Source organism: Capsicum annuum, chromosome 4 (genome assembly GCF_002878395.1).
Source record: "Capsicum annuum cultivar UCD-10X-F1 chromosome 4, UCD10Xv1.1, whole genome shotgun sequence".
Taxonomy (NCBI): domain Eukaryota; kingdom Viridiplantae; phylum Streptophyta; class Magnoliopsida; order Solanales; family Solanaceae; genus Capsicum; species Capsicum annuum.
In genome coordinates, this window is record NC_061114.1 from 185,432,066 (window position 1) to 185,504,154 (window position 72,089).

General features: G+C 31.9%; 1 protein-coding gene and 1 long non-coding RNA gene across 3 annotated transcripts; both read right to left on the reverse strand.

The window, feature by feature from the left end:
• Positions 1–37,531: 37,531 nt before the first annotated feature.
• LOC107867656 lies at positions 37,532–50,386 on the reverse strand. Of its 2 annotated transcripts, XM_016713995.2 has the most exons (13): positions 49,989–50,386; positions 49,832–49,900; positions 48,890–48,955; positions 48,742–48,817; positions 48,512–48,589; positions 46,823–46,920; positions 46,022–46,095; positions 40,616–40,703; positions 40,347–40,504; positions 39,544–39,586; positions 39,254–39,319; positions 38,200–38,277; positions 37,532–37,929 (listed from the first exon to the last, which is right to left on the reverse strand). In XM_016713995.2, exons 1-13 carry the CDS (start codon positions 50,091–50,093, stop codon positions 37,831–37,833), a joined length of 1,098 nt encoding a protein of 365 aa, XP_016569481.1. In that variant the 5' UTR covers positions 50,094–50,386; the 3' UTR covers positions 37,532–37,830. The 2 variants fall into 2 exon arrangements, with proteins under 2 accessions (XP_016569481.1, XP_016569483.1); XM_016713997.2 differs by lacking the exons at positions 39,254–39,319; positions 39,544–39,586 and having other exon boundaries at positions 49,989–50,381.
• Positions 50,387–53,638: 3,252 nt separating this feature from the next.
• On the reverse strand, positions 53,639–57,811 carry LOC107867657. Its single transcript, XR_001673261.2, has 2 exons — positions 55,565–57,811; positions 53,639–54,133 (listed from the first exon to the last, which is right to left on the reverse strand). It is a non-coding gene; the product is annotated as an uncharacterized LOC107867657 (long non-coding RNA).
• Positions 57,812–72,089: the final 14,278 nt, after the last annotated feature.

Below are 72,089 nucleotides of genomic sequence, written 5' to 3' on the forward strand. Positions count from 1 at the left end.
CGTCCATTTGAAGTACGAAAGTAATATCGCAGTACTTTGTTAATGGAGGATTGTCCTTCTTTTAGCTTAGGATTAACTCAGTTAGATACAAATCCAAAAGTTGGGTTTGTTCCCGCAATTTTTGACTACGAGGAACCTAACTTTGATGAAAACAGATCTAAATATCATAACGACCCCAACAAGATGAAAGAGATTAAAAAAGTTGCTGCTGAAAAGTCGAAAAGCACAATTGGAGAATCGTCAAGAAAATCCAAAAAAGATGATACTGCACGTCCACGTCTTCCTAAGGTATATATAATTTTTCTATTTTTCTGAGGTTTTTGTTCATTTACATCTTTTTTTCTGTGTATATGTGTATATTTTTTAAAGGGGGAATTGAGGTAATGGACATCAGCTATGTATATGTTGACATATACATCACTTGTCATATGTTAGTTGCTGTGTTTTTGAACCAATAGTTCTCACAATTCATTTTTTATGTATATGTTAGTAATATAATTACACACAGTTCTTCCATAAGCAATGTATATGTTTACATATACATCAATTGTGATATACTGTTTGATGTGTTTCTGAACCAATAGTTCTTACAATTCAATTTTTATGTATATTTTAGTAATATACATAAGTTTAGTATTTCATTTGACAACATATGCTCACATAAAAATTGTTTCAATCTCAATAGGGTATGAAATACAGGATTTAAAAAGTCCCTGCGCATTCGTTGCATTTCTGTAGTTATTGCAATCAAAAATTTGGAGAAGAAATAAATAATTATGTTGGTGAAGAAGTTATAAATATGTTCCGGTAAATAATTTTTGGTTCATTCCTAGACATGTCGCAGTGTAATTATCAAGGTCAATTATCCAATTGCTTACTTATGCTTGAGATACAGCAAGACAATCCGGAAGAAATTCATGTTTACGTGTAGAGAACCATACTCAAGTTTTCTATTATTGAGTATGTCATTATATCCGGTCTTAAATGTTTAGGGAGCATCGAGAAACACCTTTTTTCTGGTTCATCAAAGTCCGCATTAATGGCGAAATATTTTCCAGGAACAAAAAGTTCTGTCAAAAGGACTCTTTTTATAGAGCGATTCAAGTTGGGCAACTTTGACAATATTTCTGATGCTTTGAATATATCAATAATTTACTTCATTCACACATTTCTGTATTCACAAGTACGTGATACTATCATTAGCAGATCAAATTTTGTGATTGTTCAGAATGGTAGTTACGAACAGTTTTCATGGGAAAAGAGTTCATTTGAAAAGCTTATTGCAACGTGGAGACAAGATTTTTTTGTTGAGAAACAGTTATACTCGATGGGGGAAAGCCTCATGTGCTGAATGTTTGGATATCTGAATACTGTTTTGAGATAGACAGTGCGATAGTTGAGCGGGTCAGAAATGTAATTCCACAAATTTTCAACTGAAAGGTGGTTGGAATCAAAGTTAAGTATGAGATGTTTATGGGTGATATGTTCAGCAAGGTAAGTACGATGTATATTATTTTGAGCTTAGTTTTATATTTTCAATATCCTGACGTTAACAAAATATTAATGTTGATATTATTTGTAGTTAAACAGTTTGTATACAACAATATACGACCAACTCATGAAGAAATGCAAAGTCTTGATTTACAAATGATTGAGGGGTTTGAATTAAATGATGATGAATTTGAATTTTCACCAGAAACTGCTGCCGGTCGTTCTGGTAAAAGACCTGTTATTGACATACAATCACAATCGGGCCATGATATACAAGGTTTTGAGGATTTTAGTACACCCCCACCTACAAAAATACTCAAGAAAGTAGGTTTGCTTTCTGATGCTTCAGCATCACACATACTAAGAGGCGTAGGACAGTCCATTTTGATTCCGAAACTGTCGAGGAGCAAGTTTATCAGAAAACATCTTCTTCTGTTTTAGCAAGAACTGTGCCAACCCAAAAAATACTATCTTCTGGTTCGGAGCGTGTTCATGCCGAAAAGACAACTCCATCATCATCAAGCAAGTCAGTTCGTCAGGACAGTTCTGAAAAAAAATGGGATGAAATAAAAAAAAATTTCAGTCTTATGTAAGTTCATTAATATGATTCACACTATAAATTATTTTTATAACACAGTAACATGTGTACTGTATTTGACATGCAGGTTGACACAAAATTCAACTTTCTTCATGATCTAATGGTCAAACAACATCAGGAATTCAATGAAAAAATGGATAAACAACATGCCAAACCCATCCAAATTTTGAAACTCAACAACCAAATAAATGAAAAGGTAAACTAAATTTGCTTTACGTTATATAATTCATGAAGTTGTATTATGTATTTTTTAGTTTTATTTATGCAAGTTTTATAACATACATAAGATTCTACTTTATGTAATGTAATATACATAGAGCTTATATGTATATAATATACATAATTGTTTTATGTTTATATTTAATATACATTGCAATAACAATACACGATAGATTTAAGTGTACAATTTGTGTTTGTATTGTGGATTAAACATAAAACAGTTATGTTTATTATACAATATACATAGAACATCTATGTATATTATATAACATAAAAGACATAGATTACAACAATGACATGTGCATATTGCATCATATAAACATTTCACTGTTATGTAAAATAGTTAACTTGCTTTAACTGTACTACGTGTGTTAATGGATATACATTTATTTAAAATCTTTACATAATTTAATTCATTTCATTTTTAAAAGCATCAATATAATTTTTGATTGACATCAACGTTTTTTATTGTTATATAAAGTCGGTGAAGAATCAAATATTCAAGCAGAAAAGGGAGGACTCAAAGTAAGTACTAATTGGAATGAAATTACTGTTATTTCTTACAATTATATCATACCATACTGTTGTTTCCAAATTAATTGTACATATATTCTATAACAAAATGTAAAGGATCATCATTTAGTTGACTCAACTATTGGAGAAAAATATCACAAGATCAAGTTGACGAGGTCGATATCATGCTGAATATTGACGACAAATAAAAAGGGGTACTTTTTAAAAAATGTATTATTTTTTATCATAGATTGATGTTATCAAACTTTTCCTAAATCATATACTATACTAATTTCAAAGGATCAGAAAATGTGAGAAGAAAAAACAGGAAATGTATCATCTAAAGATGATGTTGAAGATATTGAAATCTTTAAAATCCCGCAAGAAAAAGAAAAAAAAGTATTTTTTCACAAATGATAATTATAAATACTTTGTTACATATATTAAATTTTCTTTAATTATTTGATTTACAATGCATACGTATTATATTATATGTACATTATAATAATATACATATGCAACACATCAAATATTCTAAAACCAATTAATAAATAATGCAATTCTCACTTTTTTATTCATAGATTGTCGGCGAGACTGTTAAATCTATAGACATAGACTCTGTTGATGATCTAATGAATGTCACTATTTTGATTGGAACCGCAGTTCCATACAAGAACAGTCTGAGGTTACTCATCTTAAATTATAACATTTACAATTAAAATATTGAACTTACTTAGTTATGTATATGTTTTATATTATCATTATAAGGATGTCGAAGGATGCTGTGGGGATATTACAACTGCCAGACTAGATGTTCTTGTCAAATTCGTGGTAAATCAAAATCCGGCAAATCTCAATGTTGGAACACCTTCTACTATGTATATCAATAAATATCACATGGTAAAAATATAAAGTCATTTTTTTCAGATAAAGGTCAAATATGTAAGAAATATATTATTTTATCGAGTTAAAACTATAGAATGACCTACTTTTGAATATATTTTATGTTATCTCTTCAAGGATGTTGAAGGAGTTAGTGCTGATATTGGGCCTGCCACATTGAAATTCTCATCGCAGTTGTGGAAAATATGAAACCTGATAGTGCTAATGTTGCTATGCAGATAAATTCAGGAAGTCTTTTTTTTTTCAAATTGCATGTCTTATTTTTCACACATGACACTGCTACTACTAGCGTGTTAAACCAAATCTAACAATACATACTTATCATTTTATGTTAGGTTGATTATTCGAGTACACTTCCTGAATCGGCTCAAGTCGAGTTAGATGCCATATTGGAAGGTATTGCAGCACCAGTGGATGACCTTTCTATAGAAGTCGTTCCATCGTCAGAAGCAATTGTGAACAAACACGACATCTTTGATAGTCAGCTTCCTCCAGATTTTCCTGATGAGGTTGTCGCGGTTCATCAAGATGCAAAAACCCCTGCTAAGAGAACCAGGACGAGATTCAAAGTATTCATGTCTCTATACACAACAGAATATACTTCTGGCTCTAAAGCAATTGAGGATCAAATCGAAGAATCAAAACAGAAATTCGCTTTTGATGGTTTTCTAATATTCAACAATATGCCAAGAGGTGTAATTGAAGAGTACAAGCAGTGGGTGGAGAAAGGACTATTGAAGTTTCATGCTAAAAAGTAAGTTTTAGCTGTATTAAAATGAAATTTTTTCCTCATTGAATATACTATTTTTTATTTTTGTATACTAACAAATGTTATTTTTTCATAGAAAAATGAATGATGAGCACTACAAAGCAAAATTATCTTCTCTTGAAGTTCATGAAATTGATTTTGTTTTTGCTCATGCAAGAACAAAAAATTGGTTTTACTTGATATCTCAAAAGAATGCATGTTGGAACGATGAGGTATGTAAACTTTTTAATTTTATAATTATTCTTTTTAACTTGTTGTGATATGTTGTATACATACATATTCGTTTTAACTAATATGGAGGTTTTTCATTTGTAAAATAAGTTGTAAATTAAGTATGTTTGTGTTAAACTACTTCTGAGATGTCTAGTTTTATGAATACCATGTTTTGCACTATTGTGTATTCATTTTTTACATGACCAGTTTAGGCAATTGACAACACCTATGTATATTTGTTAATATACATCACTGTTGATATGTTGATAGCTATGTTATTGCATCCTCAGGTCACACAATTCAGTTTGTGTATATGTTAACATATACATCACTATTAAGTCAGATAAATCATCCATATACATAAAATTTTTAACACATTTGCGGAACATTTTGACAATACCTATGTATATTTTATAATATACATCACTGTTGATATGTCTACCTGACTTAGCAGTGATGTCTATGTTATCATATACATAAATGCTAAATATGTTAAAGGTTGCAACTGTGCACGGTCCAATATTCTTAAACCAACAGATATATATCAGCATATTTTATGTATATGCCTGATTTATCAAGATGTATATCTAGAATTATTTTTATTATCAATATCTGATGTGTATTATATCGGACATAATGCATTTTTTTTCTATTGTATCATATTGATGTCATTTTCTATCATTTGCGGAAGAAATCCAAAATTAAGGAATGATCAAGATTACAGATTCACAACAACCAACTGTTTTTTCAAGAACTACATTGTGAAGACATACTCCAATTATTATGAAGATGATACAGATATAGTTATTACTACATAGCAAGATTATGCTCAATCTGTTGATGTGGTCCTAAATGAAGATGCAATAACAAATATAATTAAGGATATTACATGCCATCTGGTTTATCATGGCACCAAGTTGATGAGATGTATGTTCATATCAACTGCAATGAGAAGTTTCACTGGGTGTTAGCTGCTATTGCCCTGAAGGATAGACGCATACGCGTCTATGATTCGCTGTCCAGTCTAAGAAATATGCATGACAGGGATTGTGAAGTCCTTGTTGTTGGGTATGCTGAATACCTAAGTGAAGGAATGAACCTTCCTTCAGATGGTTTTGAAGCAGAATACCATCGAATGCATTACGCCACACTCCTTCGGACATATGGTATTCAAAAAGCTCAGAAAGGTTATTTTAGTGAAAATGATGATCCTCCAAGACAAGATCAAGAAATATACGAATTTCGAATGAAAATAAAATAGTTAGCATTGAGTAGTGAAGAACATTGTTAAAATTTTCTTTGTGTGCTCTTGAAATTTGTTGGGAATGTTCAAAGTATAAGTACTTTAGTTGTTTTGTATGGCAGAATACAATGACGTTTTTGTTTAATATATGAAAACATATACATAGATATCTGACCTTTTATATGTGTATATGTCTGCATATACATAGTAAAGTTTACAACTTCTAATGTATGTTGAAAAATATACATAACTGTACATAAACTACAATTTTTAATGTGTGTATATGTTTTCATAAAGATGGTACATTAGAGAACTTACAAATGAATGCTGGCAAATATATATAAATTTACATTCAATTTCAGGTTATAAACTAGACTGGGCCACATATTAAAACTTTATACAATGTATATTATATAATATACATAGATTTTAAAAAAAAAATTAAAAACACAACAATAAATTAAACTGTTATTTTAAACTTTAGTATTATCCACTTTATTTCAACACACAAATAATAAAATAAAATATATCAATAAAGTTAATCCTGAATAATTATTAACACATAATCAATTGTTATTATTCAGGAATATAGTGAAGAAAAAAGTTATTTCAATGGTATATGTAAAACTAATAACATTTGTTTTAAAATTTTTTGTTTGCAACTATATGTTTACATTTACAACTCAGATTTTTATAACGGCGCTATGTATATTTAATGATATACATTAATTAACATGTAATCTACATAATACATATATCTGAGATAAACACTATAAATACAGGTTATGTATGTTATATAATATACATAATTATTTTATTATTTGTCTAGAACATTATTTTATTTCTCTTTATAATTATAACAAAACAATAAGTTAATTCAACAGTAAATACAAAACAAACACATTTATTTTTAAATTTTGGTTTTTTCAAAGATATGTATACACTGTACAATCACAGTTTTTTCAACGGCGCTATGTATGTTTTATGATATACATTACTGAATATACAATCTAGATAACAAACATCTGAGTAAAACACCTTAAAAATAGGTTATGTATGTTTGATAATATACATGACTGTGTTTAATAATATACATAACTGTGTTAGTATTCTAGTATATTTCAAAGTATTAATGAAACTATACCAGCGTCAACATAAACATCACATATAAGAGAGAGAGAAAAAAGAACACTGAAATTTAAATCGAAATAAAGTAAAATTTATTTCAACGAAAAAAATAAAACACGAAAATATATCAGTTAGTACTCTTCAAAAGTATAGCTAAACAATAAATTAGTTTTCCTTTGAGAAAAAACTACATGAACGCCTATTGTGCCCTTCTTGGCCGCATCATCCACAACGGTTTGTGCTTGAAGAAAGTGTTTCACTTGATTTCTTATTCCGCCCCTTCTTCGATCTTCCTGGAGGTCTTTTGTAAATCGGTGGTAACACTTCTTCCTCATCTACACTACTGGGAACATCCCAGTATTTCCTGTCTGGCATTGAAACGATTGGAACTTCATATGTCTTCACCAATGTGTTTGGCTTGTAGTATTCTGAACAGTATTCTCCAAAATCTTTTACATATTTAGACTTCGACACAGCTATAGCGTAAGCACAAGGTATTTGATCTATTTGAAATCTCGCACAGTTGTATGTGTCACTTTCTAGATCAATAATGTATCTTCTCCTAGATTCATAAACCGAATATACATATGTTGAAGAAGCCTTCACCTGAACAATAAAAAATAAAAATTAAACCAATTTATTTTTTCGGGAAATATAAATTTAAATAAATTTAAATACATATATTGTCATTCTTAAAGCTTTCACACCGTTGAGAGTTAAAATTTCTTCAAATCGACGACCCAAAGTGGTACTTGTATAAGAAGCTATTTCACTGTTCTTATAGTTCTAAGAACCAAATAATATTCGAACCTCTTCTAAGAATTCATATATTGGCAATCCTCGGGCCTCTACCAAACACTCATTAATACACTCAGCAATATTCGAGGTCATCATCCAACCTGTGTTTACCGGTGAATGACATCTACTCCACTTTTCATATCCAGCTTCTTGTAAATATTTTTTCACTCTCAGATCAGCTTTTTCAATCTTTGCCATCAAATAGTCAAAATCATCTTTCCTATAAGCTTTAGCCATTGAATAATACAAATCACTGATACTTTCTTTGCTCTTACGAAAGTAACTACAAATATTTTTCCAAAGATGACATATGCAAGCAAGATGTGGCACATTTGGATATACAACACTGACAACTTTTATAATACTTTCATTCCTATTAGATAAAACACACATGTTTTAACGTTCACCGAATGCAGCTTTGAACTGATTGAAAAATCATGTCCACGAATTATCATTCTCAGTATCCACAACCCCATACGCAAGTGGTAATATGCATCCTAAGTTATGTAAACACTATATTAGTAAAAGAACAACAAGTTTTTTTTAAAACAACTGGACAGCATCTTTAAATATGTTAATATATACATAGATGTGTATGTTAACATATACATAGCTGGTGATATTTTCTTAAAATATACATAACTGGTGATATGATAATAAATACAATTTGGTGTATTTTAAAAAAAGAAATCAAAGAAAAATGTTCAGGAAGTTTTTTCTTTAACGAAAACAACTTTTTAAGATGAAATACGATGTATGTTAAAAAAAAATAACAGAGTATGATGATTTTTCACATACCTGCACCATCAAGGGTACTTGCTGAGATGAAAGTGCCTTGATATGGTTCTCTTAAATGTACTCCGTCAACAACAATAACGGGTCTGCAATACTCGAACCCCCTAATCATGGGATGCAACGGTATAAACAGATACATGAACCTATTATCCCATGATTTGTGCATTGCAACGTGTGAATTAGGATATACATTTTTTAACATATAAATGTATCTCGGCATCTGTCTATAACCATCTGCAGGTTTACCTCTAAGTAACAATATGACACGCTCCTTTACATATCATGCCTTCATATAATTTATATCTACACCATATACAGCTTTCATTTCTTCGATGATGTCCCCGGGTGTATACCTTCTCTTATGGTTAACTAGTTTTAGAGCCGTAAATTCACAAACAAAAGAAGTTGTCGCCAAAATATTCTGCAGTACCCTGTCCCTCAAAGCGCATATATGTTCAGGGTTAAATTTACGAATCATAAAAACATCTATTTTTTTAAGTAGATGCTTTCAAATTCCACTGACATTCCTCATTGTAACATCGGAGGACATAGCTGAAATATAAAAAAAGTCATGCAAATGATTATAATTTGTATCATTTCATAAGTTTTAGTGATTTGATTGTTATAAATCCATCATAATAAATACATTATAGACATGCATAAATTTTCTACATAGACAGCTATATACAATCTAATAATTCATGTAATTAACATTAAAAATAAAGTATGTATATTATGGATTTAATAACACATCTAAAGGCATGTTACCAGTTATGTATATTTTTAGATATACATAACTGCTGTCCATTACCTCATCTGTCCACATCTACATTTTAAAACATATACAAAGCACAAAAGATGTATATGTAGTTGACATAACAGAATTAATCTAACAAAATACATTAACCAGTTGTGTCGTAGGAATACACTTACTTTTCAGTAATAAAGCTATAAAAAAAAAAAGTTAAACCAGATACACTACGTTGCATAAATATACATAACTTAAAAATAGTTCTTCCAAAGACCACACTGATAATGTGTTTTTAGATTTTTGTTTAGCAAAAAAAAAAAACAAATGTTCATTCAACTATATAAAATATTGTTATTAAAAAAAATAATTTATAACATTCAAGATTTGATATATCAATAGTACCCAGTATAAAAATATACGAATCACCTTTTTTTGTCTGATCTTTTTACCCTAACATTAAATCCATTAATCACCTTATATTTTGACATCACTTAAATGAGCGTCTATTTATCCTTATACATCTATTTCACCTTAACATCAATACTCTTGCTGTCACATATCAAGTTATCTATTTCAACCTCCGGGACATACAAAGCATATTGATTTTGTGTCTCAACTACAGATAGAGCCATGGCATCAGATTCAACACCTTCCAGGCAAACAGCAACTCATGTTTCTCTATCGAACAATATGTCTTCTTGATATTTATTTGTAGTTGAAATACACAATGGATACATCATGAATGACGGTTGTGTTTTCTTCAACTCGACATACAATCGTACGTTATTATCATTACTGATATGAAAAGGTGAATCATTGTCGTCGACAACATAACGTACATCAATATTTTTTTGAGCTTCGTCAATGTTTAGTTCATCAGCAATCGACGAAATCAACCTCACATAATTTACTGATTCAGCTACAACAATCCCTTTACTTTTATAATCCAAATATTCTGTTTGGGATCTCCATTTACCCGAGTACCTCAAAAGAATAGCAATATTCATCTTCAATAATTCAAAATAATTTGCTCACTTCAGTAAACAAAAAAAACTGGACTGAAATTGTATTTGATTTATGATTTTGCTTCAGATTTGCATTTGTATGTATTTGTGATATTCAAATTTTAAAATTCTGTTGATATTACATGATTTAAGGGATGCAGTAATCCACGTAGTTAATTAGTTGCGCTATTTACGTCAATTAATGTTGGATATCAGTAACTTCCTTTTTTTAAGGACTCTAACAGATTTCAATATACATAAGTTGTTATGTATATGTCGTTTCAGGAATGTATATTAATAGGGAGAGAGACAAAACTAATTTAAAAAGATGGGATGTAGTGTAATTAGTTCTAAAAGGTTGATATTTAGCACTTTATTTAACGGATTAATTTAACTCCACTTGTCTTTTTTATTGGCCAACTAATAATTAATTAAAATAATTAATTATAAATGAAAAGCCCTGACCCGCCCCAACCTAATAACCTGACCCACTATCCACCCAAATCAAATAACCCAATTTAGTACCCGATTTTAACCACAAAAATCCTTAGTCAATATCAATTGCATTCTTTTCCTTTATTTTCCTCTCTTTTCCTCCTCCAATATCAATAATTGAAACTATTTATACTATTGTCAATTTGATAGCTCACGTATGTGCTAGTTCAAAATGAAAGTAGCAACCTTTTATTACTGGATTTACAAAATGATCATCATGTGGCATTTATTAGAACTTCCAATAAAAGAAGACATTATTAATTGAGCCATTTTGAATTGAGAATAGTTGAATCTTTCTTGTGCCAATCTGTTCAGTTCAATACTTTGATACATTGCAACTATTTCTGACAAAAAAGTAATAGAGACTTGATGAACATCATAAAAGTTATCCTGTTTCGAGATCTCAAATGTTAAATATGTTGACACCGAATTTTACCCCTCCACGACTAAGTTTAGTTCTGAGTTTCTTTGGTTTTAAATAAAATTAAAATATCTATTTTATTAGATAAATTTCTTCTAAAATATTCATTTAGGTAATTTTTTAATTTTAAGTAGCGATTATACATTATTGTATTTATACGAGATCGTATAATTTTGTTACTTAAATAACTATTTTTACTAAAATCGATTTTTAATCAAGAGGTTATCCCGTAACTAATTCAAATGGGTAAAATTTTTACCTAAATATTATTTGTTCTGAGAAACAATTTATTTGAAAAATATATGTTTGATTTTGTAAAACTAAGAAGCACCGGATTAAACCAGTCGATAATTTCTATCGAGTTCTATTTTAATGTTAACCAATTTATTAAATTTGATCATAATTGAAATCAATTTGACCACAATGGCAATGTAATTTTCCAGTTGATTTATAATATGATTTAAATTTAAATAAATTGAATGAAATTATAACTTAAGGCTATTTTTTAAGGTAAAATTTCACATATAGTCTTCTTAGAGTATCTATAACTAACTTTCTAGTCTAAATTTCATATTTATAATTCATAGACAAAATAAATGACAGTTTTATGTATATATATACAAAAAATAAGAAAAAGTCCATAACAACAAAAAAAGATAAAAAAGGAAATTTTAATGTAATAAATGTCCTTAATCTTCTCCAAATTTCCATTTATTTCTCTGATATAACAGATCGATAAATATGAATTTATGCGTTAATTACTCCCTCAAAAGTTGATAATTTTTTTTAAAAAAAATTGTGATCTACAGGAGAAACTTGGTAATTCGTGCATACAAAATTCTGGTATATACAATTTACGCAAATTATAGTCAACAGTGGGAATTAATACCACCATAATTAATGTATATGCTAGTACATCAAGTAACAATATTCAGACAAGGTAACACACTCCAAAACTACTAAGAACAATAAAAAGATTCACACGTAAAACACTATTACAAAGTAACTAATCAATAAGAAATTCGACATCCACAACCAGATAATCAGCCAAGACGCTATGAAACAGGAATCCCAACAAGAATAGTGTAGAACACTACCAGTAGCAAACCCTAAAAATAAGAAAGCTATACACAACTAGAGAAGATGGATCGCGTGCACTTGATCGAAGTTGGGTTGTGTCCGTATACTTGGTTGAGTCGCTGGATTCCAGCAATTTGCGGTAGAAATTGGTCGCCAGAATAGTAGTGTCGTCGAAATAGTGTTCCTGTCACCTGAATGTCGCCGGATAGAATCGCTGGAGTGTCTTCTGAGCAAAGTTCGGTGCTGTCCACTTACACCATCACCGGAGTCGAGCCATCGGAAATCCTAGTGACACCGACGATATCAGTGTCGATAAGGGGAATCGAGAAAGGGAGAGAGAAGGGGATAGAGAGAGAACTCGGGAGAGAGAGAATAGGGGAAGAAAGGGAGTAACCCTGACCTGTTTCCAGCGCGTCTACGTCGTCGGATTCAGTCGGTCAGTCCAAGACGAGTTCGCCAGAGAAAGATCATCGGAGAGAGCCCCAAGTATACCGTGTTAAAGCAGCTTCACCGAAAAATCGTGCTCCACGACCTTCGAGTTTCGCCCCTATTTTTGTATAAATCAAATACTACCTTGATATAACTAAAAATTACACATATACACAACTTATATTTTCAATATTACAAAAAATCCCAACCCCCTAAACATATTATAAAAATTCCAACATATACACAGAATGTTATGTATATTAATAGGGAGAGAGGGTAAAGTAATTAAAAAAATCGGAGGGAGTGTAATTACTTCTAAAAGAGTTGGTATTTATGTTACTAAATATTATAAAATAACTCAACTTATCTTTCATTAATTACAAAAAATCTCAACTTCTCAAATTTATTACAAAAATCCCATTTCTGGTGTTTCTCTCTCTAAAAGCAAATATACATAAGTAAGATGTATTGTTTCACCATTTTTCACCCTTAAAACTCTCCTAAAATCAAGCATCAGTTACCATTTTGAATACAACTGTACTTGGCTCCAACTTACAGCATTAAATTTTATCTTAATCTCCATTGATTATTCAGATTTTTAAGTGTTGAGGTTAGTATTTTTTCATCATTTACTGAACTGATGTTTGGGGATTTTTGAATGAAGTAATTGTTGCATGTTCTTATTAAGTGTTTTTTGGGGTTTCTTCTTTAACAAAATTTTCGAAATCGTCCATTTGAAGTATGATATTAACAACTTAGTACTTTGTTAATGGGGCATTCTCCTTAACTCAATTTTGTGGTTTTTTAAAAGAACAAATTATTGCATGTTCTTATTAAGTTTTTTTGGGGGGGGTTTAATTCAACAAAATTTGGTTGTTATATCATTATTGTTCCTTTTTGTTTCAAAATCATCCATTTGAAGTAGAAATAAACATATTTGTACTTTGTTAATGGAGGATTCTTCTTCTATTAGCTTAGGATTAACTCAGTTAGATACAAATGCGGTAGTTGGATTCATTTTCGAAGTTTTTGACTACGAGGAACCTAACTTTGTTGAAAATAGATCTAAATTTCGTAACGACCCCAACAAGATGAAAGAGATTAGAAAAGTTGCTGCTGAGAAGTCAAAAAAAATAGTTGAAAGATTATCCAAAAAAGATGATTCTAGACGTCCACGTCTTCCTAAGGTATATATAAATTTTTTGTTTTTGTATATGTTGGGTATATAAATTTGTGGTGAGCTTTTTGTTTGAACTACAGTGATCTATATATTTTAATATACATAAATGAATATTGGGTTTACATAAATTTGTATGTATGTGTTACACATACATTACTCAGCACATATACATAAATGAATATTGGGTTTATGTAAATTTGTATGTATGTGTTACACATATACATAAGTTAGTTTTTACAAACCTAATACTGTGTTGTGTACTGCATATACATCATATTTTTTTGTGTATATGTGTATATTTTTTGAAGAGGTATTTAAGATAATGGATATTAGGTATGTATATGTTGACACATACATCACTTCTGATATTTTATTTGTTGTGTTTTTGAACCAATAATTCTCTCAATACAATTTTATGTATATGATAGTAATATACATAAGTTTAGTATTTAATTTTACAACGCATGCTCATATTGACATATATATGTTTTGTTATTTAGTGTTTTATATAGTTTGTGTTTTGTTATTTTAGTTTGATGCACTGAACATGCCATGTTTTTATGAATAATATATACATAAACTTCAATATGTTGGTAGACAACTACTGTGATGTGAACTGCATATACATAATGGATATCAGCTATGTATATGTTGACATATACATCACTGATAATATATTGCTTTCTGTGTTTTAGAATCAATACTTCTCACAAGTCAACTTTATGTATATGTTAGTAATATACATAAGTTTAGTGTTATTTTCATTTAAAAACACATGCTCACATATCATGTGTTGTTTCTTTCTCAATAGGGTATGAAATACAGGATAAGAAAGGTCCCTGCGCATTGGTTGCATTTCGGTAGTTATTGCAATCAAAAATTTGGAGAAGAAATAAAAAATTATCTTGGTCAATTATAATTATCAGGGTCAATTATCCAAATGCTTACTCATGCTCGAGATAGAACAAGACAATTCGAATGAAATACACGTTTACGTGAAAGGAACCACACTCAAGTTTACTATTATTGAGTATGCCATTATATCCGGTCTTAAATATTCAGAAAACATCGAGGAGCACCTCTTTTTTGTTACATCAAAGTCCACATTAATGACGAAGTATTTTCCAGGATCTAAGAGTTCTGTCAAAAGGAGTCTCTTTATAGAGTGATTCAAGTTGGGCAACTTTGAAAACAATTCTGATGCTCTGAATATGTCAATAATTTACTTCATTCACACCGTTCGGTATTCACAAGTATGTGATTCTACAATTATCAAATCGAATTTTTTGATGATTGAGAATGATAGTTACAAACAATTTTCATGGGGGAAAAGTTCATTTAAAAAGCTTATAGCATTGTGGAGACAGAATTTTTTGTTGCGAAACAGTTATACTCTATGGGAGAAATGCCTTACGTGCTGAATATTTGAATGTATGAATGTTGTTCTGAGGTAGACAGTATGATAGTCGAACGGGTGGGAAATGTAATTCCCAAAATTTTCAACTGGCAGGTGGTTGAAATCAAAGTTAAGTACAAGAAATTTATGGATGGTATGTTCAGCAAGGTAAGTATGATGTATATTATTTAGATCTTAGTTTTAATTTTCAACGTGCTTACTTTAACAGATTGTTAATGTTGCTATTTTTTATTGTTTAACAGTTAGTATACAACAATATACGACCAACTGATGAAGAAGTATAAAGTCTTGATTTGCAAATGATTGAGGGATTTCAATTAAAATAAGTTGAAAGTGGATTTCCTCCAGAAATTGCTGCAGATTATTTCAATAAAAGACCTGCTATCGACGTACAATCACAAGTGGACCTCGATATACAAAGTTTCGAGGAATTTAATACGGTCCCTCCTACAGAAATTCTCAAGAAGGCAGGTTTGATTATTGATGCTTCAACATCTCATCCAAATAAGAAGCGAAAAATAGTCCGTTTCAATTCCACAACTGCCGAGGAGTAAGTTTGTCAGAAAACACCATCTTTTGTTTCAACAAGAACTGTGCCAACCCAAAAAATAGCTTCTTCAGGTTTGGAGCATGTTCATGTCGAAAAGACAACTCCATCATCGTTACTCAAGTCAGTTTGTCAGGACAATTCTGATGAAAAGTGGGATGATATAAAGTTAGTTTTGCAATCTTATGTAAGTTCATTCATATCTAATAGTCAACTTTCTTCAGCTTTTGACATGCTGATATACACAAAATTCAACTTTCATCAACATATACTCTTATGTAAGTTCATTTTGACATGCAGGTTGACACAAAAATCAATTGTCTTCATGATCTAATAGCCAAAAAACATCATGACTCAAATGAAAAAATGAATAAACAACATGCCAAACTCATCCAATTGTTGAAACACCATAGCCAAAAAAATGAAAAGGTACACCAAAAATGATTTAACTTATACAATTCATGATTTTGTATTTCTTTTTTATTCAATTTTGCGCGTTTATACATATTCTGAATTAGAATTGTATTATGCATTATTTAACTATTATTTGTACAATGTTTTATAACATACATAAAATGCTTACTTTGTATTATATAATATACAAACAATATGCCATGTATATTAACTATTTCTCATGGAGTTGATAATTGCAATGGCATAGTATCTGCCAATTATGGTATGTATATTAACTAATATACATAACTACTTTAAGTTAAATAGACAATATAATAATAAGTTATACTCATAAGTATGATGTATAGTGTATAGCTATGTATATTACATACATTTAATGTTTGTAATATAACATACATAAATTGTTACATTGTGGTATATAATACACCAACAACATGCTATGTATATTATATATTTCTCATTGAATTGGTAGTTGCATTGGCATAATAGCTGACAATAATGATATGTATTTTAACTAATATACATAAAAGCTTTATGTTAAGTCCATAAAAAAATCTCAACTTATACTATGTGTATTTTGTAGCTATGTATATTAGACTGAAATGGCATAGTATCTGTTATATCTACTACAACAAACTATAAAGGTTCATGTTTTGGATGGTTCAATTGTCGGAGAAAAATCAACATAAGCTCAAATAGACGAGATGAATATCATGCAGAATATTGAAGGCATACAAAAAGGGGTACTTTTTTAAACATACATTATTATTAGATCACGTTGATGTTATCAAATTTTTTCTAAAGAATATATTGTACTTATTTCAATACCATCAGCAAGAGGGAGAAGAAAAAACAGGAAACGTACCATCTAAAGAAGATGTTGAAGATATTGAAATCTTCAAAACCTTGAAAGAAAAAGGAAAAAAGGTATTTACTCACAAGTGATAATTATACATACTTCGTTACATATATTACTTTTTCGTTACTTCTTTAATTTTATGATTTTTATCCAGCTTAGAATTTGGTATAAATTGAATGTTGTTTAACGACAGTTATATTTATGTTACAATGTATACGTATTATATTATATGTATATTATTATAATATACATATGCAACACAACACAAATTATGAAAGCAATTAACATATAAAGAAATAATTTATTTTTATTCATAGATTTTTGACGAGACAGATAAATCAACAGACGTATACTCTGCTGATGATCCAATGGATGGTCACTACTTTGATTGGAACCGCAGTCCCATACAACAACAATCACAGGTTAAAGATCTCAGAATTTAATGTTTACAATTAAAACATTGAACTAACTTAGTTATGTATATGTTTTACACTATGATTGGTAGGATGTGAAGGATGCAGTGAGGATAATGCTACTGCCATCCTAGATGCTCTTGTAGAATCCGTAGTAAATCACAATTCTGACAACACCAATGTTGGAACATCTACTACTGTGCATGTCCATAATGATAACATGATAAATAAATAAAGTCATTATTTTTCATCCACAGGTCAAATATGTAAGAAATGTACTATTTTTTCGCTTATAGTTAAATTTAAATAATTAACTACTTTTGTATATGTTTTGTGTTATGTTTTCAAGGATGTTGAAGGAGTTAGTGCTGATTTTGGGCCTGCCACATTGAAATGTCTAGTCACAGCTGTAGAAAATCAGAAACCCGATAATGATAATGTTGGAACATCTAATATGCAGGTAACTTCACCAATTTTTTTTACGCCCTGCATGTCTTAATTTTCACACATGACACTACTTCTATGTGCGCGTTAAACCAAATCTAATAATACATACTTCAAATTTAATCTTAGGTTAATTATTCGAGCACACTTCCTGAATCGACTTAAGTCGAGTTAGATGCAATATTGAAAGTTATTGCAGTGCTAGTTGATGACGTTCCTATAGAAGTAGTTCCACCGGCATAACCAATTATGAACCAACACGACTTCTCTGATAGTCAGCTTCCTCTTGATTTTCCTGATTCTATTTTCGCGGCTCATCAAGCTGTGAAAACCCCTGCTAAGATTGTTAAGAGAATCAAGACGAGATTCAAAGTTTTCAAGTCTCCATACACAACAGAATATGCTTCTGGTTCTAAAGCAATTGACGATCAAATCAAAGAGCAGAAACAACAATTCATTTTTGATGGTTTTCTAATATCTGACACTATGTCAAGCAGTGTAATTGAAGAGTTCAAACAGTGGGTGGAGGAAGTATTATTGAAGTTTCATGCTAAAAAGTAAGTTTTTATCGATATTAAAATTAATTATTTCACTCAATGAATGTACTATATTTTTTTTTATAATAACAAATTTAATTTTTTTATAGAAAATATGACGATGATTACTACAAAGCAAAATCATCTTCGCTAGGAGTTCATGAAATTAATTTTGTGGTTGCTCATGCACGGACAAAAAATTAGTTTTACTTGATGTCTCAAAATAACACGTGTCTGAACGATGAGGTATTTAAAATTTTTAATTTGATAATCATTCGTTTTTATTTGTTCTGTTATGTTGTATACATGCATGCATGGTATATATGTGTTAATCTACTTTGGAGATTTGTATGTGTTAAATAAGTTTTAAATAAACTATGTTTCTCTTAAACTACTACTTCTATTTCTAATTTATGTACATCATGCTTTTGCACTGTATATGTGTTTATTTTTTATATGACTAGTTTAGGCATTTGACAATACCTACATATACGTTATAATATACATCACTGTTGCTTTTTGTGTCATGTTTGTTCTAGTATCCTCAGGTCACACAAAAAAAATTTATGTATATGTTAACAAATTCATCACTACTAAAATAGATGGACATCATCTATGTATAGTATAACCTATATGTTAACTCAATTATAACACAACAACATATGTATATGTCTACCTTAATATATGTATTAGATTGCTAATGGAAGTGTATGTTAATAATTGATAATCAGTATGTATATTTAATAATATACATCACTGAATGTATGTAGTTATGAACTTTCTTGCATACTCAGGTTTCATCATATTTTATGTATATGCATGAATTATCTAGATGTATGTCTACAAACACTATTCTTAGAAGTATGTGATTTTTATTATATAGCACATAATTCGTTTCATTTTTCACCTCTTTTGTAGCATATTGATGTCATTTTCTATCATTTGCAGAAGAAATCAAAATTAAGGAATGATCAAGATTACAGGTTCACAACAACCAACTGTTTTTTTAAGAACTACATTGACAAGACATACTGCAGATACTATGAAGATGATACAGATACAGTCCTGACTACACAACAAGATTATGTCGAATCTGTTCACGTTGCTCTAATTGAAGGGATATTGCATGCCATCTGGTTTGCCATGGCACCAAGTTGATAAGGTGTATGTTCCTATCAACTGCAATGAGAATTTTCACTGGGTGTTAGCTATTATTACCCAGAAGGATAAACGCATACGCGTCTACGATTCGTTGTCCAGGCAAAGAAATACGAAATCAATTACTGAGATTCAAAAGTTGGCTAAGATGCTGCCAACTTACCTTTCCGACAACAAATTTTATGATGAAACATCTCGTACAGATTGGCCTAATCTTGAAACATATAGGGATAAGATTACTCAAACGACACAAATTTTAAATGAACATCCCTTTGACGTTGAGTATGTTCAATATATTATGTAACAAGAATGCGACAGTGTGTAAATATACTTATATATTCTTTTTATTTGTAATATTACTGTACTTGTATTAATGTAGTTGTATTTTTCATTACTAGTAAGTATTAATTAATAACTTCTATTATTTTTTGTATGTATGACAGGGATTGTGGAGTCTTTGTTGCTGGTTATGCAGAATACCTAAGTGAAGAAATGAACGTGCCTTCTGATGGTTTTGAAGCAGAATACCATAGAATGTGTTACACCACACTACTTCAAAAATATGGTATTCAAAAAGCAAAGAAAGGTTATGTTAGTAAAAATGATGACCCGCCAAGACCAAAGTCGAGAATTATTCAAATTCCAGATGATAATGCAATAGTTTGCATTGAGTAATCTTACTGAAGAATATTGTTAAGATTTTTAATGTATCCTGCTGAAATTTGTTAGGAATTTTTAAAGTTTTAATTATTTTAGTTGTTTTGTAAGGCAGAGTACAATATTTTTTTTAATGAATATGATAGAGTTTTTATTTGACATATGTATTTTTTTGCAATGACGAATGCAGTTGTTGATGAATGTTGCATATGACAACATTTACATATATTTGTGGATGTTATGTGTGTATATGTTTCCATATACATTGTAAACAATAAAAGTTAATACCGTATATTGTAAAATATACATAAATGTAATGTGTGTATATGTTTTCATATACACAAAACCTCCTCAATTTAATCTGTGTATATATTATAATATACATATTACATTATATAACTAACTAATAAATGTTGAAAAATATACATTAGTCTACATTTAATTGAAAAAAAATATATATTAAATAAGTAAGTTAATTCAACACTATATGTAAAACTCATAACATTTGTTTTTTTAATATATATCACAGTTAATATTGTATAATGTTAAATATACATAAATGTAATGTCTATATAGGTTTTAATATACACAAGACCTCCTAAATTTAATCTGTGTATATATTATAATATACATATTACATTATATAACTAATTAATAAATGTTGAAAATATACGTAAATATACATTTAATTGAAACAAAAAATATATTAAAGGAGTAAGTTAATTAAACGCTATATGTAAAACTCATAACATTTGTTTTTAAAATTTTTTGTTTACAACTATACGTTTACATTTACAACTCAAACGCTATATAATATAGCTATGTAGATTAATGATCTACAATGATTAATATATAATATACATAAAATATATATCTGAGTTAAAGACTATAAATACAATTTATGTATGTTATATAATATACATAACTGTACCACCTACTGGTTTCCAATGTTATTTCATTTCTCTTCATAAGTATAGCAAAACAATAAGTTAATTCAACATTATAAAGAAAATACATAACAGTTGATTTTCAAAATTTAGTTTTTAAAAAAATTAAACATACATATCACAGTTTTTACATTGGAGTTATGTACGTTTTATGATATATAGATAACCATTGTTACATAATATACACAACTGTGTTATTCTAGAATATTTCAAAACACTTATGAAAATACACCAGCATATACATAAAAATCACAAATAATAAAAATAAATTAACACTAAAATTAAATCAAAATAAATAATAACTTATTTAAAATAAAACAAAACACGGAAATAGATAAGTTGGTACTCTTCAAGAGTATAGCAAAACAATAAACTAGTTTGATCTTATTTTAGCTTTGTTCAGTAAATAATAAAAAACAGAGATGAAATTTGATTTTTGATTTATGTTGTTGCTTCATATTTGCGTTTTTAGGTATTTGTGATTTTTAAAATTTAAAAATCCATTCATGAAACATGATTTATGGGATGTAGTAATCCACATATTAAATTAGTTGCGCCATTTACGTCAATGAGTGCTAAATATCCGTTACTCCCTGTTTTCTAGGACTCTAACAGATTACAATATACATTACTTGTTATGTATATGTCTTTTACAGAATGTATATTAAACGGGAGAGAGACTAAACTAATTAAAAAAATGGGATGGGATGTAATTACTTCTAAAATGTTGGGATTTATGAAATTTACACTTTATGTTATTTATGCTTAATATAACAACTGCCCAGCCCAACAACACCTGTGACCCGACCCACACCCTTATAACTTCTCCTTTACCAACAACAAACAACAACGTACAACCCCAAATCCCATAAATCATCCCTCAATAAAATTCTGAAAATATCCCTAAAACTCCAAATCCCATATCGATGGATGCTAGAAAATTTATCCGCATTTCTTTTTATAAATACCCACCTATGTAGAGAGAAAGGAGGAGAATTTTTTGGAGAAAAATCGAGGATTCGGGAGGAGCATTCCTCTAATCCTACGTAACCAAAGAATTCAAGGAGAAATTTCTTTAAAACATTCAATCTAGACGAATTAGTTTAAACTTCAGCGAATTTGCAGTGGGTCCTGCCAGTGGTGAAATTATTTTAATTTAAGATCGTTTGTCCCGGTCAGCTGAACGGAGAAAGGTAAACACCTCCCCTCGTCTAGTTTTCTTGTGTCGCATCAATTTTCTTTATTAGCTTATAAATTTTTGTTAGTATAGTAATGGATGTTGAGACTGTTCGTTGTATATGGCTATGAAGTCCATAGGATTTTGTAATAGCTGATCGTGGCTATTGTGTTGAGTTAACATTATTGTGTTGGTTATGTATATAATATATTGACGATATCAGCCAAGCTTCTTGTGAAATCTTCCTAGTTCATAATACTAGCAAAGCTTTAACGAGAAAGAAAAAAAATTATCTTTCTGAAAGAACTTGGTAATGTTATTCAAAATCGAGAAATCTAAATAGGATTCACCTTATTGTTGAATGGATTTTATTCTAAATTTGGTTGATAAGTCGTGATGTTTGCTAAATTGTGCTTTTGTTTTTCTGGATACTATTTAGAGTTAAGCGAGGAAAACTTGACTGTCTTACGACAATTTTCTTTCCGATTAAGTATTATTTCTCGCGAGTATGTGTCAAATTATTTCTCCTGAGGACTTTACTTTCAAAACAAATTTTTGGATTTACCGGGGTGTGTGTTGAAATCTAATTAGATGAAATAGAGACATAAAGGTTACGTAATACTTGTTCAAAGCATCAATCATCTCCTTTTCTGAATCATAGTCGATTGTTGTGTGTTGGGTGTAAAAGGACAAGTTTGTTTTTATTCTTTTATGTTTGCTTTAAAATTTTCTATGTATAATCCATTATCGAGCATGGTTGATGGCTGATTTAAGTTTGTGTCGCCTGTTTCTTTTGTTTTCTTCTACTTATGTGGAAAACTATTTTCTATGTTTTATTTTAATTCGTCGCCTTAATTGAAAAACCTGCAAAAAAATCAAAATGTGTGTTGAGATTTTTGCTATATATTTTGGATTCCAGAATAGTAATAGACCAAGTATAATTATTTCTTTGTATTCACCATAAATAGCTTTTGGACATAAAGGTGTATGTTTGCCATCAATCTTGTGCAAATGTTTTGAATGTTAAATGACAAGGTTGCAATCCAATGGCTAATTTCTTTCAATTTCGAGCATCTCTAATCTACTAAAATTGACTCAACGCATCTACTTGTATAAGTAATGTTAATCACATTCATATGTTTGGCATGATTTATTTATTTTTCCTTCAATTTTTATAAATGATGTGATATTTTCTTCTTTTCTTTTCCCCCAGGTATTTTCTTAGTGTCTATGATTGAATTTGAGTTATGATCTTTATCATATATGTGTACTAGAGATGATGTGAATTCTATACTAACTCCTTATCTCACCTTTTCTATGCATGAACTCCGTCGTATGAGTCCACCAACTCTCCTTTGCATCTACGGGACCAAGTCCCATTCCTCCGATTCAAAACCCCACGCCAAAGTCCTAAAATGGGACTGATCTGTGGCGATATACAGAAGATATACGGTCGAGGCAACTGATATACAAGTTTCAAGAGTGAAAACGGGTCAAGGACCCAAATATGATGATGTTAAGGTTCATATAGGGCTAACATATGTCTCGATATTCCTTGGACATACAGGAAAACGCAGGGGAAATAAGCTGAGTTATATAGCTGATATACATGAAAAAGTGGACTGAAATTCAGGAAAATTGGGCCCAAAAGCTGGATAACTTGTTAATGGGCTAACAAAGGCCCAAATCTTAAGCCTTTGTGCCCCTTTTCTTGTATTTATTTCTTGTTTATATGTATTAACTCTAACTTTATTTACTTAAACTAAGTAATCTCTTAAGTTGTCGTCATTCTATTTTATCTTGATTGTCTTACTTAACCTATAATTTTCTCACATACTTTTATATTGTCTATAACGGATTAATTAGTTCCTTCAATTTTCTCCTTGATAGAAGTCTTTTAAAGATTAGTATTTTATTCCCAAAATGACATTCGTTTTGTTAATTTAACAAATAGTTTATTTAGATTAAAGTAATTTTCTTCAAACTCAAGAAACTAAATTTTCTTATAAATTTTAACTTTCTATAATTAATAAGATACTTTTAGTTTGATACGCCCTTAACATTTTTCAAAAAAGTGTTATTTTTAACAGAAACGGATTTCCTGTGATTTTAATAATAATAATAAAATAATTATACAGTCTTCTTCTTTTTCCGTATAAAACAAAAAAAAATGTTTTCCTATTAAAGTCCCAAAGAAATGGCAACTTAATTTTATTCAAGAAGAATGTTTCTTCTTAGAATTAATAAATGTCTTTTAAAACGTTTAAATAAATAACTTTAATATTTTTATACAATCAAGTCTGCGAAATTTAGCCACTTTTAGTTAGTCAAGTTAGTTCCTTTTTAGTAAACCATTTTAAACGGATGCTCCTAAGTGCTTTAAAAACCTTCTTAGAATGTTAATCGAATTCTTACCTAGTTTGTCTAGTTTTAAAGGTTTATTTCTATTTTTGAACCTTTTCTTTTAAGTTTTTTCTTGATTTTTCTATAAAAATCAAGTGGTGACTATGAATTTTCTTAAAATTATTTTAAAATTTTCTTGAATCTTTTGAAATAGTTTTAAGAGGTCAAAATCATCTTCTCGTCAAAGTGAAATCCGAAAAGGATAAAACAAAATATATTGCAGAAAATGCAAGCTTCAACATTTGGTCATTCTATTTTGCTACTTGTGATTTTGACTGTTCTGTTAATCTAGCGATTTAATTTGTTCAACAGAACATTGCCAGGCTTCCAAGTCTACAGTCAGAAGTGGCCAAAATTAAAATTATTAATGATGTTAGTGGTGTAATAAAACCTGGACGGTATGTAATTGAAGTTTTTCTTCCATGGCATATATTGAATTTAAATAGTTATGCCAATGTAATTCACAATAAGTATGCCAGCCACTTGCATTTCTAGTTTCTAACTTGTAGAAAATATCTTTTTCTAGCCATTGTTATTACACTGCTAGCAATTTTAATCTCCGATCTGGTACACTTGGTGTCTCATCAATCACTATTCATTGACTAAACAAGAATATGTATTGATTATGTTAAGCTCTGGTTTTGGTGAAAATTCTTGTGAATTAATCATTCTTTGTTTGATTTATCAATTGATATTTTACATGGCCTAATTCAGTAATGGTCATTTTGATAGTATCTAAGAGAAACGATTCTGTGAACCCAAAAAGAATTCAGCCTCTCAATTATGTAAAATAAAGTTAGTTGACTAGCATTGATGTAAGTGATTTTAGTAATTTCATTATCATACACATAAACTGGCAAGATATTCTTTTAGGATATATTTGGCATGATGCGTTTTTTGTTTAGGTTGTGTCTGAATTAGTCTTACATTTCTGATAATCTTGTGGCGTAAGCTTGGTGCAACTTACTTTTTTCTGGATAGTTTCAACCTTTTATTTTGACCTCATTGTTTTCAAATGTGACTTCTTTGAATTTTCTAAACTCATTTTATTTTGAATTTACTCAAGCTTTTTGCTACTCTTACAGAAAGCGTTTTCAGGAAACCTGTACAAATTTCTTAAGCTTTCAGGAACCTCCTGTATGTGGAAAAACAACACTACTCAAAGCGCTTTCAGAAAACATTGACAAATCTATTAACCTGGACAAATATCTTAAAGTGCAAACAAGAGAAGAAGAATAACTCAAAAAGTACTATTAATCGAATGTCTTTTAGAGTAAGCATATACAGTGGCCATTTCGGATCAGGAGAAGAGCTCATTGCAGTGAACCTAGCAAATTAATTAAGCTTCCAAATTCACTTGCAGAGCTCAAGATCGTTGCAGGTAAATTTACTTTTATGAATTTTTAATCTTTCAAATCTAACAACAAATAAAACGTTAAAACATGAAAAGAATTGATTATATTATTATTGGGAACTGAGACGCTGTCATTGATGTATTTACGCATTGTATAGGCCAAAAATTTAGATTTGATGCAACAAATGCATTGGTGACGGATCAAGAAGGATCAGAGGTTGACTCAATTGAAGTTAAAAGAGATGATAACAAGTTATTTATAGTTAAAGATGCAAACTGCTTGTAGCAATGCCTATTAGTGATACTTAAAAGTGTCTGTTCACATGCATATATCCTTAATGAACTCAGATGAAAAATGTATATATGGTGAACATATAGTCGTTTCTCATTTGTGTGGCATATTGAGCACTAAGTTGTTAAATGTTTCAACTAGTTTCCTAGTGATGTATGCTCAAACTTTTGCCTGATCTTGTTGGAATTTTAAATCTACTCATGGGATAAAAAGGTTGATATGTTGGTGTTGCACGCTCATGACAAATGTAAAACCCCGCAAAGTTCTTGCGTCATTTAAGTCCTTAGAGTGAGTTAGAAGAAGCTTACACCTTTGAATTTTTGCTAAGTGTTCTAACACTTAGTTTATTTTTTTACCTTGAATCTTCAATGATTTATTTCGCGACCTTCTCGACCTTCGTTTCTTGATTTTTCTATTGCGTTGCGATGGGGCAACTCTATAGGACATCTCGGGTGAGTTTCAGAATTTTTGAACATCGTTTAGGGCGCGTTTGATTTTCGAAACAGTAGCACCATGCGATTTGCGTGCGTCGCATGGTGCATTGCATCCTTGTACCATGCGATAGAGCATGCGACGTATGCTCCAGTCCGGTGGGATAGAGCATGCGACACATGCTCTGCTGCACATGTCTGGGATTTTCAGCAATCCAACCCATTTCATTAAGGATAAAAATGATATTTTCCACGTCTTTTTCCTCTTAAATGCGAAATCAAAGGCCCCAAACACCATTCTATTGATATTTTCATCAAATCCTCTCAAGAAACTCCATTAGGGTTTCAATCTAAAAAATCAAGATATCTTAAGATTCAACTGTGGGAATTCAAAAATTCTTCCGTAATTAAAATCCTCATTGCAAGGGCTACAAGAGACACCCAATAAGTTCGTGAATAGAGTTCCGGAGTTAAGAGTCCTTCCAAAACTCCAAGTTTAAGGTATGTGGGGTTTGAACAAGAACACTTCTTTCGTTCTTGTATCCAAAACTTGAATTTAATTTACAAAGATACATGATTTTATGTGTTTTACCATGACTTTGAGATATTAATTTATACCCTATGTTGTTCTTCAAGAAATTATGATATTTCTAAATGCCTAGAAGATAAATCCCATGAGTTTGATATTGTTATTATGCTTAAAGCTGTATAATTATGCATGTTTATGATATAAAGTATGAGTTTTAAGATGTTATACATTGATTTTGACATATTGGTTACTAGGACCTATTTTGGAATGTGATTTTAAGAATTGTTGTGCTACGTGCACCTTATGATTTGACCACTTTGAAGCAATTTAGCAAGATTTGACCTTTTGGTCACAATAGAGTTGAAATCCACTTTACGAAACGAGATTACAAACTTTATCATTGATTTCCTTATGGAGTATGAGATTACTTTTAAAAGTGAATTTTCTTGAGATTTTAAGCATAAGATTGGGAGTAGTATTTAGCACCGAGTTGGGCATGTTACTATGGTTTCATACCCTAGAACTACATTCCACCGTAGGTTGAGACATTTACTTCCGCTATATGTGGATAATTGAGATAGTGATCACTGAGATGAGATTGTTCTATTTCGATGGCAAGGGTAGAACAGCCCTAACCTTACGAGGGCAAGTCGTGGGACATCATGGATGCTCACATAGTGTACATGCTAGTTAGAAGAACCTCCCAAGTAGATGTCCCTCACTCTTAGTACAGTTTACTGGTTTTAAAAGATTTGATATGTAGATTTACTATGTAGACTATATTTCAGATTTCACTTAGTTCACTTGATTTGAGAACAAGAGAATAACATTGATACTTTAGTTCACTTGATTTGAGAACAAGAGAATAACATTGATACTTGAATTAAGTGTAATGGCTCATGACCTTCAAATTTTATGCTTTACTATTCGTTAAGTATGATTTCAGATTTTAGTTTTCATCGAGCTATATGAGCCATTTACAATTGACATGCATGATTTGAAAACTTGTGATACTGTTGTTTTTACATACATTGCATGCACCCCCATATACTCAGTACATTCTCAAGTACTGATCCACATACTCGTATGTGTGCTACATTTTCTTATAATGTAGGTTCAGGTGCTCAGCCCCAGTCTCATCAGTGATTTTCGAGCACATTAGTCTACATTCCTACAGTGGTGAGTCCTCATAGTTCGAGGACCTATTATTCAGACATTCAGTTTATTTAGCAGTCATTTTATTCCTTTCATTTGAGTTTGAGTCAGTTGGGGACCTGTCCCAATGACTCTCCAGTTCATTGAGTAGTAAAGGCTATGTCAGACTACATTTTCAGAATGTTCAGACGTTCAGTATTTTGTTACTTTCACAGTACTCATTCTTATTTCAGTAAGACATGATGCGATGTATTTTATTATATTGTCCTCGATACCTTGATTTAAGCATTTATATGTAGTAGCAGGCTCAAAGGGTTAGCCTGGGGCTACTTGTAGCCTTAAGCACCGTGTGATAACTCGGGACCCATTTTCGGGGCGTTACAACAAACTAGAAATACTTTAACGGATTTAAATCTCACTTTTGTGAAAGGATATAACCCAATAATCTGCATACTAAAAAATGATATGAAAAATTTAGTATTATTTTTATTTAAATGTTAATCATTAGATTTTGAATCATATGGAATTGCATCAATTCTCATTCTAGACGATACCTCATTTTATCAAAAAAAAAATTGAATAAAATGCTTAGAATCACTTTGTTTAAGGTCTTGCAGATACGGGATAGCATTATATATATATATATATATATATATATATATATATCTTAACTATCTCAAACGGTGAGGTATTACACAACAAACATTATAAAATGCAAAATCACAACACAACAGCTCTAGCAAGATATTACACAGGACGTGATTTCATCAAGTTCTTAATCACTTAAAGAACTTTCTACAATTTACACAACACAACACCAAACTGATTCACAAAATTCATAGATAGACTATCACAAAATTTATACGTGGCCAATCACAACACGTAAAAGAAAATAGTTAAGATAATAAGCACCAAACATTTTAAAGTGAACCAATATAGTAAAGTCCAATGCTGATTCACAACACAATATCAAAACAAGGAATTTTATTGTTATGCCATTACATAGGATCCTCAAAATCTTTAAACCACTACATAATGCACACTTGTTATTTCCTAGTGTTTGCCCTTTTTTGCTTTCAGTTTGTCAATTTTTTTCTCTTCTCTATTACCTACTGACATGATGTAACACAAGCTATGCCTTTTCAAGTCATCTTTTTTTATGAGTATGAAAGATTAGTAGGCATACTAACACCATTATCTACCACCTGCTCCCTAAGATCTTCATTTACTAAGATACCTACCCCATTTCTACGTATCACGCTACCCGAGTACCACAACTTATATCCATCCACATCTCTCACTTTAGTGCCTACCCATTTAGTTTCCTGAACACACGCTACACTAACCCTCCTCTTTCTAAGAATCTTCACCAGCTCTATAGACTTACCCTGCAAAGTACCGATGTTTCAAAACCCAACTCGCAACCTAAAAGCTCTTTTATCGTGCCTAACCTTACTACCCCTAGCCCCTAACCCCAAACTCGATCCTAGATCCAACCCAAACCCAACCCCCCCAAACCCCGACCCCGACCTACCACCTCTTAACCCTGACCCCGACCCCGACCTATGACATGCCCCTATTCTACCATCGCCAATCACAGCCACTATGCAATAAATGGGGATCAATATAAGGTAAAAGGGCACACTAGTTAAAATGAAGTCAATAAAGAAGCTAGGGGCACAGACAACAATCTATAATAGATAGAGAGCAACAAAACCAATTATATAACGCAAATTTTGATAACAATAGTCAATAGCGGGAACTAAAACTACCATAATTAATGTATATGCTAGTACATCAAGTAATAGTAATCAGACAAGGTAACACACTCCAAAACTACTAAGAATAATAAAAAGATTCACACGTAAAATACTATTACAAAGTAACCAATCAACAAGAAATTGGACATCCACAACCAGATAATCAGCCAAGACGCTACGAAACAGGAATCCCAACAAGAATAGCGTAGAACACTACCAGTAGCAGACCCTAAAAATCAAGAAAGCTATACACAACTAGAGAAGATGGATCGCGTGCACCTGATCGAAGCTGGGTTGTGTCCGTATACTTGGTTGATTCGCTGGATTCCGGCAATTTGCGGTAGAAATTGGTCGCCAGAATAGTATCGCTGGAATAGTGTCATCGGAATAGTGTCGCCGGAATAGTGTTCCTGTCACCTGAATGTCGCCGAATAGAATCACTGGAGAGTCTTCTGAGCAAATTCTAGTGCTGCCCACTTACACCATCGCCGAAGTCAAGCCGGCGAAAACCCTAGTGTCACCGGCGATAGCAGTGTAGAGAAGAGGAATCAGGGAAGGGAGAGAGAAAGGGATAGAGAGAGAACTCGGGAGAGAGAGAATGGGGGGAGAAGGGGAGTAACCCTAACCTATTTTCGGCGCATCTACGTCATCGTCGCCGTCGGATTCAGCCGGTCAGTCCAAGATGAGTTCACCGGAGAAAGATCGTTAGAGAGAGCCCCAAGTATACCGTGTTAAATCAGCTTCACCGGAAAATCGTGCTCCACGACCTTCGAGTTTCACCTCTATTTTTGTATAAATCAAATACTACCTTAATATAACTAAAAATTACACATATACACAACTTATGTTTTCAATATTACAAAAAATCCCAACCCTCTAAACATATTATAAAAATCTCAACATATACACAGAATGTTATGTATATTAATAGGGAGAAAGAGTAAAATAATTAAAAAAATGGGAGGGAGTGTAATTACTTCTAAAAGGGTTGGTATTTATGTTATTTATGCTTAATATAATAGTTGCCCAGCCCAACAACACCTGTGACCCGACCCACACCCTTATAACTTCTCCTTTACCAACAACAAACAACAACGTACAACCCCAAATCCCATAAATCATCCCTCAATAAAATTCTGAAAATATCCCTAAAACTCCAAATCCCATATCGGTGGATGCTAGAAAATTGATCCACATTTCTTTTTATAAATATCCACCTATGTAGAGAGAAAGGAGGAGAATTTTTTGGAGAAAAATCGAGGATTTGGGAGGAGCATTCCTCTAATCCTACGTAACCAAAGAATTCAAGGAGAAATTTCTTCAAAACATTCAATCTAGATGAATTCGTTTGAACTTCAGCGAATTTGCAGTGGGTCCCGCCAGTGGTGAAATTATTTTAATTTAAGCTCGTTTGTCCCGGTCAGCTGACCGGAGAAAGGTAAACACCAATTTTCTTTATTAGCTTATAAATTTTTGTTAGTATAGTAATGGATGCTGGGACTGTTCGTTGTAGATGGATATGAAGTCCATATGATTTTGTAATAGCTGATCGTTGCTATTGTGTTGGTTATATATATAATATATTGACGATATCAGCCAAGCTTCTTGTGAAATCTTCCTAGTTCATAATACTAGAAAAGCTTTAACGAGATGCTGTCATTGATGTATTTACGCGTTGTATAGGCCAAAAATTTAGATTTGATGCAACAAATACATTGGTGACGGATCAAGAAGAATCAGAGGTTGACTCAATTGAAGCTAAAAGAGATGATAACAAGTTATTTATAGTTAAAGATGCAAACTGCTTGTAGCAATGCCTATTAGTGATACTTAAAAGTGTCTGTTCACATGCATATATCCTTAATGAACTCAGATGAAAAATGTATATATGGTGAACATATAGTCCTTTCTCATTTGTGTGGCATATTGAGCACTAAGTTATTAAATGTTTCAACTAGTTTCCTAGTGATGTATGCTCAAACTTTTGCCTGATATTGTTGGAGTGGAAAATCTACTCATGGGATTAAAAGGGTTGATATGTTGGTGTTGCACGCTCATGACAAACTATAAGTACTTTAATGGATTTAAATCTCACCTTTGTGAAAGGATATAACCCAATAATCCGCATACTAAAAAATGATATGAAAAATTTAGTATTACTTTTATTTAAATGTTAATCAGCAGATTTTGAATCTTATGGAGTTGCATCAATTCTCATTCTAGACGGTACCTCATTTTATCAAAAAAATTGAATAAAATGCTTAGAATCACTTTGTTTAAGGTTCTGGAGATACATGATAGCATTATTTATATATATATATATATATATATATATATATATATATATATATATATTTACCATTTCAAACGGCAAGGTATTACACAACAAACATGATAAAATGCAGAATCCCAATACAACAGCTCTAGCAGGATATTACACAGGACGTGATTTCATCAAGTTCTTAATCACTTAAAGAACTTTCTGCAATTTACACAACACAACACCAAACTGATTCACAAAATTCATAGATAGACTATCACAAAATTTATACGTGGCCAGTCACAACACATAAAAGAAAATAGTTAAGATAATAAGCACCAAATATTTTAAAGTGAACCAATATAGTCAAGTTCAATGCTGATTCACAACACAATACCAAAACAAGAAATTTCATTGGTAAGCCATTACATAGGATCCTCAAAATCCTTAAACCACTACATAATGCACACTTGTTATTTCCTAGTGTTTGCCCCTCTTTGCTTTCAGTTTGTCAATTTTTTTCTCCTTCTCTATTACCAACTGACTTGATGTAACACAAGCTTTGCCTTTTCAAGTCATCTTTTTTTATGAGTAAGACAGATTAGTAGGCATACTAACACCATTATCATCAGCCCTGAAGTTAATCTTCCTTGTATCAATTGATATTTGTTGTAACTTCTTTATTTTCAGTCTAGTCTTAGGTTCAGATAAAGCCCTAGGCCTTAACAAGGGTTGCTCATCTTCAGTTTCATCTTTATTTATAAGTGCTCTTTAAGGTGCAACGGGCTTTTGAACTATGCTAGAAGAAGTAGTATTGTTTTTGACAGACTTCTTTGAAGGACCAACAACTTCATTCATTGGTTGGTTTATCTATTGACTATAAGATGCAACAAACCAAGAATTGGCATAAAGACAGATTCTTCATTAGGTTGGGGTGCTGACAGTGGCACAGCCTTGAGAATTTTTGCTCTTCTTCGAATCTATAAAATTTAACAAAGTGAGTTTCCAGTTAAACAGACAATAATGTGAATAATGCCTAAGGAACAATGAACTTACCACAGGACATGTCCTCAAATTGTGACCTATTTAATTGCAGTGGCCACATGTCATTTTCAACCTTTTTCTACTTTTGACCATAATCCCTCTCTTTTTTTTGCCTCATTTTTCTCCTTTGCTCTCATATCTTTTGGTCTATCAATCTTTTATGTATTACTGGTGGCTACATGGCATGTGAATGATGAATTTTTCAGACATTTTCACCCCTACTGGCTGTATTTTATGTTGGCACAACAACATGTAAGTCTCTTTTGAATACCACTGGTGTATCTCATCCTCTGATTCTTATTTATTATGTTGAAAAGCTTTAATGGCGTGAGGACATGATATTCTTGTCAAATCTCAAGGCCTACATGTATATCTCTTACTAGCAAGACTCACAACATGCCTATCAATACCTTAAACCATCTCATATCTTAAGTCTTCATTAGCTTGAACATGATAATCTTGTGCAATGATTTTGAAATCATTATACAACTCCATGGCATATGAACAAAAATTTTCTGTTCATTTTTCACCCTGCTCTTCAAGATCTTTCAACTTACTCATGACCTATACAGAATATTAACAATAAGATATAGAAATTGATATAATAATAAGATATGAACAACAACTCATAACCTATAGTATATATAACATAAGATTAAAAAGGCAATACCTTAATTCTAATATTTTTCAACATCTTAATTATTGATTTTCCCCTTGCGATCAAAATCCATTTGTTGAATGACTCAGTAAAATTATTTTTACATGTGAAGCTTTTGTACATTGTGTCAAAACAGGCCCTGCACCAGTGTTTTGAAGGATACCACAATAGATTTTTGACTGTTTGTTCAGATACAGAACTAATGTACTTCAGTTGATCTTCAAATTCTTCTACAAATGTACTCCAAGAAGATCACCACATTAACTTTTTCAGCTCTCCAAATTTTGGCTCAACTGACTTTTATATGCCTTACAAACCATCTGTGATGTGCTCTTGGAAACAATTGGCCAACAGTATCAATCAACCCCTGAAATAATTAACACAAGTAGAAGTAATTCAAGTGTATACAGAATAAAAAATAAAAAATAATGAAAGTGATAAATAATTACCTTTTGCATATCAAACATAAGTGTCAATCCTTCACCATCTGTCAAACCTAATGAATTTCTCAACAACTCAATAAACCATTTCATGTTCTAGTAGTTTCTCTATCAATCACTATCCAAGCAAGTGAATAGAAATGCTTTACTAAATCTTGTCCAAGGGCCACCAGTAAAATTTCTTTAAATTTTTCCTTTAAAATGTTCCATCTAGCCCTATGAATGGTCTCAAACTACTTCTCCAATCACTTTTCAAAGATTCAAAGCACACATATATTTTTAAAAAATTCTTTTATCTTGTTCCAATGCATCTTTAGATATGTTTACCACCACATTAGAATCAAGATTGGTAGCCCTCAATTGTTGATAATATGCTTTCAACTTGTTAAAATCATCAATAAAACTATCCTCTAGATTCTTTAAGATAATTCTCTTAATCTGCTTCATCTTTGTATAGCGAACATTAAGTGAAATTCTATCATCCGCATTCTTCCTCATATTTGTCACCTTGTAATTAGGGTTATTCTGAATTTTGTTCTTGAAATAGTGTGTTAAAGCTTGTTGAGTAGCTCTTCTATTCTTAAAGTATGGTTGACATGTATGTTCTATTGTCAAGGTCTTAACTTCAAATCCTTCACCTTTACCAACTTCGGATATCAAACACGTAAAAGAACATCCAACATCACATCTATATCTAACTCTAGTAGGGTCACTCTTAGTAACTTTAAGGCCCCTCTTCTTGACAATTAAATAAAAACTCACTAACATTTTTGCTTCATCAAGATCCTTAAAGCTCATTCCCTTTTCCAATTCTAAGAAGTTGTCTAAACTCTCATTGACTTTTCTTTTCTTTTCCCTCTCAAGAATTTTTAACTCATCACTATTGCAGTCACTATCTACATGCTCATTTTCATTTTCCTCTTCCTCCCTTGATTCACCATCAGTTACTGTATTTACTGTTGTAGAAAAATGTCCATTATGTTGACTAATGTCAAGAGTTGGGATAATATTTTCATCCTCCTCAACAATAAACAGTTGAAGTTTAAGCAGATTGGATTGAGTAAACAATGCATTTTTGTAGAGTTCTAATTCTTGAATCACCCTCAACTAGATAACACCCATCAAATGGCCCTATAAATAGCAATTGTTTCATCTTTATTAAAACGTAACTTTTCAGTGTACTCTGAACATATATCTATATGTGAGAGTAAATCTGGATCATACCTTTTTCATATATGAGTCAAATTTTTAAGTAGATAAGTTGAGGAGTAAGAAACTACTTTAAGGAACTACTTTCCTCCATAGTTAAAGACCGCATCAACCTTTTCAACCATTCTGTGAAGGGGTCACATGAAAAAACATAAAACAAATAGAAAATGACTTATCAAAAACCAATAAAGAAAATAAAAAGACGGGAAATCTTCAATATTTTATGTCAAGACAATGATAAAGAACAAAAAGGGATAAGGACTACATCGAGAATGCAACATCAAAAATAAAAAAATAAATAATCACTTTTTTGATAAAAATATCACATACTTAACAGCCATAAATACATTAAATTATGACATACCTAACAGTCACCCATAACATTATGAAAGTCAAAGAAAAATATACGAAATAAATGCTGAAAAAATAAGTCTTTCATTTGAGAGAACATTATAAGAAAACCCTAATTTGAGAAAAGCAAATGAAAGCATAAAAGTCATGCTACTTTAAAAAGTCACTACAACAAATATATGACACATGGAACAACATAGAAATATTAATATACATCAAATCGCGACAACATTGAAAAATAAAAAAAAAACCCTAACTTAAAATACTAAAAAGAAAAAATTTCTTACTTGAAAAGGAGTAAAATTACTTGAAGTCTAAGATTTTATCGTTTAAGATATTCAATAATGTTACTCCAGCAATCTGTGCTTTGTATCGGAGGAGAAGAGAGGGAAATAAAGAAAAAGAGTGCGACTAATATTGACTAAGGGTTTTTTTGGGTTAAAATCGAAAACTGAATTTTGTTATTTGATTTGAGTGGGAGTGGATTGGGTTATTAGGTTGGGGTAGGTTGGGATTTTTAATTTAGAATTAATTATTAGTTGACCAATAAAAAAAACATTATTAATAAAGTGAGGTTAAATTAATCCATTAAATAAAAGGACAAAATAGCTCTAATAGGTCGTATTTCGTGTTGCCCTTATTTCTCGTATTTCTCCTATTTCTATTTTATTATTTCTTATTCCTTATTTCTGTTATGTCATCCATCCCCTTATTTACTATTCTTTATCTTGAGTCGGGGGTCTGTCAGAAACAGCCTCTCTACTACTTCAGAGGTAGCGGTATGGACTACGTACATCTTACCCTCCCCAGACCCCACTTTGTGGGAATACACTGAATTTTTTGTTGTTGTTGTTGTAGCTATAATAGGTCGACGGGTAGGGCATTTCAGGCCCAATAAATAGATAGAGGACATTTTTACACCATTTCATATAATTGAAGGGCATTTTAGGCCCTTTTCCATAGATTAAATCACCTCATAAACATAGTTCTATGAAATTCTTTTCCCATCAATTCCAGACATAATCATCTAATAGAATTACTTATGATACTGTCGTAATCTAGAGTTGCTTTCTTTCTTTATATATTTTAGAAAAAATCACTACAACACAAAAACAATAGCATAAGGATAAACATCATTGCATCAATAATTTTTTTAAAAAAAAAAAACACGATCTATAGCAAATACCTTAAAACAACAAAAAATAAATTTAACACCACGGGCTTGTGCCTCAAATTCTAGGGCATACACGCTATGGATCTACGCCTTTCATTTGTACCCTGGAGCATTTTAGGTATGCGCCGCCGTTAAAACGAATTTGAAAGGACTGGTTGCCGCAGGGACATCCTAGTCATTTGGCAAGTCTACTGGTTCACAACAATGGATATCAGCCACAAATATGCTACCTGAGTCGGACCAACCCCCCAAGACATCCCTGTCTGAACACTGTCAAAATAACATGTTAAAAACAATTAGATGAATTAAATGGAGGTGGAAATAACAAGGACAAGTTTCATATGATGCTGGCATATTACTGCCAAACACTCAGAAATGTAGTACGCAGAATGTAGATCTTATACCAAAGTAAATTTTCTCATCATTGCTGATCGATTTCCATTGAAGAAAGTGCATTGGTGATTTGGTGGAAGTTATTTGCCGCAAACTAGCAAAATGGAGTCGGATAATTTGCATAATACATTTAAAATTTACTCATACCTTGCTAAATCCGAGCCAATTAGAATCTCCTCGATATGAAAACATTTTCTTGCTTTCTCGCCATCGTCCACAAATAACCTGTGAAAAAGTATATATCAAATGTTCTATTAAACAAAACTGTCATAGAAAGTACTTATATGGGTTGTCTAATTCTTGCAGGTCATACCTAATGGCTCCCTCGAGTTTCCCAAGAAAAGGAGAAAAATGAAAAGGGTATAAAAAAACAAATCACTACTTGAATTATTGTTATTATGAGGAACAAAATTCCAAATGCACCATGTATCATGTAGAGCATGGAGGTGATGAAAGCCTAGATAGATTACGTACAGAACCTTAAATTCACAAGTTATAAAACGTTTTGTCAAGTTGGCCCTCAAAACTACAAACTAGATGACAGTATCATTTCATGGGGCAACAGATCGCCGGGGGTTTCAAAAATGGCAATGGCGAATGGCCATGTGAAAGAACGACAGGAAAAAAAAATGCAGAAGGAAACAACTAAGAAATCTGATTTTTCAAAAATATTTGGGAATCTATGGTCAAACGCTAGTTAAATAGCAAGAACCAGGTATCATGTACAGTTTGCTTTATCCTTTTACTTTTTGAGAAGGTAAGATTTACTTTTTTGTTTTATGATTTTACTATGAAGGGGAAAAGGAGTAATAACATTGTAATCATAGTAGACGATCGTGTAATCTACCAAGTATGGGGAGATATTGACTTCCGACATTTAAATCAACTTTAGAGCCCTGGAAGAAAAAAAGAGGTAAAATACCTAATTTTGGTAGTTGTCTGCCACACTTAAAAACTACAGCAATCTCGAACTTTAACAGGAAGCACTATGTTGTAAGGAAATGAGGTTACAAGTTGGAATATTGAGAAGAGCTTTTGAACACGAATGTTTAGTAGCTATGCTGAAGTTTTACATCAAGGTTGGATCTAGGGAGTACTACGTTTTATGGAAGGGAGGATGTATGCTTGGAGTAAAGATGAAACTCTGATTCTCTATTTAGGATTCATGTAAACTGCGAAAGGTTTTTCATGAAATAGTCACCTCGTAGTCAACTCCTTGTAAATAAACATATTCAGGATCAATGGAAGAGAAAGCAAGTCCCGTTATCTGTAGCAGCATAGACATTATAGTAATTATAACGCAAAGCATAGCCATAATAAAGAATCATGAAAGAACAGATGCTTAGAAAGGATTTAGAAAAGGAACCCAAAAAGAATTTTCCTTGAGATCAAGGTAACAAAAATGAGATGAAATAAAATCTCGACCAGACAACTTCATTCAATTGTTATTGGCCGGACTTCTTTTTAGAAATTGGGCGAGGGAGGATTGACCTCATATTTAGAGCAGTTCATCCATCTTGACACTGTGGCCCACCTGCATTTGAAATGTATATTTGTACCAGTGTGTCAGGGAAATAAAATCAACTCTCTCACACAACAAAACCTGCCAGGAACTATGTTTCATATCACGACTCTGAAGCAAACATACAAAGCTGAGAAAATTATAGATTTTAATATAATTTGCAAGAGTGAACATATCCTAGTGCTAGAATTGGCAATATTCCTGTTTTGATGCTTTTGTCGGGAAACAATATTCCAAAAGCAAGAATGAATAGGAGTGATAGTGATTAATATTTTCTGAATTTTTCTGTTAGTAGAATACAACTTACCAGAGTTGATTAGGGCTCTTGTTAATTCAGTTTTATAGGACTTTTCTATTTCTAGTTTGTTAGGACCCTTTGCTACTGTAAACCTCTATTTAAGAGATTTGACATTATTAATAAAACAAGTTGGATTTTATCAAGAGAATCTGGACTTTCTCAAACAATTTCCCTGGTATGCAGGTATGCAGTTCCCTGAATGAACTGCAAAATTCAGCAATCATAGGCAAGTCACGAAACAAAAACAAGGACTTAGACCATAACGTTAGGTCTGACTTCCAAGTTAATCGTCCAGCGACTCGATCCAGAACTAGGGGCCATAACAAATTAACAATTCCTTTCAAAAGAATGCACAAGACAAGAAATATATGAGAAAATAGACAAGATCAAATTACTTAACATAGTGTATTCCAAGTTATCTGAAATTTGATTTGAGTAAAGTAAAATCAAAGTGAAGCCTTATAAGGAGATAACCTGCGAGGATCATAGACAGTCACAGTTCGATCAGCTCCACCCGCCGCAATGGTACCTTTTGAAGAATTACAGACTGCATACAAGTTATCTCCTACAGATCCACAGATCCGATGCACACAACCACCTTTTTCTTTCATTCGCAAGTCCCATATAGACAGCTGCAGCCAGTAGAGAGTGCCAAGAATGAAAAGAATCAGCAAAGAACAGGAAATTCTCTGCGTGATTCAAACATAAGAAAATTAAAAAAAAAAAAAACATGGAAACATTACCTGGCAACCTTCTGCAACTGCTAATACAGAATTTCCACCACCTAAAGCCAAATTTTGCATGAAGATAAGTGAAGATGGATACCACAATCTGCAATGTAATTTTCTTCCTCAAATAAATTTCTCAAAGACACTTGAGCCAAACAAAGAAAGATAGTCCAAAATAAAATTATTTGTCATCTGAAAGACCACATGTGTCCGAAATGCAATCTATGATCTTAGATAGTAAAGTTTCTACATATTGCAACCTGTAAACAATCAACTCAAGCTCACTAATTAAGGTAAGGACATGAATATTCAATTTTCATAGGGAGACATTATTGAAGATGCTAACTACAATGGGAAAGGCCCATGAGTACAAGAAAGAGTGTTGACGGAATGAATTCTATTCCTGGAAAATTTTGCTTCCATCTATCTATTTGTCTTTTGTCTAAGAGTGTACACATGGCATATATGTGCATCATTCCAGCAATTTCCTCTAGGATATTTTTATTTCTATATACGAATCAAAGAGAAGACATCACTTAATTTTTTATGCGTATGATTCTTTCAGGCCCTTCAAAAAACCTTTGCTTTTTAACCTTAAAAGAATGTCTAAAGGATTTTGGTTGAGCAGGACCAAGACAGAATACTTGGAGTGCAAGTTCAGTGATCTGTCGCATGAGGCGGATGTTGTAATGAAGCTGGATTCCCGGACCGAAGAGAGATAGTTTCAAGTATCTTGGGTCTATGATTCAAGGGAATGGAGAGATTGACAAGGATGTCACACACCATATGGGTGCAGGGTGAATGAAATAGAGGCTTGCTTCGGGAGTCTTGTGCAATAAGAAGGTACCTCCTAAACTTAAAGGTGAGTTCTTCAGAATGACGGTTCGATCCGCTATGTTGTATAGAGTAGAGTGTTGGCCAGACAAAACCTCCCATATCCAAAAGTTGAAGGTGACGGAGATGAGGATGCTGCAATGAATGTGTGGACTACTAAGAGAGACAGGATTAGAAATGAGGGTATTAGAGAGAATGTTGGTGTGGCTTCGGTAGAAGAAAAGATGCAAGAAGTGTGGTTGAGATGGTTGGTTTGGGCATGTGATGAGGAGGTGCACGGATGCCCCAGTGCGGTGTTAGAGGTTGGCTTCAAATGGGATGGAGGTAGGCTGAAGAAATATTGGAAGAAGGTGATTAGACATGACATGGAGCAGTTCCAGATTATTGAGGACATGACCCTAGATAGGAAGATGTGGAGAACGCGGATAGGGCAGAGGGTTAGTGGGTAGGGGTGTGTCCTTGCTAGTAGGAAGAAGTGCTTTGTTTGTATTTGTGCGTATAGTCCGAATGTTATGTGTGTCTTGTGGTCCCTTGTTCATGGTATTTTGGTGATGTTTATGATTTTCTAATAGATTGTGTATAGCATTACTTCATAGGTATCTTGTTTCTTTTATAATCTATTGGTGTGTTATCTCATTTTGTTTGTTGTTTCTATCTTTTCTATTATTGTTATTTGTCCTGAGCCAGGGTCTATTGGAAATAGCCTCACTACTTCATCTGAGGTAGTGGTATAGACTGTGTAAACTATACACTCCCTAGACCCCACTTTATGGGAATACACTAGATATGTTGTTGTTGTTGTTATTGTTTTAACCTTAAAAGAACCTAAAACTGAATAAAACTTTTATGCCTCGCTATATTAGTAAGACTCTTTAGTTTGAGCAACAAGTCACCCCAACACCCCACCTTGTCAAAATAAGGGCAAGCTGATGCTGATTTGTGTTGAGCAAGTAAGGGGAACATATACCATACTACTGCCATTACAATAGCAGTGTGCGCTTTTCTTTTTCTTGAATAAAATAAGTTTTTAGATGAATGTCGTAGCAGCAAGGTGGTGCTGGGGTGACCAAGAATGATGTAAATCAGTCTATGTCTATCAGTGACCTAGCAATTCTATTAAAGCATTCACTTCATAGACACCTTTTGATTTACACCAAAAAACAAGATAATGCAGATATTTATATTTCAGTCTGGGTAGAGTTCCGGATCTTCACAAAAGCATCTGCCATTTCCCTCAGTAAAACTGGAATAAAGTTAAAACATCTCAATTTGAAATAAATTCATGATGCCATATAAACCACAAAACAGATGCCGGTATTGCATTTTTGACTGCTTTGCCTCTTTCTTTAGAACCTTCAACTGTTCAGATCCAAAATAGTGCCTTGACTGAGGAAGCATTACCTACATAACTCCAAAAATGTTCAGGAACAGATTTGACAGTTTACAAGCAACTGAACAAAGGATAAACGAGGTCTTGTATCTTCAGTTCCTTCTTTAAGAAAAATGGATCTGCTACAGCCCACAGATATTAATACCTCTTTTCTACGATAAAAAATAATAATACCTCTTTTCTACAGATTTTGACGTGTAAGAACTGCATCATGGGCCACTTCTCAGGAACAGTTAGGATCAAAGGATTTCTGCTTTTAAAATCTTTCTCCAAGCCCACTGTTCCCATTTTCTGGACAAGCAACTAGAGTTTCTTTAGCAGTCTGTGACATGTAAAGACACCACTTTTGCCTGTTCTCCCAGACAACAGGCTCTTCAGCTCAATTGAATAGTGCAGGAACTGAAGAAATTGTCTTGTGCATTTTGAGCAAAGATAAAGAGACTAGGATATCCATGCATTATGACAAAAATAGAATTTTCTTGATGGACTATGGGAGGGGACTCGGAGCACTTTCCCGTCTTGAAGGGTTACATCAAGGATCGACGTGCCGTTTCTTTTTGCCTTGGTGATGGATGTTTTGACACGGCACATTCAAGGTGAGGTGCCGTGTTGTTTGCTTTTTGCGGATGATGTAATCTTGATTGATGAGACACGTAGTGAAGTTAATGCCAAATTGGAGGTTTGGAGGCAAACTCTGGAATCCAAAGGGTTTAGGTTGAGCAGGTCCAAGACGGAATATTTGGAGTGTAAGTTCAGCGAGGTGTCTCATGAGTCCGATGCGGTTGTTAAGCTTGACACTCATTCTATCATTAAGAGAGATAGTTTCAAGTATCTGGGGTCTATGATTCAGGAGAATGGAGACACTGATAAAGATGTCACTCATTGGATTGGGGTAGGGTGGATGAAATGGAGGCTCGCTTCTGGAATCTTATGTGACAACAAGGTACCTCCCAAACTTAAAAAGCAAGTTCTACAGAGTGGTGGTTAGACCGTCTTTGTTGTATGGGGCGTAGGGGCGGAGTGTTGGCCTATTAAGAAGGCCCACATCCGGAAGATGAAGGTGGCGGAGATGAGAATGCTTTGATGGATATATGGTTGTACTAGGAAAGATAGGATTAGAAATGGGGTTATTCGAGATAAGGTAGAAGTGGCTTCGGTGGAAGCCAAGATGAGGGAAGCAAGGTGTAGATGGTTCGATCATGTGATGAGAAGGAGCACGGATGCCCCAGTGCGGAGGTGTGAGAGGTTGGCTAGGGATGGTTTCAAGCGAGGTAGAGGTAGACCGAAGAAATATTGGAGGGAGGTGATGAGACATGACACGGAGCAGCTCCAGCTTACTGAGGACATAACCCTGGATAGGAAGTTGTGGAGGAGGCGGATTAGGGTAGATTGTATCTTATTCTTTTACTATTCCTTATCTTAGATTGTTTTATTTTGAGTCGGGGGTCTATCGAAAACAGCCTCTCTATCTCACATTTGAGGTAGTGGTATGGATTGTGTACACTTACCTTCCCCACACCCCACTTGATGGGAGTATACTGGGTATGTTGTTGTTGTTGTCCCACTACGAAGTTGATTTTCGCAACAAGAGCTTCCCACTGTTTAATGATGTGCTTCCAAATACCAACTCCATAGGCTCAGAGGTCAACTTTGTGCAACATGGATCATTTTGACCAAATTTAGCAACCATTACCTTCCTCCACAGAGCACCTTCCTCACGGTTAAATTTCGACGTCACTTGGTTTTTTTTTTTGTGCACTAAGATTCCTAATGCTAGATCCCATCTTCCTTGGTAGGTGTAAAAATTTTTGACCTGTTTTCTTTTTGTTTCCTTCCCATAAGAATTTCTGTCTTCCTCCAACCATGCTGGCATAGGAATAAAGATATTACATAGTTTGGGGGAGCATCTATCATGCTGTTTTTAAAGTCAGTCTCCCACAAAACACAAGGATTGCCTTTTCAACTTGATAGCTTCTTCTTCACCCTTTCTATGACTCCAGTCCAGATGGCCGCTAACTTAACAGCTGCAACAAAGGTGCATGACTAATTACATGTTAGGTAAAGATCCAATATTACATCCCAAATTATCAGCCAGTTCTTAAGTTTCTGGACTTCAGGAAAGAGGAAACTTTTGGCCAGATTTCTACAAAGTCTAGAGAAGGCAAAGTTAGATGATTTCTATATACTCAACCTGTCTACTATCTGTATTGCATATTATGAGAACGCCATCAGCATATGCACCCAAGGTGTGGCCTAGTGGTCAATGAAGTGGGTTGAGAACTTGAGGTCTCAGGTTCAAATCCCAAAAGAGATAAAAAACACTGGGTGATTCTTCACATTTGTTCTAGCCTTGGTGAACAAATTTACCTGATAGTTGTTGCTAGTGGGAGATGACAGGTATCCCGTGGATTTAGTCGAGGAGAGCCAAAACGGGCCCAGACACCTCTTTCCCCTTTTCAAGTGAAATGGTAATTTTAATCTTTGGTAAAACTAGGTATATACAACTCTATAAATTGTTTTTCAGATATTTTTGTGGAACTTTTCCTACACATGATGTAAGAACATCATAGGATGCTGGTCAGAGCCACCTCCCAAACCATCACCGTAACTATTGCCGTGCATTTTCTTTTGATTTTTTTCTTTTTTGGTTGATAAACAAATCTAGAGACATGCCAACACAAAGGCATACATACAAAGAGAGGGATGCAAACTTAGGACTCAAGTCATGCTATATATATGAGCTCCAGAAATATAGAACAGTTGAATTATCTTGACAGAAACAATAACTAATCCACAAAAAACAGCGTTTGCAGAAACCACTATTCAAATTTTCAATGTAATCCCCTCCTCTTAAAGTCTGATTTGTTTATCTCTGTCACAAGTACCAAAATGGGCATCTGGCTAGTTTACTGGTTTTATTTTTCTTTTTATTAGCAACATTGCCTAAAAGGCCAAGGTAACAAAAAATTCATGGTAGTACTAGTCTAGCAATGCCTCCAAGAGGGAATAAAAACAATCCAGGCTACCCAGAAAGGAGAAAGGATATATGACCAGTAGATGTATGATGTTTTGAGACATGCTGCTGTATATATAAACGATATCTCAAAATTGGAAAGCATAGTAGCAAAAATAGAATGAAAAGTTTGAGATTAGACTGTAAACGACCTATTGTCTCCGAAGCAAAGATAAGTACTTACGAACGAAAAGTACGGAGATGAATATCTTGGTCATAGACGTCAATGGTTTTGGAGAAACTGCGAGCCACAGCTGCCTGAGGCCAAAACCCAGAAAATACTGAGATACAGGCAAAAGGCAAGAAATATGCCACAAATGAAACACTTACTCTTTGCAACACACACACACACAGAGGATGTTAAAAGGAAATAAAAACAGGAAATGAATGTGAACAAAAGCAACCGTCTCATTTGCCTTCCATGGTTCAAAACATCAACATAAAAGTGCTTAGAGTTACTTTTACAAGTTTCAGAAAAAAAAGGTGTTTAAGAGTTCATTTGAATAGCCAATATGATATCAAGAATTACGCATTGTTTTAATCAGGTATATTAACCAACAAATTGATTAGCTTAGTAAGCCAGCGTCTCATGGAACCAAAGAAACCAATGTTATATTCAAAGATGAGAACATTCTGATGCCAGTCAATGCCATCATTTCAAATTTTTCCGAAAATGGTAGGTCAAAAGTAAAACTTCTCACAAAGCTGAAGGTTGAAAAAGGCAGACTAATCTATCTGGAAAAATCTCAGGAAAAGGACAGAAGCTACATTGAAGCAAAATGGTAAATACACAACAAGAAATGGATTGCAAACTAGTCAGCTGACAAGGACAAGGCCTCCCCTCCACCCCAATTGCCTCATTTTGCACCCACGGGCACAATACAATGGTTCTACAAACTAAATTGTACAGGAAGAAGCTGCAGATGTGAAACATCAGCATTAATGATCACAGACTCTAACGTAGCAGACATATGAAACCAAATACCATGGACTGTTGAGTGGGATTGAAGCACAGGCCTGTCCAGCTACCTTCTCCAACACCGCGATCTCGAGGAGAGACAGAATATGTAAGCCCGTTGATATCTAGAATGTGAGGAATTCATCAAGCTGTAATCCAAATATCATGCTAGAATAAATGAGGGAATAACTCATCAGTAAAAGTCATGGGTGGTCCACGTCAACAACATTACAAAAGTTCTCTTAGATCCACTCTAATTAGCAAAAGCATCAATTTCTCAAATCAAGTTGGTAAACTAGTTCACTTATATGCCAGATAATAGTAATCCAAACATAGCATCTTTACAAAATTCTTTAGGGAATTATAAGTAGCAAAACCAAACTATTAAGTGAGCATGTTGGACTCCATGATTGGTAAATTTATTTATTAACTAACAGCGGCCTTACACCTATAACAAAGGAGAAAATTTAGGTTTAACATGAGGTAAACCGGAAACTAAAATATCAACTCTGAGATTCTTCTAATTTTAACAGAATCCATCAGCATACAGCTAAGTACAACTACTACAACATACCCAGTATATTCCCACATAGTGGGGTTTGGGGAGGGTAGAAAGTACGCAGTATATACCACTACCTCATAAGTGAGGTAAAGTGGTTGTTTCCGATTGACTCCCGGCTCAAGACCAAACAACGTAGAAAAAGACAAAATATAAAAATAAGAAACAAAAGGTAGTAAAAAAGAACAAACAAACTGTAGCAGAAACAAGATTATCACCAAAAAATACCAACAACAATCTACCTGAAGCAACAAACAACTCCCAAAAACTCCAAGAACAAGAAACTACCTGTGAAACGCTACAACTACTAGCCCTCATCCTACTAACCTTCTACCCTAATACGCGTTCTCCACACCTTACTATCTAGAGTCATGCCCTCGGTAAGCTGTAACTGCTCCATGTCATGCTAAGCACCTCCTTCCAATATTTCTTCGATCTACCTCTACCTCGCCTGAATCCATCCATTGCCAACCTCTCACACCTCTGCATTGGGGCACCTGTGCCCCTCCTAATCACATGCCCGAACCATCTCAACCTCTTTTCACGCATCTTGTCTTCTACCGAAGTCATTCCCACTTTGTCATGTATAACCTCATTTCTGATCCTATCCATCCTAGTAAACCCACATATCCATTACAATATGTTCATCTCCACCACCTTCATCTTTTGAGTGTGAGAGTTCTTAACTGGCAAACACTCCGCCCATACAACATAGTTGGTCTAACCGCCACTCTATAGAACTTGCCTTTAAGTCAAGGGGACACCTTCTTATCACACAAGACCCTGGCTGCAAGCCTCCATTTCACCCACCTTACACCATTATGATGAGTGACATCCTCATCAATTACACCATTTCCTTGTATCATAAGCCCAAGAAACTTGAAACCCTGAGTATCAAGCTTCACTAGCACATCAGTCTCCTGTGTCCCCTCACTGAACTTACACTCCAAATATTTAGTCTTGGTCCTGCTCAACCTAAATCATTTAGACTCTAGGGTTTGTCAACAAACCTCCAACTTAGCATTAACTACTCTGCAGGCCTTATCAATCAAAACTACGTCATCCGCAAATAAGATACACCAAGGCACCTCACCTTGAACTTGTTGCGTCAAAACATCCATCACAAAGACATATTCAAAAATAAATAAGAGGGATACCTTCGTCACTAGCATCCAATCTAGAGACAATAAGGTGACCATAAGAATCCACGCTTCCCAGAATTGCGCAACCAGAGCCTGTAGAGAGCTAGACATAACATGAAGCTGTTGAAAGGTAAAGAGTAGATGCTTCAAATATGTAAAATAAATTATTTTGTAACCTAATATCACATAATAATGCCAATGCAACTCATGGAAATCAAATATGCAGGCATGTCTCCAGATCTTACTTTCACTTTCAGCTAGCACTATACTTTGGATTTCTGATCGATGTGGGCAACGATTGAGCACTGAAGCCTCTAGAACCTTCACATTAACAATATTAATAAGCTACTTCAAAAATCCATCTTGCATCATAATAGAAGAAAACAAGTTTACCTCACATTGTTCGGGAATTAAGAGGTCCTCCTTTCCTAGGTTGAGCAGTGAACTTTCCATTGGAATCTGTACAGTGAAAATGAAAAGAAAATAAAGTAACATTGCTTCTTTATCAAACATGCCTTAAGAAGGATTAGCCACCTAATAACCTTCAAACACGTTTGTGAAGTAAATTTATAGACCAGATAACTACAACAATTATCTCGATCTATCTATGTCTCGCTGGCTCTCCTAATTTACCTTCACGAACTGAAAATTGAAAATGGGTGAGTACGGTGGTCTCCTACATGCAAGTGATTTTGAAATTACAATCACTGGAAAGAGAATTTTGATTCCCCTCTCTTACATGGGTCAAGAGAATAATTACAACTCAATTTAGCTTACTGGAATTCAACAGACAGAGCAAAAGGGCTAACCAACAAACATCCAATGAGGGGTCCAATAAACACTAGAAGAACAAAAAACTGTAACCTAAATAATACATCATAGTATACCAAGTTTTGTTGTTTTTCACATGAATATATGAAGACTTCTTAAATACAAACACGAGGTTTAAAACATAGTTAACCCGAACTAAGTTATGTTCCAATTGAATACCTCAACTCCTAATACAATGTTTCAATTAGAAACTACATGCTCAAATTTTACAAAAACTTTTTATGTCATCTTCTTCAACTATACGCATCAACCTCAAGTAGAAAACATTTTGTTTTATGGATTATTGAGGAAACTGCGTATAATTGAATGACATGATATATTTTATGTAGTAAACTTAAGTACTTAACAACCTAACAGACAGAAGGAGAATACAGAGAAAAAATGAAAATTTGAATTGAAATATTTTATTGGGAATTGAGGTATTCAATTGGAATAAGGCTTAGTTAGTTGGACTGTCTAAATTAGTATAATGGAATGTATATGGCATTTTGAAAAGTGACTTACAAGAGCTTCGTAAATGCGGCAACCGGAAGCAATGTAGACGGAACAAGAAGAAACATTGCCATCGTTCATCTGCTCTCAGAAAATATAAAAAAGAAAAAACAGTTAAAAATTGAAATTTGAATTGGATATTATATAGGGGAAAAGTGAAGTAACGGACATGAAGAGCAAGACGAGTAGACTGAAGGTTGCCGGGGGATGGATGCTTAATTAGAGTGGAAGGAACCACTGCTTTCTTCAAACACTTTGCCTTCAACTCCAACATTATCGAAACTGCCTTTTTGTTTTTGTTTTGTTTTTGAAAAGTTTTAACTTTTTGTTGAACCTCTTCTTCAAGTTTTTGAAGCAAACGCCAAGACTTCTGGTTTTGAGCTCCGGTTCAATAAACCTAACAGGGGTAAAGTTTTGGATTAACCTCAAGGGTTTGTGGTAAGCATCTCACCCCTTAAGCTAGAGAGGTTAGGGGTTTGATCTTATCTCTGATGAAAAAAAAAATTGTGAAAAAAAATTTGGATTAGTCAGTTAGAAAATGTGGTGATTAGTAATTAAGAAAATATTAGTATAAAATAATTAGAAAACATATATCATTTTATCCCTAAACTTGTCTGCATATTTCCCTTTAAACCCTTAATTTCACGACTAATTATATAACCTCTTCATAACTTTAAAGTATACTAAATATCTACCATGATAGAGAGGGTGTATTCACTTTTCAAAAAGCGTGTGAGAAGAAAAAAAAGAATTTGAATCAACGTAATCATATAAGTGTCATAATTTTACTGGCAAAATGATTTGATGGACCTTTATATTGTGTTTATTTTGTAATGTGGATATTCCTACTTACATGTTTGTCATCTGAACCCTTGAATCCATTAAAAAGCAATATTTTAAACCTTTTGATCGTTGACCAGACCTGTGTGGCATTAAAATGGCTGACTAGAACGAAATGCATGCAGGCACGCGCCTAGGGTACGAGTGGGGGTCAATTTTTGATCAATTTTATATTAAAATGATTAAAAATAATATTAAAATTTAAAAAAATTAAAAAAATACTTTTTTCTCCATCTTTTAAATTTAAAAATATTTTAAAAAATAAAAATAAAAAGCCCCCCTCCTCCGTCCAGCCACCCCCCACCCCTACCCTTCACCCCCGTCCCCCTTCCAGCCACCCTCAACCCCACCCCTTACCCTCATCCAGCCCCTCCTCCCGTCCATCCACCCCCCACCTCCACCCTTCACCCCCGTCCCCCTTCCAGCTACCCCCCAACCCTACCCCTCATCCTCATCCAACCCCTTCTTTCCATCCATCCACCCTCCCACCCCACCCCACACCTTCACCTCCATCCAGCCCCCCTCCCCCAGTACCCTTCCCCCCGTCCAGCCACCCCTCAGCCCTCTTCCCCCATCCATCCACCCCACCTCTCACCCTCGTCCAGCCCCCTCCTCCATCCAACCACCCCTACCCCACCACTGTCCAGCCCCCTCCTCCATCCAACCACCCCTACCCCACCACTGTCCAGCCCCCTCCCCCACCCTAGCCCCGTCCAGCACCCCCACCCCTCACTTTTCATTGTATTTTTAAATTTTTCCTCTCAATTCAAATCTTTTCATATATTTTTTGGGGATTAAAATTTAAATTTGAAATCTTTTCATTTTTTTGTTTGGATTAAAATTTAAATTTAAATTGAAAGTGAGTGGTAGTGGATATTGAAAAATTATTGAATTTCATGAATAAGCTTGAAAAAACATAAAACTTTTGTCAATTTGTTAAAGATATTCAAATTTAAATATCAAAAATTCATTATGTTTGTATATATGAATTTGTAGTTAAAAATTTAAATTAGTTGGAGAAAATTTTTAACTATTTGAAATGAATTTGATATTTAATTTGTGAGCAAAAATAAAAACATGATTATTTAAATTTTTCTACAATTTATAAAAAAAAAATTATCTAGTTAAATTTATTTTTAATATTTAATTTCTTATGTAGAATTTTAAAAATGACATGAAATTTAATGTAATACCTAAAAATGACGTGGAAGCTAACATGACAGCTGACGTGGGGTGAGTGTGTTACACTCACCAAAAAAGTGCTTAAAATGTTGTTTTTTAGTGAGTTCAAGGGTTCAAATGACAAACATGTAAGTATGAGTATTCACATTACAAAACGAACATAGTACAAGGGTCCATCGAACCATTTTGCCTTATTTTACTTGCCAACACATAACTAATATAATATATTTTTTTTTAATATATTAACTTTTTTTTACTTGTTTGAATTTTTATTTAAAATAAATGAAATATTTGATCTACTTTTTTTATTTCTTTAATTTTGATTGTCTTTTCAACTTATTTTTTCTCCATTGCAAATTCTTAATTGAAAGCTTCCAAACATAAATGAATCAGTTCAGTCCTCTAAGCTTCTCCTTCTACATTTAGTCCTTTTCCTTCTCCTCCAATATAATTTTTGATCCGACATTACGAATGACCGGTGACTGAAATATATATTTAGCAGAAAACAAGAACCAATCATTAATTTTTCATCAAATAAAAATGATAGTAGTATTCCTATGCCAAAATCCAAGTTGGGTTCAAAAGATGAAATAGTTATTGCTCAACAACTTAAAATGCAATTTCACAACATCAAAAAGGGTGATTGTGAGACCATCGAATTCTGTGTGAAAAATTTGAATTCACTACCAATTCACTAGTAACAATTGGCAATCCAATATTAGAAAAAGATTTGGTTGTCCAACTTCTCGTTGGTTTGTCGAGTCAATACTCACTCTACCAAAATAGGATCTCATCAAAGTTTTCATTGCCCGATTTTTCAAGGACTTGTTCCTTGCTCTATATGTACAAGACATTATAGAACAACGGCAGCTGTAGTTATGGGAAAGGTGTATTGTTAAGAATTTTTCAACTACCAACATCACCGTTGGAGCAATCTAACTCCACAACATTCACCATTTGAATGAAATTGAGTGATAGGAGAGAACAAAATAGCAATTTTTGGCGAAGAAAGAAGAAAAATGGGGTTTAATTTAAAAATTAAGGGTATTTATTATTGTTGGATCGGGTTATAATTAGGAGTGGATCGGATATTAATAATTTTATAAAAATAAAATATATAAAATAATATATAATAATATTAAATGACGTGGATGAATCAAAAGACGCGTGCTCCAACAACGCCAGCCTTGACTTCTGTTAAGCTTCGCCGGGTTTAATTTAATATACTTTAAAGTTATTAAAGGATATATAATTACCCATGAAGTTAAAGGTCTAAAGTAAGTTATGCAGATGAATGTATGGGGGTTTAATTTAATATACTTTAAAGTTATTAAAGGATATATAATTACCCATGAAGTTAAAGGTCTAAAGTAAGTTATGCAGATGAATGTATGGTGAAATTATGTATTTTCTCAATAGAATAATAAAAATATTGAAGGGGAGCTTTGAAGTAACTAATAAACTGGTTGTCATATGATTAGAAGGTCATGGTGCAAGATAAAATTGCGTACAATACACCCTTGTGGTAGGACCCTTCTCCGAACCTTGCACATAGCGGGAGTTATAGCGGGAGTTTTAGTGCATCGAGCTACCCTTTAGTATTATTATGCATGGATATTAATTATTGTTTAACAGAGCATTATTATATGAGAATTAGTTACTCTAACCTAAGATCTTCACAAATATTCGATTGGCTTTTGGCCGTCGTCAATTTGAAATTTTAAATTTCGAAAATCTCATTCAAATGCGATTCATTTTAGGTTAATTCAACTCGATTGCACAAATTAATTTGTTTGATTTTGAAATTCAAAGAAGTAACTATTTTCATTTCAATTTTAGAACAAACATAATCAAAGGAATGAAATCTTAAAATTGCAACCTTAAATAATTATGACATTAACCCAAAAAACCATAAACTTGCATGCATAATGACATAGAAAATGGCAAAATAAGAGTGTAACAACACCACAAAAACTAGCTATTAAGATGAGAAAGTCCTAGTTTATTTTACGCGCAACAACCAATGTGGGACAACAATGGTTCCTTGTATAGTACTAATGACCTCTTTGGTCAAAATTGACACCCTCCTCGAGTCCAAGCTACCACTCTTGGTACGCAAACCACCACTCCAAGTCTTGGCTTCATGCGTCGAATGATTGGCTCTGATACCATGTAACAATCTTGGCCTAACTCGCATCCCAAAAGCTAGTTATTAAGTTGAGAGAGTCCACTAAAGAGCCAAATCAACTTCCAATTCAATCGATATGGGCAACACAAGAGCATAACAAAGAGCTTCAAGCATACATCAGATCCAATGGCCAACATCCAATAAAAGAGTTAGAGACGCAACAGGTATACCCGTCTAGGAAGAAAAATCAAAGGGGAGGGAATATTGAATTGAGATTTAGGTTTAGGCTATAAAATCTTAGAAATAGATTATTAGTATTTTTTAGTTGTGTATACACAATTTGATTTTTTGATTTCATTTGTAGATTTGTCCAATCATATACAAATTGAAAAATTATAATATGTCATAATTGAACTGTAAAGCAAGTTCGAAATGCATAATTTAATTTGTATTATCCAAATTACTTTGAATCAATTCATAAATTTGGATAAAACCAGTTTATTCACAGGGGTACCCTAAACCGACAATTTTTGTCTTTCAATAGTTTAATATTTGCATTGCTAATACATACTTATAATTTTTTGTCCTCATTCGACCTTGAAGATCGAAAAAATTATGAAGAAAAAGGGTGACAAAATCTAAATGATACATAATTAGGATTAATACATGATTTTTACTTCCGCTGTCTCATTTCAATTGGGCACATTTTATTTTATACGGTAATTAAAAATCATAAATTGAATAATGAATTTTACTGTTTTACCCTTTAATCATATTAATGACATTCATTAAGTATAAAAATGAACATTAAAATTATAATTGTTCACATTTGATTCATACTATTAGTGAAATAAAGTGAAAAAAATAACTTATTATATCTTGATTTAGTAATTGATCAATTAATATGAGATGTTTATTTTTAATAAAATAACTAACTAAAATGAAACGAAGAAAGTACACTATTTTTAATAAAATAACTAACTAAACTGAGATGAAGAAAGTATAAGTTACATTGTGCAAAAATTACTTTCCAGTCTAGTATACTGGTCAACTAGGAAAAAACTTATAATCAAATTAATTATTTTCTCAATCTCACGTATAACGAAAACTTTAATATACTATATTATTTTTTTAAACTAATTATAAAAATGGAATGAAAGGCTCTATGATTACAAAGAGTGGGAACTTTGGATGAGTAGTTAATCAAAGTACCAAATGAACATAGCCAAATAGCCAAAGTTCACAATTTTACATCCAAGAACTCTGGGTTCTCCATAAATCTTTGGGGTTAAACTATGATTATAAATTTAGGGCGAAGCTATTTGCTAAATCAGTGTATTTGTCCTAGTTTATAAAGTAAACATCTATACTTTAAGTTCTTTCTCATTTGAATTCTTTAACCCATTAAAACACAAAATTTTAAATCCTCGTATTATGTGTATAACTCACTCGTCCTAAAATAAATGGCATGTCAAATCTACATCATATAAATCAATGTCATATCATAATTATTTTTATTAATTATTTTTAAAATTTTTAAATTAATAATATTAAATACAAAGCAAAATAATAAATTAAAAAATCATTTATCTCACCTTCCTCCATCTCCTCTCTTCCTACGGTTGTCGCCGCCATCGCCATCTTCCTTCACACTATTTATGTCTCTCCTACAAACAGATCTGCTTTGACCAACACTAGTGGCTCCTCCTCCATAGACCCTTTCACTACCGCTTTTGGTATCGAAAGAGGTTTTTCCAACGCACTCCCAGTCCTTAGGGCTGGATATAACATACCAAAAATTGAATTACTGAATCAAATCAAAAAATTTGATAATTAATATTCAGTATTTAATATGATATTTGAGAATAAACTTTAAACATTTCAATATTTGAGATTGAGTTTGATACAACATATTAATACCATTTGGTATTCGACATTTATCGAACATCAAATTATTATATATATATATATATTAGTCAATAATCTCTTGAACCTTGATAATATATTCATAAAAAGTATAAAAAAGAATATAACTAGGATTTCTATTGAATATACTCTTTAAAGTTTAAATGTAATTTGTACATCTTCAATTTTAATATTATTTTATCAAATACCATACCAAGATTTAATTTACCGATTAAATCACCAAATCGATGTTTACAAAATTTTAATATTATTTAATCAAATACCATACCAAGATTTAATTTACCGATTAAATCACCAAATCGATGTTTACAAATATGATATGCAGTATCTACTCTCAAATACCCATTATCAAGTTATCGAATCGGAACTTTAAAAATACTGAACCAAATTTACCCAAACGCCCACCCGGCCGTCCTCCAACCCACAACCACCATCTCCACCCCACAAACCAGAACCTACCTACGGCTTTCCACCACCACAAACTCCCTAAGACGACAATTAGAACAATAAATTAATCTAAATTTTCAATTATAAATTCACATACACAAACACCCTAAGACGACAATTAGAACAATAAATTAATTTAAATTTTCAATTATAAATTCACGTACACAAAGATTTAAAATGTCAAGGTAATAACCATCATTTTTTCTGACAACACCTGTCATTTTGAAATAGTTGAAATGTTATTTTAAAAATTTTTGTATATAGATATGGATCGAATTTAATTGAGTTACTAATTTTTTGTAATTTCTTTTTTATTTTGTAATTGCTATCTAAAGAAAAAAAATTAATTGTGAAAATGGCGATAGAAGGAAGGGCGGGGTTGGAGAAGAATCCAGGGTTGGGTGGGGTGGGAGAAGATAAAGGGTGTTAGAATTATTTTCGAAGTATTTAAAATATTATGTTTTTGATGGATTAGAAAAATTCAAATGACAAAATTTAGTAGAAATATTCGCTTCACAAATTCAAACAAATAAAAAGATTCAATAGACATAAATAATCTTAAAATTTAGTATGATTTGAGCATGAGAAATTTTTTATTTTCTTCAAAATTTATTTCATTTTAATAAAAAAATTATAATAATAATAGTTGACAAAAAACATTTCATTTAGTGAAAATTATTTTTGAAAAAACAAAATTTCCTCGTACGATTCACATGAATTTTTAGACCTAATCCATCCATAAATGAACTAACAAGAAAACCCTTTTAAAATAACCAAAGCAACCAATCAATCCCCTTCCATTTTACACTTTCACTTTCAACATGGTCATAATAATTAAGCTTTCATGGCTAAAGGTATACTAGGTTTGGAATAAGCAACATATATAATGATGATTTGGCTAGTAAATTCTAACATGGCCCTTTTCTACTATCGTTTTATCGCTTGGCCCTTTTCTACTATAGTTTTATCGCTTTTGTTTTCTGAGAAATAACAGATCCAAAACCAACAAGCAAACCAAATTGTTGATAAACCAGGTTAGGAAAAGGTGAAATTAATTGAGAGATTCCAAGCAAAAAATATTAAACAGTAAGCAAATTCAAATTTGAGAGAAAAAGTAGAAAAGCCCTCAGATCTCATAGCTTAAAAATCACAGACGACTTGAAGTGATGCAACTCATTAGAAGTCTTTCATACATCACCATAAACAGCAGCGGCAAAGTGCAATGCTGAGGGAGGTAAGGAAGGGGAGAAAAAATAGCAGGTGCCGCTGATACTCAGGTGATGCACAAAGACAACTGATGAATCAACAACCATCACAGCGGCTCAATATACATAGATTTTCCATCATTGGGCATATTTAAAACCAAATAAAAATGAAGAAAACAACGAAGAAAACAAATCAAACAAACAAGGCATATTAGGGATAAATTAAAGTAGCGGAGAAAGCAAAATTAGGGTTTTATTTGAGAGTTTTGGTTGTGAGTTTATTTATATATAGAGGGAATTTGATGAAAGACCTAATGGGCTTTGGGCTTTATTTAGGCCCCGTTTACTTACTGGGCTGCCAGTGAAGAAGTTTGATATAAGATTTGAATTTTCAGGAATTGATGCACAATACAATTCTTTGAAATTAGTTTAAAATAATAGAAAAATTACATAGTTTATCTTTATTAAATTACATAAAATTCCTATCTTTCCATTAATTACCTAAGTCTTTTAAAAAAAAAAAAACAAATACATCAAAAACCCAAATTTTTATTGATACATAATTTTAATTATGTATCTCCCTTTGGCCTAGTTAATGTGTTATGCATCTCGATCAAATAGTTTCATAATGGATGTATTTCAGTAATTAAAATTATGTATGTCAACTTCAAATTATGTATCTGGATGCTAATTATGTATCCGAGTAAAAAGTGGAGTAATTAATGTTACCTTTTTAAGTTCAAAATTATGTATCTCAACTTCAAAATTATTTATCCTGATGCTAATTATATATTCAAAAATTGCAAAATAAAAAACTATTTGTAATTTAGAAAAAATTGGAGATAAAAATTAATTAAAGATAAACTTTTTGAAATTTATATAAGTCTTACAATAATTATAATTAACTTCTAAAACAATCCACCAAATATGTAGCTTGCCCTATATTATACTAGTTTGTAAACATCTCGTTACCCAATAGTACATTAAATGTTATATCTTTAATCCACGATAAATATGTGATAACAATTTTTTTTATATATATTATATGATATATTATGTAAATTTTATATAGCTTAATATCAACCCAGTGATTTAAAAGATAATTTTGGGGCTCGCCATGAGATGAGGCATTGATAAAATGTTTTAAGGTTTATGTATCGGGTTTAGTTCTATGAGGCTTATCTAATAGTTCTTACATAAATTGTGCAAATTTCTTAGCCAACATTGTTGATCCTCACAGTTATTTACTAAATGAATGATGTTTGGTATGTAACTTTTTTCATTTATAGAAATAAGAAAATTGAGAGTAACTAGGCTATTTATTATTTTAGAACGTCATGAGAATAAATATCACTTAATATTTGTGTTTAAAACACATATTCGAATTTTACATTTCACTTGTCATTGATCTTTATGTTGTTATCCTATATCTCGCAATTATTATATTTTATTACTATGTTATTTGAAATTATTTTTGTTTTTACGAAATAGTAATGTTTTTACTATAATATTAATAATTTATTGATTGTTTCTTTTATGGAGATAAATTGTACAGTATGATAATTTTATATTTTAAGAAATTGTGATTCTTTTATTATTTGACAGGTAAGATATTTTAGTTGATTTGTATTTCATAATAGTTTTTATATGATTGCATCATTTTTACTTGTAAAATGATGTTAAAAAATTATTTTGTACGAAAAAATTATTTTGTACGAGTTTCTTTTAATCATATTTATAGACACGTAATTTTTTATCATCCCTTAACTTACCTATTTTTAATATCAAAATTTTACTTTTTGTCTAATGTTTGTTTCAGCTTTTATTTTCATTTTTAGCAGGTTTTATTTGAAAAATTGTTGAAAGGATTCAAAATATAGAATTATATTTAGAATATATTTTATTTTTAAATAATAAGAGAATTTTCAGAAATATATATATATATATATATATATATATATTTAACTTAGATTTTAATAAATAATCTAGTAATTTTATTATTCTCTTAATTATATTTTATTTTAAATTAGTTATAAACTTTTCTTATATTTATGTTAGTTTAAAAATAGTTAGCTAAATATTTTTTATATATATTCACAAAATGAAAAAGGAAAATGTTATCCTAAAACTACTCAACCCCACATTCACTTCCTCACATCAACTACTTTTACCCCATTATTCCCACATCCCAAAAACCTCTCCATTACCCAACTTCCAAATCGAATTCTCTTTATTAATAAATAAGCCCACCTTTCCGTCTCTTAACTTTGTAATTTTATTATATTACCTCTAATAATTATTATATATTATTTATACTTTTAAAAATTAATAATATTTAATAAAAAATAAAATAATTTTTTATGACATGTTTACTTCAACTGATTCAATTATAGTTTTACTGTATTGTCCCTAATTAATTATTATAAATCATCTAAATATTAAAAAATTATTATAAAGTCATCTAAGTATTAAGAAATTAATAATATTTAATGCTAAATTAACTTGACGTCTTATATAAGGCCCATTTAATTTTTTCTCACAAGTATTTTTATAGTAATTTTATTGTATCACTTCTAGTTAGTTATTGTCGTCCTCCTTGCCGACCATTCAGCTTCTTGCTCCATCATTTTACTATATCATTCCCAATTAATTACTTCATATCGTTTATGTATTAAAAATTAATAATATTTAATTAAAAAAAGTTAAATAGACATCTACGACATGTCTGCTTCATCTACTTTAACCGTAAATTTACTATATTACTCCTAATTATTTATTGTAAATTATCTAAATATTACAAAATTATTAGAAAGTCATCTAAGTATTAAAAAAATTATAATGTTTAATGCTAAATTAACTTAGCGTCTTATATGAGATACACTTAATTTTTTTTCACAAGTATTTTTGTATAGTAATTACGTTATATCACTTCTAATTAGTTATTCTATATAAGTCAGTTAAGACATGTTTGTTTCTCTGCTTCAATCATGATTTTACGATATCACCCCTAATTAATTATTATGACTATCTAAGCACCATGCCACTTAAATTGGAATAGAATAAAAGTATAATTGACTATCAATGCCATAAAAGTTTAAACAAGAAGAGTAATATATATTATTTGAAAATTACATAAAAAGTATTATAAATTACAATAATAGCTTAAAATATCTAAAAAAAAAATTTAAATTTTTTTATATATTTCAACAAAATATGTCAGAATACTACAAGTCACAATAATTAACAATGTAAAAAATTTAAAGGTCAATCTGTCTGCTTTTTCGCAGCTTCGTTGGTCCTTTTCGTTCCGTTCATTGTTTCATCCAATTTAATTTGTTTATGTTATTGCTTAAAATTTGTTATATATTTCAAAAAATGCAAAAAGATCCTGAAAATGACAATAATTAACAACTTTAAAAAGTTTAAGGATATAAAATATTTGATTGACTCTCGAAATTATATTATTGCCATTTAAATTGAAATAGAAGAAAAAGTATTACAAATCACAGTAATTAAAAACTTAAATTATTTATAAAAATAATTGACTATTATTGCCACAAAAGTTTGGACGAAAAAAGTATCATATATTATTCGAAAATCACATAAAATATTATAAATTATAATATTTAACCACTGAAAATATTAAAAATTAATCTGTTATATATTCTAAAAAAATACGTAAAAAATACTATAGATCACAATAATTAACAATTTAAAAATTTTAAAAGATATAAAATATTTGGTTGGATCTCAAAATTATATCAGTGCCACTTAAATTGAAATAGTTAAAAATATAATTGACTATTAATGACACAAAGTTTGGACAAAGAGAGTAACATGTATTATTTGATAATTACATAGGATGTATTATAAATTACAATAGTTAACAACTTAAAATATCTAAAAAAGATTTAATCTGTTACATACTTTTAAAAAAACATAAAAAAAACTATAAATCACAATAATTAACAACTTAAAATTTTTTAAAGATATAAAATATTTGATTGACTCTCAAAATTATTTGATATAACATATTTGGTTGATTGACAAAATTAATTGTGGCACTTTGATGAAAACTTTGGTCGAGACAACATCTTATATTTTTCTCCTTTTACAACAATAATATCACTACAAATCTACTTAATTATCTTCATTATTTTCAGCCTTCTCACTATCGGGCCCGTGCTCACGGGCATATCCCACTAGTACTACTATAAAAACAACACATGCACACACGGAAAAAAAGAACACACACATACAACTTAGGAGAAAAACTAAGAGGCCGTTTGACCATAATTTTTTTTATTTTTTTTTGAAAAATTATTTCACTTTATAAAATTTGTGGTGTTTGACCATGAAAATTTCAAGAATAATTTCAATTTGTTTTTTGAAAAGTGAAAACAAGTTTTGATTGTTTTTACTTTTCTTCAACTCCAATTTCAATTTTTATCATTAATACATATGACCCCATTTTTTTTTTTCAAAAAATCTCTCTTAACTTCCTATCATTATGCCTGCATTGTTGATTTGCTTGGTCGAGCACACAACTAAATATATCTCAAAGATTGTAAAGAGAGATTATTGATGGTATAGTATGTTTTATAGATTTATACAAGTTCTGTTTATAGATTGTGTCACCAAAATAAGTATAGGCAACATTAATATACATTAACAATTTCTATCAGCAAATGTCGAAATTTATTAGCTATCCCAACACAGAAATTCTCACGAAGAAAAAGAAGGAAACGTAAATCGTAATTATTCAGTAATAGATAATTCAGGTGTGATATAGATTTGTGCATTAGGAGTAGCAGCAACTTCATCTTAATGTAACCGAATAAAATATATAAAGCTGAGCCTTAAAATGAATTTTCTTTTGATAAAATATTGGTGAGCAATAACAAATTCAAAGTCTAAGTAACACTTTGCACAAAAAATCTAACTGAGAGATATTTATAGAATGCTTTGTAAGAAATATTGTTTCTTCAATCAGGCAAGTTTTGTTTTAACAAAAACTAATTTACCATATTTAATGTGGAGTTAAAAGGCACAAGAAATTTTGATATTGAACTCTTAAAGACCAATCTATGTAAAAAATTATCGGAATAACTGTGGTTTTTGGGTATGTTTGCACAAATACTTCAACACAAGTTCAAGACTGTAACAAGAACACCTATAAAGTTTTAAAGCCTTCAACACAAGTTCTTCAAGAACTATCAAAAAATATGTTATTTAAAGAAATAAGATGAAGAAGAAACAAAACCAAGTCATCCGATTTCACGAAATGTCCTTAAGGAATTAATTTCTCTCAAGTACTCGAGGTTGTGAAATTTTTTCTCCCAGGATAAAATGGCTTACAATCAGAATGTAGCGGTACCTCAAACCTTCTGATTCTTCGAACACACTCAACGACAGATGATCACAAAGAGTTTTTTGAAAGTAGAAGAGAGTTTTCAATTCTTAAATTTTCATACATACCTGTGGAAAAAATACAGGTATTTATAGCCATCAAGTGTCCCTTCGGAAAGGAAGCATGGTTTATCGCAAAGGTGTATCACTTCGGAACAGTCATGTCTGTCCATTCCGAAATAATGTCTTTTCTGAATAGTCACATCCGACTGAACAATCACCTCTTTTTTGAAATAGTGTATCATTTCCTCGAAGGGTTGCGTCCCTTTGAGCAACGTTTCTGCGTTTCTGTATGCATATGCATGGCGTTTTATGGAGAAAAAAAATATTTTTTATTTTTCTTTGGATTAATAAATTCTACTTGTTTTTTCAAGTTTCAAATAAACTTTATTTAAAAAAATTAATCTCATCAATCAATTAGAAGGAGAAGGAGAGCGACGATGATGACGACGGCACGAGGCACCTCTTGGTTCTTGCCTCACTATCCACTTGAAGGTGTGTTTCTTAACAAGAACACATGAAAGTTGTTTTCTCCCACCAATGTAGGAGAAGTATACTTTCCTTAAGTGAATACACTTTTCTTCCAAGACTTTCCCTCCATTTTTCTTTCACACCAATTAAAACTAATAATAACTTATTGTCAACATGCTTGTTTGTGATATTAGTCTTGATAAATTAGTTGTCACGTGCAGTGAACAATTCATTGTCATATGTTAGTAGGTAAATTAGTTAGTTGCGTGATTTTGATTATTTTTAAAAATTGGGGGTGTAAAATTATATTTTAAAAAAGACCTTTCAAAAGTCTACAAATATTTTCAAAAATTCATAGCCAAACACAACTCCAACTTCAAAACATTTTAACTTTCATGATCAAACACCTGCTAAGAGAGGAAAATAAGAAGAGACGGGAACATATAGAGAAAGAAAAAAAAAGGGACAATAACACTTGAAGAAATAAATAGAAAATCAATGCAAAAGAGGAAAAAGAAAGGAAAAAAGTTATAGTTTGAGATTGGGTTTCCGTTTTGAGTTTTCAGAGACATTATTCTTGTTTCAATATTCAACTTAGTTTATCACACCGCCACCAAAGACAACAAGTCAGAATTTGAAATTTGGTTCGTGACTCGAAGTTTGTGGTTCTTTTTTTTTGTTGTTGTGAATTATTTTCACAAGAGGTAACCCTCAATCTTTTTTGTATAATGTAATATTGCAATTATGTGAAATTTGAATGAAAAGGAGTATTAACATGGATGATGACTAATTGGAGAAAAAGATACCAACATATGAAGTATTCAGAATGATTGCCACTAGTTGTGTCTTATCATGTTTGAAAGAAGAGAAATTATAAATAGTTAAAAACACAAAATATTTAGATGAGGTAATCAAAACAATTATCTAAGAGGTATACAATAGAAGAAGAAGTATGTGAAAATGAAGTTGAGAATTCTAAATTTTATCTTGTTTGAGTTGCTACTACTAGATAGTGTGAGAGTTAAATATGTTAAGAACATGATAAATGAGTTGTTGCTTGATTGAGATTGACCTATGCGTAATCTTTTTTTATATTGTAAATTATGAATTTGATGGAATATGATGAATTAAGATGGTACAATACTATGATACCCAGTGTATCCCACAAAATATATAATTGTTGGACCATCTCAATTCATCCTATTAAGATGGTATTAGTCATTTCTTTATCTTTTTAAAGTAGTCTCTCTCTAAAAGCTCTCTTGATGCGATGAGGAAATAACTAATATTCAAGGTAGTCTCTCTCTAAAAGCTCTCTTGATGCGATGAGGAAATAACTAATATTCAAGGTTAGGCAAGCCAATGTGTGAATAATGACTAACTTTTATTTGAAGGTCGGATCAGTATAAAGAATAGGCATAGGCTACTCTAGCTAGAGTTTTTGTTGGTGGTAAATTATAAAATTAAAATTATCAAAAAATTTTGACGTGAGGAATTTGTCATATTAGGTCTAAATTTAAAATTACAAGATTCATTATATGAAGAAAATAATTCGCCATGTAGCCTATATATAATGTTGTTTAAGATGCAATTAAATGCAACTACCTTTTATTTTTATCATTTTGCATTTATAGGCAGTTAAAGGCTTTCAACTCTAAACCAATATTATTCAATCTTAAAGAAATCAATTTTGAGTTTTGAATATGAAAATTAAGTGAATGCTATTGATTTTTTTCAAAAAAAAAATAAAAAATTAAAATGAATTAAGATTGAAAATTCAAACTTCATTTTTGGGGATAATTAAAGTTCAAACTTTTATTTCAATCACAAACATATATCTAAATTTTTAAATGTACATGTTTGAAGTTACGTCTTATAACACTAATCTTCAGATATGATTGTCGAAAGTTTAAGTTTGGCAAGCAAAAGTATTTAAAATTTGCTGGCCTATACATGATGTTTGAAGTTTGATCTTACCGGAAAATTTAATTTGCAGTTCTTTTTTCTGCATGTGTATTTTTGTGTTGCTTAAATATATTTATGATTATTAGGTACGCTATATTTTTTTTGGAAAGAAATTCCTTTTAATTTATTTTAAGTGTTGTCTACTTCATGCAATTTACTTTTTTTTTTAAGCATGTGATCCCTATTCATTTATCCTTTACCATTGTCTTGACATAATTATTGTTAGATTTTCTATTTTTACTTATTGACATTTAATGAGTCATTTTCTCTTTCTTTTTAGTCTTCCATGTGATTTTCTTGAAAAATGATTTAGAAGGTGGATTTGACCTTTAACTATGTAGGCATATTTATTGATTTCTGATTTATTTTAATTATAAAATCATTAATCATTCTTTCTTCCTTCCATGTCTCCTTCGAACTTCGAAGTCTCTATTTTATATTTTATTTTACATAAATAGGTATTGGAGCTTGAAAAATAGATATTTCATTAATACTTAATACTTAACTTTTTTTTAATTAAAAAGAACAAAAAAAATAAGCAATTTTTGAATTGATGGATATGATTCTTAATTTTATCCACTAAATCTTAAACAACAAAAGAGAAATCACTTGAGCTTTGTATACTAATTTATTGTCCTTTAACAAACATATGAAAGATATTAATATATTATAATTAATAGCTCTAGCATAATTGCGTTATAACAATGAGATAATCTTACGTCTTTAATATTTTCTGTAGTAAATATCTTTTTTGACTAGTTTAGCCCTAGAATTAGCTATTTTTTGTGTTAAATTTCCTTCATAGAGAATTATACTCTAGTAATGTCAAAGATATTAAAATATAGCTATTTGCATTCAAAATTTAATGATTTAAATTTATGTAATAATTTAAATTATATCAAATTATAAAATATATTGGTTCAAATAAATATTATAGTTCAATATAATTAGATTAGTTATTTAAGTTATACTATATAAATTTAATCAAAAATTTAATTTATTGGACTAATCTATTAATTTTAGTTTTAAATGATGACTCACTTTGTCAAATTCAAGATATTAATTGTCTTATCTTAGAGGTCCAGATTTATGCCACACTATGTCAATTGAAAAAAATAATAGGATATTGACACATATATCATAACGACAGTAAGAATGTAGCATTTATACAAGTGACATATTTCAATTAAAACTAAATATCGCATTGTCACTACGTTAGGTTGATTGGTGGTAAGTCTCATAACTCAAGTCAACCAATCCAATTTAAGAAAAAGAGTTTATCCTGTCACGATCCAAAATAGAAGCTGTAACATCTTGGATTTTGACCCTTAAAAAGTTTCCTAGGTTTGTGGCTTTAGGGCATCATACGACTAGGGGGTACGATTGGTAGGGCCATGGTCGTATGATAACCAGTGTAGGTTGGGTGGTTTTTGTCCAAGGTATGAATGGACCTGACTAGTCGTATCTTAGGATACTAATGGTAAGATGTATGTTGTCCTAAGTTAAGCCTAGGAGATTCTATTCTGCCTATGGTACTAGTTCATGGTGCTAATCGTATGGTTGGGTATGGTTTGGCTTGGGTGGTCATATGTTAGACAATGTTGGGGTCCAAGGGGAGGTCTAGGATACGAGCCAAAGGTACTACTCGTACCCTAGGGTATGGTTGGGGTAGGGTGGCGTACCATTCTGCGGGAATTTTATACAATTTAAGTGAGGGTAATCCAAACATTGTTTCTCTTAACCCATTATGACTCCACGACTTGTAACTCTTTTGGGACATCATTTACCCTAGTATTCTCATCTTCAAAACTTAGAAACTCTTTCAAATTCTCTCAAGGCTCTTGGGTTAAGCAAAGACTAGGGTTCATCTAGAGGATCAAATTAAGGCTTCAAAGGGTGGTTTCTCTCCGTCATCTTCATAATCTAAGGCATGTACTCCTCCCTTATTGTTAGTTCCAACTAAATACATGTTTTATGAATTTTTTTCATGGCATAATTGTTGTATGTTTTTGGGTTTTCAAATATATGTTGGGTTTTTTGGTTATAATGGTTGGTAATGATTTTCCCATGACTTTTACTTATGATTTTCACATTATAATGGTGGTTTGGACATTTTGTTGCATGAGAATGATTAATTGGTTCTTGGTTTTGACTTTGAAAATATTATGCCTCCAACATGTTTAATAAAATGCCTATGAGAATGCTTTTACTATATTGTTGAACTTTTAATGGAATTATTGCTTGGTGTAACTTGGTAATGGAACCCTTAATGTTTGAAATGGTTAAATGGTAAAATCTTGGTGGTCATGGGTGATTTAATTAAAAGCCTTGCGGGGTACAAGGGAATCCCCCAACCATACTTAATTATGAACATCTTGTGGAGTACATGGAACTCCCCCAATTAACTTAATAATGTAATCTATCAGTACATGGGAATCCTTTTTACATAAAAAAGTTGGCTAAGGACATTGCTTGCAAGTTATAGTTGGTTTGAGTACCACTACTTATAGCCTTGGTTAATAATAAATGGAATTGGTGGTTTGGTTGTGCGGTAATGGTTTTAATTGGGCAGTAACGGCGGGGTGTTATAGCAAACCGTGAAAGTGTGAGTAGGGCTGTGCAGATTTTGCTTTAACCTGTTAAACCGAACCTATAATTTGTTTATCGGGTTAACAAATTAGTTTTTTAACTTGTCAGGTCAGGTGTCGGGTTTAAATTTTATAATACCGTGTTGTCAGTTCGGGGCTCGGTTATCTTAATTTCTTATCGGGCTACCCGATAACCCAATAACCAAAATACATGCAACCCATAATCAAGTCCATTACCCACTGGACCACTGCCCATTCCTGTTTCCCAAGCCCACCGCCTATTCCCATTTCCCAAGCCTACCGTCCATTACCCTAGAAAGACTTAGGGTTTAATTCCCATCTCACAATTTCATTCTCTTACTGCCTCTCACTCTCAGGACATACTCTCTCACTCTCAGTATTACACAAACTCAAGAGAGATGGTGAACTTAGTATTCAAATTTTAAGAGATGAAAGATGATTTGCTCAAAATCGCCGTAGGTCAGACCGCCGATACTGCCCAAAAATTCCTCCAGATTTTTCTTCCTTTAATATCTCTATGCAATCTCTATTCTGCTTAATCTATTTAGTAGATCTAGAATTTAGCTCTTTTTCTATTGATGCCGTCTTAGTGTTAGTGTGTGTATGCAAAAATTATTATCAACTAGGTATAGTTGTAGTGTGAAATCCAACATTTATTATGCTATATTTGAAGTTGGAGTTAATGTTGGCTTCTTATTGCTTTAGGAGAGTTACACTTTGCATTGTGTTTTCCTTTTATGTGTGTAGCAGATCCAGAATTTAAGTCTTCAGCTATGGCTGTGAACTTAGTGTGTGTGTGCCAAATTTAAAGATGTTAGCTTTTAATTACTTTAGGAGAGTTAAAAGTTGTCTACTTTTATCATTATTCTTTTAAAATATGAAATTAATCATTTTGAACTTTAGTTTTTGTTCTTTGTTTTTTTTTATCTTAGTGTTGTACAATAAAGATCCAAGCTTTATAAAGGAGAATGTTGGCCGTTAATGATTTCGGAGTGACTCCATTATAGCTCTATGACTAAAAAAAAATTAGCTTAACCGTGTTGAGATATGAAATTGATCATTTTGAGCTTTAGTTTTTTTTTGTGTGCGTGATGTAAGTCTTTTGAGTTAAATATCCAAGCTTTATACAGAAGAATTTATTTTCAAAGAAAGATTTGAGCTTTGTCAAGGAGAATGTTGTCTCTTAAGGGCTCTGGAGTGACTCCATTATAGCTCTATGGCAGTGTGCAATCAAAATAGTTCATATAGTAATCAACAACATTACATATGGTTGACTGAATGCACTAGTGTTGTCTTAAGTTACTGAATCAATGTGAAGTCAGTAAGTCATTGCTTCTTTGCTTATATGCTGATATTCTGTGGTGTGGTCTATTCTGCTCAATGCACATTGTCAAGTTTTGGTCATGTTATTTTTTAATTTTGTTGTTGGCTTATTTTTTGATTATTTTTTTAAATCACAATCACGTTGATACAATTAGATGACATAAAATACTAGAGTTGATAAAGTGATTGGTGAGAGTATAACTTTTGATTCTAATGTAGTTGAGTCTAAGACAAATAAAGAAAGGAGAAAAAGATCTATTGCGTGGGATATTTTACTCCTAAAGTTGATTTGGAAGGAAATAAAAAAGGTGTATGTAATTACTATATACAAGAGTATTTAGCTGATACAAAAGAACATGGTACGACGACAATGCTTGGTCATATAGGAAGATGCAAAAAAATACCTTGTACTGTTGATACTAGGCAATCAAAGATAGAATTTCAACCAGTTAAAGGGGGTAATATGGGTGATGTATCAATTGTTTCATGAAAATTTGATCAAGAATAATTTAAAGGCATTGTGTCATATGATAATTCTTGATGAGCTTCCTTTTAGATTTGTTGAAAAAGAAGGCTTTAAACAATTTATGAAAGTGGTAAAACCTTTGTTTCGAATTCCTTCTCGTACAACTGTTAATCATGATAGTTTTGATCTCTTTGATGAAGAGAAAAATAAAATGAGGAGCCTTGTTAAGGAAACTCAACAAAGAGTGTGTACATCGACTGATACTTGGACTTCTGTGCAAAGAATCAATTTTATGTGTATTACTGCTCATTGGATTGATAAATATTAGACTTTGCATAAATGAATTATTATTTTTTGTCTAATTTTTAGCCATAGAGGTGAAGATATAACAAAGGGCATTATTAAGTGTTTGCATGAGTGGGGATTGCATCGAATTTTCATGGTTACTGTTGATAATGCTCATTCAAATAGTATGTGTGGGATTGAGTTGTCTAAGCAATTGAATAAGTGGGGGACCAATCTTATGGGTGGTAAGCATCTTCATGTTACGTGTATGGCACATATCATAAACCTTGTCGTTCAGGATGGTATAAAAGAAACAATTATTTCTATTGAATGAATTAGGCAAGCAATGAGATATATTAGGCAATCTCCTGCTAGATGGAAGAACTTTCAGGAATGTTGTGAAGATAAAAATCTTGCAAAAAATTCTTTATGCTTAGATGTTCCCACAAGGTGGAATTCCACCTACTTGATGTTGAACAAAGCTATTGAGTATGTGGGTGCAATTTTGAATTATGCTGATCGTGATATTGGATTGGAACATCATCTCGAGTTTAGCCATAGCCGTGTGTGTGATGGTGATAGTGATATTGTGGATGAGCAACCTGCAGGTACACTTTTGAGTAGTGATTGGGAGAAAAGAATTCCAAAATTTCTTGAATTATTTTTTAAGCTTACTTTGAAGGTATCTAGATCATTGTATATTGCATCAGATATTCACTTTCTTAAAATTTGTCAAGTTGGGTTTTGCTTGACAAAATTGATATCAAGTGATGATAGTGTATTGGCTCAAATGACAACAAACATGAAGAAGAAATTTGAAAAATATTGGTGTGATCTAACAAAAATGAATAAGATGATTTTTATACCTTGTGTTTTGGATCCTCGTCACAAATTTACCACTCTTGGTTTCTCACTTAAGAAGATGTATGGGGATAACGCGCTAGCTAGAGAAAAAGATGTGCAAGAGTACATGAAATCATTGTTTAATGAGTATTCGCAGTCTATTTTAAAAGACAAATGTGGTAAACTATCTTCAGAAGTGGAGGCTTTTAGTTCAAGCTCTATGATTGATATTGGTGACTTTTATGATAAGTTGAGTAGACACACATCTGGAAGTAGAGTCGGGAATTTTAAGTCAGAGTTGGATAAATATCTTGCAGAAGATATTGAAGTTGGAACGTCCGATTTTAGTGTATTGCTTTGTGGAAATATAACTCGCCTAAATTTCCTTTTCTTTCTGAGAAGGCTCGATATGTTTTAACTGTTCCTATTTATAGTGTAGCATCAGAATGTTCTTTTAGTACCGGGGGTGGGGTGTGTGTTCTTGATTCATTTAGGAGTTCATTAACTCCTAAGTTGGCAGAAGCTCTAATGTGTCTACAGGATTGGCTTCGAAGTGAATCACAACTTATAAGTATCGAGTAGGATTTAGATTCTCTCGAGCAACTTGAACAAGGTAACAAAAGTAGCTTGTATTTGGTGAATTATTTATTTAATATTTCTGTTGCTTGAGTCTTGACTTGTTCTTTTAATTTATTTAGATTTGGCCAAAGTCGGAAAAGAACCTAGCATTGATGACATATAACAACTTGAACAAAGTAAGAAAAGAACCTTGCATTTGGTTTCTAGTTTATGAAATTCGCACACTGAATATCTGGTTTCTGAAATTTGCAGTTTTGCACACTGAATTTCTATTTTCTGGTTTCTGGAATTTGCATATTGAATTTCTGATTTCTAAAATTTGCACAATGCATGTATGTATGTTGAATTTGCACACTTCAGTTTTTGGTTTTTGGAATGCATGCATGATTGTTGGTTGGGCTATACAGATAATTTAAATGAATGCAGTATGGTTTCTGTAATACAATATGGTTTCTGGAATAATGCATGTATAATTATTAGTGTATGTCTTTACTGTAACATTTGAGAGACCGTAAGCTGACAAGAAATAAAGATATCTAAACATAGTACTGTAGGTTTATTTCTTTTATTTATCTTATATAGCTAAAGTTGT

What these genes read in the sequence shown, in the direction of transcription:
- LOC107867656 (XM_016713995.2), bottom strand. Translation starts at nt 50,093, where the DNA reads ATGTTGGAGTTGAAGGCAAAGTGTTTGAAGAAAGCAGTGGTTCCTTCC. An exon ending in GCCGCATTTACGAAGCTCTT is followed by an intron (nt 48,956 to 49,831) that starts GTAAGTCACTTT and finishes TTCACTGTACAG; the next exon opens with ATTCCAATGGAAAGTTCACT. An exon ending in CAGTTGCAGAAGGTTGCCAG is followed by an intron (nt 40,505 to 40,615) that starts GTAATGTTTCCA and finishes TACTGGCTGCAG; the next exon opens with CTGTCTATATGGGACTTGCG.